At 48.8% G+C, this 71,035-nt stretch overlaps 4 protein-coding genes across 4 annotated transcripts; 3 read left to right on the top strand and 1 right to left on the bottom strand.

Annotated features, from left to right (window-relative positions):
- Positions 1–4,841: 4,841 nt before the first annotated feature.
- On the top strand, positions 4,842–8,367 carry LOC311187557 (uncharacterized protein CXorf49 homolog; the record flags this gene model as incomplete). The annotated part of the gene is made up of 3 exons (XM_084258931.1): positions 4,842–6,155; positions 6,863–6,914; positions 8,330–8,367. 3 exons carry the CDS (start codon positions 4,842–4,844, stop codon positions 8,365–8,367), a joined length of 1,404 nt encoding a protein of 467 aa, XP_084115057.1.
- Positions 8,368–50,780: 42,413 nt separating this feature from the next.
- On the top strand, positions 50,781–52,001 carry CXCR3 (C-X-C motif chemokine receptor 3; the record flags this gene model as incomplete). Its single annotated transcript, XM_084258574.1, has 1 exon — positions 50,781–52,001. One exon carries the CDS (start codon positions 50,781–50,783, stop codon positions 51,867–51,869), a length of 1,089 nt encoding a protein of 362 aa, XP_084114700.1. The 3' UTR covers positions 51,870–52,001.
- A 2,678-nt stretch (positions 52,002–54,679) lies between these two features.
- GCNA (germ cell nuclear acidic peptidase) lies at positions 54,680–58,950 on the bottom strand (the record flags this gene model as incomplete). The annotated part of the gene is made up of 4 exons (XM_084258930.1): positions 58,701–58,950; positions 56,757–56,895; positions 55,522–55,726; positions 54,680–54,929 (listed from the first exon to the last, which is right to left on the bottom strand). Exons 1-4 carry the CDS (start codon positions 58,836–58,838, stop codon positions 54,680–54,682), a joined length of 732 nt encoding a protein of 243 aa, XP_084115056.1. The 5' UTR covers positions 58,839–58,950.
- A 2,424-nt stretch (positions 58,951–61,374) lies between these two features.
- Positions 61,375–62,124, top strand: LOC311187150 (large ribosomal subunit protein eL21-like; the record flags this gene model as incomplete). The annotated part of the gene is made up of 1 exon (XM_084258429.1): positions 61,375–62,124. The coding sequence occupies one exon, from the start codon at positions 61,375–61,377 to the stop codon at positions 61,855–61,857; it is 483 nt and encodes a 160-aa protein (XP_084114555.1). The 3' UTR covers positions 61,858–62,124.
- Positions 62,125–71,035: the final 8,911 nt, after the last annotated feature.

Raw genomic sequence — 71,035 nt, 5'->3', positions numbered from 1 at the left:
TGTATTTGTTAGGCTTCATTTTTAGGGAGATTCAGTTATTGACATAACAAAGACATTACTGTTTTATAAATTTTTTTTACATTAATTTTCACCCCCCCCATCATCCCATGTGTCCCCTTGAACCTCTCCTTCCTTCTTGCCTCTAACCGCAGAGTCCTCAGAATGTTTGGTGATATCCAATGGTTTTTGAAAGTGTTTTATGTAGTTGAATTTTCTGTTATATGAAAGTTAAAATTTGTTTATATTGTTCTTTCTTGCTTTGCTGCATGTAACTTTTTTTAAAAGATTTTATTTATACAAGAGCTGGGGTACAGGCCAGAGGCATGGGAGGGTGAAAGGATTCACCAGAGACAGAGTGGGGAACAGAACAGGCAGACTGATGAAATACACTGCTGAAGGGAGCAGCGGGCGAGACAGGAGAGGTCTGCTGCACCATGTGGGTATCTCCCTGGCCACCCAGTAATCGAACCCGCACTGCAGAGGCTGCGGACAGCTTCACAGTGCTGCGCTCAACCTGCTGCACCATTGGGGAGGCCCTGCATGTAACTTTTTAAAATTCCCTTCATTTCCGTTAAAAATGGCTGCACTTTGGGCCTCCCCGGTGGCGCAGCGGTTGAGCGTTGGGTTGCGAGGCTGCCCGCGGCCTCTGCGGCGCTGGTTCCATCCCCGGCTGCTCCCCGGCCACCGGAGGAGGGTCCCACATGGCGCGCAGACCCCTCCTGCCCCCCGCTGCTCCCCTCAGCAGTGTACTTCCGTCCTTCTGCCTGCTCTGCTCCCTGCTCTGGCTCTGGTGAATTCTCTCACCCTCCCGCGCTTCTGACTGTACCCAGTGCATGTATAAACAAAACAAACAAACAAATAAATAAATAAAACATGCCTCTATAAAAAAAAAAAACTTTAAAAAAAAATGGCTTCACTTCATCCATTCTTGTGGCTATGTATTATTCCACCCTATGAATACACCACATCTTTTTTTCTATAACCTGCACTTATTTTATTTTTTGTTATTATTTTATTTTATATATTTTTACATAATTTTTCATGTATGTTCAAGGTATGCATTTTCATCTCAGTTATAGTCCCCATGAAATTCCCACCACCCATTCACCTGTGAACCATCACCATGGTCTCTTGTGCTATTCCCACCCCTGTTTTGATGCTACTCCCTTCTCCCCCACTGCAGAATGTCTCTGGTTTATAGTTGCCTGTTGATTTTGATTTTTACTTTATTATAATTACTTTTTTTTTTCCTGATCCCTTATCTGGGCCCTCTACATTCCTCCTATAAGTGAAACCATCTGGTATTTTTCTTTTACTTTCTGGCTTATTTCACTGAGAATGATCCCTTCCAGCTCCATCCATGTTGCTGCAAATGGCATGAGTTTATATTTTTGATTGCTGAGTAATATTCCATTGTGTATATATACCACATCTTCTTGATCCAGTCATCTATTTTTTGGGTATTTGGATTGTTTCCATAGCTTACCTATTATAAACAGTGCTGCAATAAACATGGGGGTGCAGGTGTCCTTTTGGATTAATATTTTTGTGTCCTTTGGGTAGATCCCTAGGAGTGGAATTGCTGGATCATATGGAAGCTCCATTTTTAGCTGACTGAGGAACCTCCATGCAGCTTTCCATAGTGGTTGGACCAGTTTGCATTCCCACCAGCAGTGTAGGAGTGTTCCTTTTTCTTCACATCCTTGCCAACATTTGTTGTCACTGTTTTTTTTTTTTTTCTTGATATGTGCTATTCTTACTGGTATAAGATGGTATCTCATTGTGGTTTTGATTTGCATTTCCCTGATGACAAGTGATGTTGAACATTTTTTCATATGTCTGTCGGCCATTTGCATTTCCTGTTTAGAGAAGTTTCTTTTTAGCTCTTCTGCCCATTTTTTTGGCTGGGTTATTTACTTTGTTTTTGTCCAGTTTCATAGCTCTTTGTAGATTTTTGTCATCAGTCCCTTATCATTAGCATTGTATGCAAAAATTTTCTCCCAAACAGTGGAATGTGTCTTTGTTTTGGTTAATATCTTTTTGTTGTACAGAAGCTCTTTAATTTGAGGTAATCCCAGCTGTTTATCCTTTCCTTCACTATCTTTGGTTTGGGTGAGGTCTCTTCAAAGATGTTACTGAGGTGTATGTCATGTAGTGTTTCGCCTATATTTTCTTCAATATATATATTTTTAAGATTTATTTATTTATACAAGAACTGGGGTACAGTCAGAGGCATGGGACGGTGAAGGAATTCGCCAGAGACAGAGTGGGGAGCAGAACAGACAGACGGACAGAAGACACTGCTGAGGGGAGCAGCAGGCATGGCACGAGAGATCTGCTGCGCCATTTGGGGTTCTCCCTAGCCTGACGGGAAACGAACCCATGCTACAGAGGCTGAGGACAGCTTCACAGAGGGGTGCTCAACCCGCTGCGCCAGCAAACTTCATTCTTTTGCATGAAGCACCCCGGTTTTCCCAGCACCATTTATTGAACAAACTTTCTTTTGCTCCATTGTATATTCTTTGCTCCTTTGTCAAAGATTAGTTGACCGTAAATCTGTGGGTTTATTTCTGGGTTTTCTGTTCAGTTCCATTGGTCTGGCACCACATCTTTTTTACTGATGTGTCCCAGGAAGGAGGTTTAGGCTGCTTCTATGTCCCAGCAATTGTACATAATACAGTCGTAAATACTAGAGAACATGAGTGTTTTGTTGATAAGTGAATTCTATCAATCCTTTAAAGAAGAAATTTGTGTTCACCTTGCTCAAATTAAGTCAAAAAATCCAACAAGAGGGAACACTACCTAATACATTTTATGATGCTAACATTACCCTAAGAACAACATCAGATAAAGAAAACACAAAAAAAGAAAATGAGAGAACAATGTAACTGAGAATTCTACCACTTCTACATCCTGGCAGTCGAGGAAGTGTCAGCCCCTCTTTTTATAATCACACTGGTGGACATGTAGCTGCAGCACATTGGGGTTGACATTTGCATTTTCTCATTCCTAACGATGCTGACAACTTATTCAGAGTGGAAGGAATCCTGATAGCCAGTGCACACGCCCAAGACGGCCTCCAAACTGCTCTGAAAGGCTCACAGACGGCCAATCTGTTCTCCCACAACCTTTGTCCAAAGTCCTACAAATGGCTAGGGGGTCCCCTTTCCCACTGGCAATCTTGGGACACAAGTGACTTCTAAACTCGGACCCATCCGCCTCCCCTATGCTGCAGTAGCCATCAGCGCGCAGCCTGTACATGCGGGAGCCTTGGCTCGCGAGCCCTTCCCCAAACAGCTTGCAGAGCCCCATCTTTGGCCTTGGCGGGCTTGCTGTGCCCTCTGTGCCATCTGGCTGTGGACTAGAGACCGGTGGGTCCTTCAACGCATGCGCGCACGGGGTGCTTCTGGCCTGTAGTTCGGTTTCACTCTCACAAGCGGCTCCCCCACTGCTGCCCCCTGCTCCCAGCAGGGCCCACCCGCTCCTGGCCCCCACACTGGGGTAACTGGAGCAATAACCACTTGTTGGGTTACTGTTCAGTGAGGGAAGAGCTATGGTGGTGGCCAAGGCCGTTGGAAACCTCTGGTGTGGGGGAAGGCGGACATAGTCAAAGCGTAGATCCGTATCTTATATGACATGTTAAGATGTCAGATAGAAGAGCAGGTACTTGAATGCTGGGATTCTCCTGACAGGTGCCTTCCTATTTATGTACAGTGCTAGAGGAGGACCAGGTGCACAGTACCATGTTGTGTAGGCTGCTTTTCACGGGCTGCCCAAAGACCCTCCCAAGTGCCTCTTGTGCTCTAGCAGCACACACTACCCCATGGGCGAAAACAGGGCTTTGCTCACAACCTGTCCCAGTCTTGGAATGGCTAGGGGTCTTGGTTGCCAGCCTGGTGTGGGAAAGCAGACTGGCGGCCTGAGAGCACGTCAGAGCAGTGCTGGAGGCCGTCTTTGGGCATGTGCACAGGCCATCAGGATTCCCTCGGCCCTGAATTAAGCGGCAGTGGCGCAGGGACAAAAAGGGGGCGAAGCCGACCCGCCTTCCAAGCCTGCCTTCTACTTCATGAAGGCCCCAGCACGCAGGCCCGGGCCCATCCGCCTCCCCTATGCTGCAGTAGCCATCTGCGCGCAGCCTGTATATGTGGGAGCCTTGGCTCACGGGCCCTTCCCCAAACAGCTTGCAGAGCCCCATCTTTGGTCTTGGCGGGCTTGCTCTGCCCTCTGTGCCGTCTGGCTGTGGACTAGAGGCCGGTGGGTCCTTCAGCGCATGCGCGCACGGGGTGCTTCTGGCCTGTCATTCGGTTTCACTCTCACAAGCGGCTCCCCCACTGCTGCCCCCTGCTCCCAGCAGGGCCCACCCGCTCCTGGCCCCCACACTGTGGGGGGGTGGGGGGGCGCAGCCTTCGCCCGCGTTCCTGGGTGACAAAGCGAGGCTCAGAGGCGCGACTGTAATTAGGGGGTGGGGGTCCAGAAAGAGGTGGGACCAGGGCACGCTATCCGGAACCTCGCGGGACCGGTCCCTGCCGCCAGGGGGAGCCAGGGCCCCGGGGGCGGGGGTAAACGCAAAGCGCGCCAGCCGATTGGTCGGCGCCGCGGAGCCTGGCCAATGAGAAGGCAGGGCGGTGCCGGCGTCTGAGGGCGCGCAAGTTGCTCGTTGGTGTTGGTGGCGGGAGGCGAGCTCCTGAGGCGCCTCGGGCGAGGCGACCGGGAGTGCGCGAGGGCCTCGCGGCGCGGCGCGGCGCAGCGCATCCGTGCCACCGGCCAGGCCCCGCACCGGGGCCCGGTGCGACCCCGTGTCCTCGGCCGGCACTGACCGCACACGCGTGTGAGCGCGAACCATGAGCTTCCCCAGGAAGGTGACTGCTTGGGGGGCGGGTTCGGGCCCTGAGGGCAGCGAGCGGCCCCGCGCGCAGAGTGGCCGGCGCGCGGCCTCGCGGGCACTCAGCCAAGGCCTTGAGTTGGGGGCAGCCGGCGGCGACGTCCACGGTGGGCCCCAGGAGCCCGAGAGCTTCGTGTGGGAGCACGATGTGCCGGGAGCGGGGAGGCCGAGGCGCGGGGGCCGCCGGGGCCGGCCTGGCTCCTCAGCCCAGCCCAAGGGCGATGCCCAGGCCCCGGCGGCCCGCCCTGCCGACGCGAGTGGGGCGGCCCTTGTGGCGTGGCGGAGCGCCCAGGAGCCCCGGGGCAGGCACAGAAGCCTGTCCCCAGAGGACTGCCCCATCGACTTGGCCGCCATCTGGGCGGGCCTGGAGGCCGGGCCGGGTGGGCGAGGCCCGCTGCTCCAGAGCTGCGTGGAGCTGCAGCCGGCCGCCGGCGCCCCCAGCCACGCGAGCAGGGCCCAGGGAGGCCGGGCCGGGGCCGTTGCTAAGAGGGCCCCGAAGGGCAGGTGGAGCGTGGGCAGGGATCACCCGTGGCCCCCCGCCAGCCCCCTGCTGGCTCTGCCCACCGACCCCGAGTGCCCAGAGGAGATCAGCGAGATCCACATGATGAGGGTGAGCATCTACACCAGAGGAGGCCCGGCCAGCGCCAGCAGCCTGGGTGATCCTGGAGACAGAGACACAGGCCGCCTGCCGAGCTTCCTGGTCAGGGAGGGCTTCGTTCACGGGACGGCCCTGGGCTCGGGCTCGGGCTCGGGCTCGGGCTCGGGCCTGGGCTCGGGCTTGGGCTCGCTGCTGGCGGCCGCTGCCCGAGGCCTCCCCGCGGTGGTGGAGAGGCAGGCGGCGGGAGAGCTAGCCGCGGCTGCTTCCAAGAGGATGCAGGGCGCCTTGTGGGGCAAGGCGGGCGGCAGGCCCGGCCCCCCGCGAGCCGTTGGTGTGGCCGGCCTGCCGCTGCCCCGGGCCGCTCCTAGGAAGGGGGTGGCTCAGGTGCGGCAGTCCCTGCCCCCTGGCTCCGAGATGGCCCTGGGGAGACTCTTTCCTCCCTGGGGGCTGAGAGTCCAGGCAGCGCCCCTGGAGCCGGCTGGCTTCCCCCCAATCTGCGGCGTTCAGCTGCTCGGGAGGTCCAAGAAGCAGAGCCCAGTGCCGTGGGCAACCAAGCAGTCCAAGCGCGCTGGTGTCTCTGGCAAGAAATCTGGCGCCAGGAAGCCCCGGGAGTTGGAGCCGGTGGTGGCGGGAGAAGAAAATGACACAGACAGAGGTCCAGTGCCCAAGGGCCAAGTGAGTAGGCCCGCCTCCTGCCCCCTTCCCACCCGCTGGCCCGGCACACACCTCTGTGCCCATGCCCCCTCTGCCCAGTCCTCAGAGGCGGTCCTTGGGCTCCCGTGGTGGGCAGGATGCCAGCTGGGGGTCTCCCTCGGGGGGGTCAGCATTGAGACAGCACTGTGTGCATGCGCGTGCGTGTGTGTGTGTGTGTGTGCGCGCGCGCGCGCGCGTGGCGTGTGCTGGCGTGCGTGCAGCCCACAGTCGTCCTGCCTTGGCGGATTTCCTGCACCTGCCCCTGGGGAGGGCCTTGGGTGGAAGGCAGGACTGCAGGCTGACTTCCATTGGGGGAGCCCTTGCAAGTGTGGGCCTGGAAGCTTCCGTGTCTGCAGGCATGGCCTTCTGCTTCCTACCCCCTAGCTGTTCCCCAAGCCTTCCTTTCTCAGTGCTCTCCCTAGCTCAGCCCTGCCTCCTGCCTGGGGCTGACAGAGCGAAATGAAAGTGCTAATGAGGTTTGCCTCAGAATTCCCTTTTCCATGGCCAGCCTCCACCCAGCCCCCAAACACACACACACACACACACCCCTACACCCCGAGTTCACCAGTGGAGGATGTGTGTGTTAGCTTCCTGCACAGAGATCAAGGTCATCTCTGAGTGTGCACCGTGGACAATTCAGCATTCGAGACCGCAACACCAGAGCCCCCCAAGCTCTTGCAATCTCTCAGCTCTTGGTCCCCAGTCAGGGAGACGTCATGCTCAGGGGGCCCACAGCCTCGGGTGAGTCTTGTGGCTTACTTAGGAGCAGAGGGGAGACGGGCTGGGGCGAGGGAACTCTGTGGCTGTGTGTCGGTCTGCTGGGGTCTCGGGCTTGCTGCCAGGCCTCCCTGCCTGCCTGAGCAGCTTGCCCACAGGAGTGGCCTTTGAGGGGAGGACAGCCGTTCCTGGGGTGTCCTGGTGGGTCAGATGGCTCCTCCCAGAGGCTGGCTGTGGCTGCAGCTGTGGGAGCCTCCAACCCAGGGCCGGGGTGGCATCTGGGCCGCCCCTGGGAAGCAGGGCAGGCAGGGCCCAGGGAGAAGGTTGGAGCTCCAGGCAGGGCAGGGCCCACTGGCTGCCAGCAGAGGGTGGTGCTGCCTCACGTTAGACCCCGCCAGGCCCTTTCCACCTCACTCTCAGCCTTGCAGGCAGCATTTTGTGTGTCTCTTTCAGATGACCAGGAGCCACCAGACCATCCCCCAAGACCAGAAAGGCAGCCGCCTGCAGCACAGGGCTGTCCTCAGGTAGCGCTTCGCCTGGCTCCTAGAAATGCAGGTCCCAACTAGACGGTGGGGTGCGAGTCCAGGTCCTATTCACAAGTGTCCCCTCCCGCCCCGCCCCGCCCTACCCCGGTTTCCCCATCCCGCCTCCCCCCCTGGACGTGGACGGAGCGGGCCTCCTTTCCCAACGAGGACCCCTGGGCTAGGGATGGAGGGCCAGGGGCAGAGGAGGCGAGAGGAGGCCAGAGTACACTGATCTCTTTTCCTTCTCCGCTGCGCTCGGCCAGTGTGTGATACTCCAGAAAGAAATAGAGGAGCTCAGAGCGCATCTTGGTATGAGCAACCTCGGGCGGGGCCGGGGCCGGGGCGGGGGCAGACTGCTGTGGCTCACTGCATCAGCTGGGGGGCTGCAGGGGGGAAGGGCTGCAGGTGCAGGAGCCTCACAGGGACCACCCTCCCCAGGGGATGGGAACCCCGCAGGCTTGGCCCCGGAGCCTTGTGTGCATTTACAGCGAGTTGTATACACAGGTCGGAAACGTATTGTCTGACCTGCGCGCCGCATGCTGCCAAAGAGAAGCGGCCCTACCGGTCTTCTCTTAGTATGTTTAGAGACACCCCGTCTGTCCACTAGCTCCCCTTGCGCTGCGCCCTGGTGTGGCTTCTACGGGGTGTGTGTCTTGATGTATGTGCCTGTCTCACACGTCCTGAGTGGTTCTGATGTGCCCCCAAAGCTTGAGAAGTGCCGCACGCTGTGTTGCCACGTCCAAAATACGTGCACGCTGAGTGGAGGGGATGGGTGCGTGAGTCGGTCCCAGGGCTCTGTGGATGGGGCCAGAGGGGGGTCTCAGGTTGCAGGGCCAGGCAGTTCCTCGCGGGGCCGGGCCGGGCTTCTCGAGCCCTGTGTCTGGGCCGCGTGCCTATGCCTCTCTGTTTCCGCAGGCAAGCAGTCCCTGGCTGACAAGTCCCAGACCCTGTGAAGTGAGTGTTACACACACCATGCCCCGTCCCGCAGTCTTGGCTGCTGAGGGGGGCTGAGGGCTGGGCCTGGCGGGAGGCTCTTCTCTGACTCTGCTTTGTTTGACAGGTTGAAGCCCGCATCTTGCTACGAGAGAGGCGGCTGGTGGCTTGGGAGCCCAGGAGCTGTGGCCAAGCTGACTGGGTCCTGTTCTCCGTCAGCCCTCTCCCTTCCTCCTCCTCCCGGTGCCCTCTGCCCACCCCGGTTCACAGCAGTTTCAAATTAAAGTGTCTGTCATGTTCCGTGGTCTGCCCTCTCTGTGGGATAGGGCGGGGAGCTGCTCCATTTTAGAACCTTTTCCAGAAGAGTTCCTCTGGCACTCTGCAGTCTCCTGCCCACCCCTGTGCGCCCCCCCACCCCCACCCCCCCGCACCGTCGGGCATCTGGGCCAGCCTGGGTCAGCCTGTGAGCAAGAGCCGTGCACCGGGCTCCACCGCACCTGGGACTGGGCTCTGTGTGGGCTCTGCCCGGCCACAGGAGCCCCTCCTCCTTTCCCTGCAGGCCCTCTGTGTGTTCTTTCTGGGCTGCCTCCTCTTTTGGGGCGACGGGGTCTCATCATGGTGCCGTTCCCCTCCCCTTCAGCAGGGCTTCGTGACCCCCTTGCAGAGCTCGCAGCCCTCTTTCCTTCCCTCCCTGGGATCGCTGCCCTGCTTCTCCCAGCCCGCCCTGCATCTCTGTCACCAGCGTCCTGGACCTCTGCGGCTCTGTCTGGGGGCCCTTTCTGCACCTGTGACTCGGCGGGGGTTCAGAGTGCAGAGGAGCCCAACTCCCCTCGTCTCAGGCCCTGTCCTCTCCATGGAGCCTTCATCTCCCTCTGGTGCCACCGCGCACCCGCGCGACTCAGGCGGGACCCAGCGCTCACCCTCCTCTCCTCTCTAATCCTCACCTTTGATGCCAGTGGGGAGGCCTTTCAGTTGGGGGGAGGTTTGGGAAATGAGTCTCTGGTGGTGCGTCTGGGCCAACTCGGGGGATGCCGGGAGCTGGCACCTGGACACGGGCGGCCTAGCGGTCGCCGGGAGCGTTCTCATCCTGCGTGTCCTAAGCAGCTCACCGGCCCGCCTCCAGCCTGGGCGTCGCCGCGCTCCGGAGCGCGAGGGCCCAGCTGCGGTGGCAAGTGCGGACGGTGGGTCCGGATGTGCGGGAGTGGTCCAGGGAAGTCGTGCTCACCACCCCCGGACACGGGTTTTCCCGGAACTGACAGTTCTGCGTCCCAGCTCAGCCTCCCGGACTTCCTCCGGGGGGGGACACGCGACACATGATTAATACAACGCGGTGTGCTGTCACCGCGTAGTCGCTACAACCCGAGCCCCATGTTTACGTCCGCCTCCGGCTGAGGGTGGGGAATCGCTTCCCTCCCTCGGCCAGGCCCTGCGCGGGGAGGGGCGTGGGGCTGTGCGGGCCTGAGACTCAGGGGGACGGGTTCGTGTTGGAGTGCGGTGCACGTACCTCCCTCTGCCAGGCCCCCTCTCTCGAGGGGTTGGGTGTCTAATACCCAGAAGTGGGCCTGACCCCGGGTGGAACATTCCCGGGTCCCGTGCGTGTGCTGGCGTTTCTGGGAAGAAAGTCCCGGGGGATGTTCTCGGAGGCAGGAAGGTGTTTCTCAGGGGTCAAAGGGGAGTAAGTAGTAGGCTGTGGTCCAGCACCCGGCAGGGATCAAAGGAACAAAAGCAAGGGCCGGGTCTGCCTTGTCCACGGCTGTTGCTCAATTCCTAAATCGTGGGGTGCTTTAGGGGCCTGACCTGGAGGTCGCCAAACTCCCCGAGCAGGAGTCGGGCCACGCGAGATGTCGGAGCGCCTGGAGCAGGCTCTGCATCCTCCTCCGGAAGGACCATGCGGTCTGAAGCCTCCTGTGCGCGGGGTGGAAGGGGCGCGCGGCCTCAGAGCAGCTGGGCCGCGCCTCATGTCGCCTCATGTCTGCCTGCGGCCAGGGGCTCCCTGGGAGATGGCCCCGCGTGAGCTCACCGGATGCTGGGGGCGGAACCCAGCACTTCCCGGGTGTTAGAAGTTGGAAAATTGGGCCGGCTTGCTTCCACCCTTGTCCCTATGGGCACCCCTCGTCTTTCCCAGGCCCCCATCGTGCATGAGCTTGGGTGCTCAGAACACAGACTGAACAATCCGGGCCTGACAAGGATGTCCATGGGGCTCGATCCTTCCCCTTCAAGCCCTCACGTGGGAAGGCAGATTTGACTGCTTAGGTAAGGCTGACTCTGTCCCCAGTGATTAATGTTGGAGGGGTGACAGCGTGGGCTGCCGTCTGAGTGAGCAGGTTAGGTGAGGCTTTGCCCCTGGGGTTTCTGCCTGCCAAGACACTCGGAGAAGTTGTGAGATGGGAGAAGTCCGGCACACGCACTATCCGGGGAGGTGGGGGTGGTGGTTGCCAGGCTGAGGAAGTGGAGAAATGCATTGAGGGCCTCCCTGGTGGTGCAGGCAGCTGAGCGCCACACTGTGAAGCTGTCTGCATCCTCTGCAGCGCGGGTTCAATCCTGGCCCGCCGGCCGCGAGAATCCCACATGGCGCAGCAGACCTCTCCTGAATCGCCCACTGCTCCCCTCAGCAGTGGATTTCCTCAGTCTGCCTGTTCTGTTTCCCGCTGTGTCTCAGGTGAATCCTCTCACCCTCCCCCGCATCTAACCTGTACCCCGGTTCTTATATAAAAATAAGTAAGTCTTAAAAAAAAAGAAATGCATTGAGAGAGGGCATGCACACGGCTCTTGGTGACTCCTTTTGCCAGCCCCTCTCCCCCTCTGGGTGCACGGGTCCTCTGTTGCGAGGTGCCAAATCTTCCAGTTCAGGGGAAGTGAAACGCAGTTGCTGAGACTCAGGTTAAAGTAATACATCTGGGTCCAGGGGAGAGGAGGAAGTAGGCTCTCTCCTTATTCGCTGTGTCCCCTTTGCCTTTGCCCTCCAGCCTCCTCTGTAGCCACAGAGGCAGCGGCTACTGGCCTGGAGAACACTGGGCCCCAGCCTGTGTCATTCTGCCCACTGCCTAGCTCCTGGGCACAGTACCCCCCTCGCCCCCCACCGCCAGCCCAACACCGAGGCCAGGCAACCCGTCTCCCTGGACACTCGGGGGAATTGGCACACCCAAGGTAGGTAGGGGGAGGTGAACACAGCAGAGGGAGCAGAGGGCAGTGGGCAGAGCAGCGGTGGCCACGATGTTCCACATCTTAACTCCTGGAAATCGCTGATACATTACCTTGCATAGGTGTGGGATGAGGGGATGGAGGTTGAGGATTCTAGTAGGGGGTGCCCCTTAGCTCAGTTCATGTCGGGACGGTCTCTTGGGCGTCCTCCAGGCACATTGGGCCTTTCAGGGTGACCATGTCAATCAGCTGTAGTTGTCTGATTCCAGGATGCAGCATTTGCGTGATTATGGGGTGCCTGTTGCCCTGGTGGGTGTCTGGTGTTGATGTTCCGGGAGCTACCCCATGTTTTAAAAAAAATGTTAGCTGGTGGGGATTCTGTGAGGATTTATTTAGAAGTTTGATGTGTTTTCATGGCCAGGAACGTAACTCGTTTATATCGATTAGCGCATGGTGAAATTGGTTGCATTACGCGTCTATTCACTTAAAGTTGCAGTTCCCAAAGAGCCTATCAAAGATACTAGCGAGGACTAGAAAGGTGATCCTAAGTGATAACTGAGAAAGAAGTATAATGTGAATGCTGCTATAATGACTATCATGCATGCCTATAAAATAATTGTAGTGTGGAAAAACAAAGGATTGTTCTGCTCTGTGCACACCAGAGCAGAATTAGACTGGTTTCCATTCATCAGTCAATGCATATATGTTTGCTCCCATTTGGAATGCTTAGCGAACTCGACTGCCACAACAAGTACTGTCAGTGCTTATGCTGACAGTCTGCCAGATGCTCCGGAATCGTTACCCAACATTGGTTGAGTGCAGGCAGCAGTCAGGATGGGATATGCTTCAGTAGCAGAGGCCCCCACCAACAGCCTAACACAATTAACATTCATGTAAAATGTGCCTACATTTCATCAAACCGATTTGACCAGCTGAGGGCAGTGCCGATTTGGGCTGTTTGTTGGCAAGTGAGGGCCTGATGCCTCGCCTCTGGAGTTCCCCATCCTTTGCCACTGACAGCTGGGACTAAAGGGGTTACTGGCGCCCATAAAAGTGGTGGTGGTGGTGGCAGCAGGGGCAGTGGTTGCATGTCCCTTGCCAGTTTGTCTCTTGCACCTTAACACCATCCTTCCGTGCCCCCTGCTCCCCCGCAGTGACTCTTTTCCTCCTCTCTCATCTCCCCAGGCAGAAACTGAGACCACTGGACACTAGACAAGGTGCCCCCCACCCCCAGGCAGGAAAACAGCAGGTGATTGTGTACAGTCCTTCTGGGCCTTGGCTGTGGGGAGTGAAGCTAGAAGACTTTTTGAGAAAAGTTAGTCTCCACCACATGGGGAGTTTCCACTGCGTTTGTTTCTGGCCTTCTCCAGGGTGGCCCAAGCAAAGGCTCCACACTGGATCTATAATTCATCTGCTAGTTTTGTCTTTTTGTTCCTGACCCTTTGTTCAGTTTCCCTATATTCCTGCTATAAGTGAAGCCATTATATGTTTTTCTTTCGCCTTCTGACTTTTTTCTCTAAGCACAATCCTTTCCAGCTCCATCCATGTTGCTGCAAATGCCATGAGTTTATTGATATTTTTTGATCGCTGAGTAGTATCCCATTGTGTATATATGTACCACATCTTCTTCTTTTTTTTTTTAAAGATTTATTTATTTATTCATACAAGCACTGGGTACAGTCAGAAGCTCAGGAGGGTGAGAGAATTCACCAGGGTCAGAGCGGGGAACAGAGCAGGCAGACTGACGAAGTACACTGCTGAGGGGAGCAGCGGGCGGCAGAAGAGGTCTGTGCACCATGTGGGACACTGGCCTGGTGGCCGGGGATCGAACCGGCGCTGCAGAGGGTGCAGGCAGCTTTGCAACCCAGCGCTCAACCGCCGCGCCACCGGGGAGGCCCTGTACCACATCTTCTTGATCCGGTCATCTCTTTTGGGGCACTTAGGTTGCTTCCATATCCTAGCAATTGTAAATAGTGCTGCAGTAAACATAGGAATGCAGGTTTCCTTTTGAATTAATGTTATTGTGTCCTTTGGGCAGACTCCAAGGAGTGGAATTGCTGGGTCATATGGAAGCTCCATTTTTATCATTAGTAATTTGAGGGTCCTCCACACAGCTTCCCATAGTAGTTGGACCATTTTGCATTCCCACCTGCTGCTTTACTAAACTGGTTTCTTGTTTTTACTAGTTTTTCTGTGAAGTTTTTAGGATTCTTTATGTCTTATCGTGTCATCTGCAAATAGTGATAGTTTTACTTCTTCTTTCCCTATTTGGGTTACTTGTATGTCTTTCTCTTGCCTTACTACTCTGGCTAGGACTTCCAGCATTGTATTGAAATGCAGTGGTGAGAGTGGACATCCTTGTCTTGTTCCAGATCTTGAAAGAAAGACTTCACGTTTTTCACCATTGAGAATGACATTGGTTGTGGGTTTGTCGTATGTGGGTTTTATTATGTTAAGGTATGTTCCTTCTATCCCAAGAGTTTCAAGGACCGTCACCATAAATGGATGTTGAACTTGATCAAATGCTTTTCAGCATCTATTGATATGATCATGTGGTTTTTGTTTTTCTTTTTGTTGATGTGTTGAATTACATTAATTGATTTTAGGATGTTCGGCCATCCTTGTGTCCCTGGAATAAATCCCATTTGGTCCTGGCATATTATCCTTTTGATGCGTTGTTGAATTTGATTTGCTAGGATTTTTTTTTAAGATTTATTTTTATTTGTTTATGCATGCAACAACTGGAGTACAGGCCAGAGGTGCAGGGGTGAGAGGATTCACCAGAGACAGAGTGGGGAGCAGAACAGGCAGATCTACTGAAATACACTGCTGAGGGGAGTAGTGGGCGACACAGGAGAGGTCTGCTGTGCCATGTGGGTAGCTCCCTGGCCAGAGATTGAACTGAAAGCCATAGTGGCTTGAACTTGTTTGCATATAAATGTTCATAGTACTCTCTGATTATCCTCTGGATTTCTGCTTGTCTGTTGTAATTTCTCCTCTCCTTTATGATCCTTTTTTTTTTTTTTTTTTTTTTTTAGTTTTCTCCCTTTTTTTCTTTGTGAGCTTGGCTAGAGGTTTGTCTATTTTGTTTATTCTTTCAAAAAATCAGCTTTTTATTTTATTGATCTTTTAGATTGTCTTTTTTATTTCTACTTCACTTATTTCTGCTTGAATTTTTATTATTTCCTTTCTTCTACTGGCTTTTGGGTCAGATATTATTTTCTTAGACAACATTTCACAGTCTCCCTTGCAGGCCCGTGACCTAGTTTTAACCAGTAAGTTGCACCCATGGAAGGGGTGACTTGGAAGTATCATGAAGAAACAGCTGGGCAGAGGTTGTGGGTTTCTCTGGCATGGCTGCGGCAGAGGCGGTGTTTCTGAGAGCCTTGCCTAGACCCACTTCTATGGCCCTCCTGACAACTCTGCAGGAGATCAACCCCTTTCTGCCCCCAACTAGTTAGAGCTGCCCACCTAAGATCTTCCCTTCTTCTATGGATAACAAACCCCAGTTTTGTCAGAGGCAGCAATAGGCACCAACTGAAAAAAACTACATTTGCCAGGCTCCCTCAAAAAGCAATAATCACATAACTAAATCCTGGCCAGTGTCACATAAGTAGATGTTGGGGCATAGAACTGTGGAGGAAAGTCTTCACAAAGCCAAGTGACCTCAGGAAGTCCCATTAAGTAATGTCTCTCAAGCTGGGATGGTGGTATGTCAGCTCCTTAAAGCTAGAGTTTTATTTCATTATGGCTTTTGCAGGGTACCCATAAGACACATTCATTTTGGCAAAATCAAAACCACGCCCTGAAATGCATTTGAATCAGGACAATGTGACAAAGATATGAAACACTGGGGCATATGGATAACTCCCTCCAGAGGATGGAGAATACTCTCTCAGCTCTGCACACAGATTTGTACATAGCTTGATTTTACCCGAACCCCATTCAGCATACAGGAGTCACTAGGTACAAACTGGCCAGCTGCTTCTGTAGATAATGTAAGTGCAAAAAATACCTGACAAGTCAGCCTGAGTTAGCGCCTTGCCTTTATTACAGATACTTTGTTATTATGACCACTGATTTGGGTCTGGCTTTGTATTTGCAAGGTTCGCCATAAAATAATAATGCCCATCATCATAATAATGTTAAAATAATAATAATAATAATAGCAGTAGTAGTAGTAATGGAAAGCTCAAGTTTATAACTCAACAAATATGAACTTTCCCCTTGTTTGCCCTACATCCCTTTTCATACTCTCAGAAGTCGATTTTGTTTTTCATAATGATCCTAGTTCTTAGTGTTTTAAATCAGAATTATCCTGATTCATTGATCTTTAAATTATTGTCATAAATGTCTTTGCAGGTTAGGTGTTCTTTGTTTAACTTTTGCATCAATGTGCCACTGCTTATTCTTCACTGGAAAGATCGTTCTTAGACAGTACACCTTGTTGAAACTAGCAGTGAAATCTGAGTATCATCTTTCCCACCTAAAAGTATCTAAATGTTTACACAAATTTATTTCACGACAAAGAAAGTTGGACAGGAGAGCTGACAGTTCTCCTTTCGTTCTTACTTTTTCTCTCTCCCTGCTACCTTGAAGGCAGATGTGAAGGCTGGAGCTCAGGCTAAATGGCCATTCTAACATTGTCTGAACAGAAATACAAAAGGAAAGTGGGAGCCCAGATTCCCAGGATTTCAGTGGGACTTACTTGTCCATCACTGAGAAATTGCTCCGTGCAGGTCTCAGGTATGGGAAGATGAGGAAACTAATCAGAGCCCTCAAATTGCTCACAACTGAGTGGAGGAGTTAAGATGGAGCTCTGAGGCAGACATTGTAGTGAGAACCATGAGAGAGATTTATCCACAAGGATTGTCAGGGAGTAGTCTCTCTCTCTCTCTCAATTACTTATAAATTTCAGCAGTGAACACTTACTACACTGATAAAGATGAAATGGTTAAAAGTAGAATTCTTAAAAACTTTAAGGGATTTGGGAAATTCAGAGGAAAGTGAGATCTCATCCTATCTGAAGAATCATGAAGGAAGCAGTATTTGAGACCAACCTGGAAATACAGATAGGATTTTAAGTCATCGAAACTGGAAGCGGGCACTCCAGGAGTAAGGAGCAGCTGCAGCCGAGGCAGAAAGCCAAGAAAAGGCAGGTGTGCTTAGGGACCAAGTATGAGACGAGGAGCGAGAGGCAATTGTTCTCATTGCACAAGGACCTGAGGACCAGCAACCCAAGCTCTTTTCTCCTCTTTGTCTTTTCTAGCTGGATCTGCTGATGAGATTCACTCACAGACTTGGGTCTACACCAGGGCCTGGACAATTCTGGTAAAAGCAGGAAATAACTTCAGCAACCTCAGACCAACCAACCTCAGAGAACTTAGGATAAAATTTTTCCAGAATGTTGGGCTTCCAGAGTGTTGGGCTCCTTATGGGCAGCAAGTGACTTTTGTGGCGGCAGTGATGGCCACCAAGCCTCCTTCAGCTCTCTTAGATGGTCTCCTGGATGGCTTTATTCACAGTGGAAACTGACTTCTGCTCAGAGCCTGCGTGCCCATCACAGAAATCCCAGCATGGGGCCCAACTGCTCCCCCAGGGCATCTTGTAGCCCTCCTTTTCTGACACTGGCTGCTGCTATAGCACACTTTCCATGGCTCTCCTGACCCTGATAGCCACCCTGGATGTCTAGATCCTGTTGGTAGTGCTACTAGGAACCCTCTGCCTCCTGGTGCCCACTCTTGCCTAAATCTTTTCCACTGACTGTACCCAGTGCTCAGGACTGTCAGGCTGACCCTGCTGGGACTAACCTCTATAGCCAACTTCTTCCCCCAGCCGTGGCCAGTTCCCTGATAAATAGGCGCTTGCTAGGTACCTCCTCTGACCTGATGGCAGGTCTCAGTCCCTTATGTGAGACCTACCTGACACCTGATGAATACTGACTGAGCACCTCAGGTTCTGCCCTGCAGACAAAGGGAGTCAAGCCTAGGGACACCTCTGGGAAGGGATTCATGTGGGGTGTACTCTAAGAAAATTCCTGACTGACTGATTGACATCAGCAAAATGGCAGACTTGAAAGCCACAGGCCCTCCTTCCCCCACAGAGACACTAAGTTAGCAACAAGATATTGACCAGAACACCTCTGCAAGAACCTACAGGCTAGTTAAGAAGATACAGCAGATCATATGGAAGCTCTATGTTTAGTAGGTCCAGAAATCTCCACACAGCTCTCCATAGTGGTTGGACCAGTTTGCACTCCCACCAACAGTGCAGAAGAGTTCCTTTTTCCCCACACCCTCGCCAACATTTGTTGTTGCTCGTTTTTTTAATATGTGCCATTCTCACTGGTGTGAGATGGTATCTCTTGGTAGTTTTGATTTGCATTTCCCTGATGACAAGTGATGTTGAACATTTTTTCATATGCCTGTTGGCCATTGGCATTTCCTCTTCAGAGAAGTTTCTTTTTAGCTCTTCTGCCCATTTTTTGACTGGATTATTTTCCATATGATCCAGCAATTCCACTCCTAGGTATTTACCCAAAGGACACAGAAACATCAATTCCAAAGAACACCTGCACCCCTATGTTTATAGCAGCACTGTTTACAATAGCTAAGCTTTGGAAACAGCCCAAATGCCCAAAAATAGATGACTGGATCAAGAAGATGTGGTACATATACACCATGGAATATTACTCAGCATTCAAAAAAGATAAACACATGCAATTTGCAGCAACATGGATGGCGCTGGGAGGGATCATGCTCAGCGAAATAAGCCAGAAAGAAAAAGAAAAATACCGGATGGTCTCACTCATAGCAGGAATCTCGAAAACTTAAATAAGGGACCAGGAAAATGAATAACTATAAGAAAGTGAAACTCAAAATCAACAAAAAACTATGAACCAGAGACACTTTTTGGGGGGTGGGGGCTGGGAGGGGAGGGATTGGGGTCAGAATGGGGGGTTTGCAATTGTATGGGGGAATATAAAAATAAAATTTATTATTTAAAAAAAAAAAAAAGAAGATACAGCAGAGGCCACTGTAAAACCTACAGCAAAATGGATAGGAAACGTCATGGCATTTGGTGCCCTCATTAGTGCCCCTCCTCTATGTGGCCTAGCCAGGAACAAGTGGGAGGAATTCCCCCAAACTGGAGCTCCTCCCTTGGGATAGAAACAGAAGAATGGATGAAGCCAACTTTCTGGTCTGTCTGGGGACTACTTGAAGGGCTGGTTTCTGCCATGTGCTGATGGCACTGGTGTCAGAATCTGGAAGCTGTTGAAAACGGAGGCAAGAAGCATCTTGGAAGGCAGTTCACAGGCAGATTCCAAGGGAAACAAGAGACCGGAAAGGTTTTTTTTTTTTTTTCTTTTTTTTTTTTTTGGGTGGGGGCGTTGGTTCTAGAACCTTCAGCTGAGCTGATTGGACAAGGTCTTCCTTTGCACAAAGTCAATATGGAAAGACTGGGAGAGGCGGTTGTTTTTCAAGTGCCCAAAGCCCAGAAAAGACTTAAGGGCACGCAAGAAGCAGGGAGATATGGGCCAATTCATGGAACAAACTAGAACTCCAGAAAGTGACCCTAAAGACATGCATATCTATGAGATGCCTGACAAAGAATTTCTTTGTTTATTTATTTAAAGATTTATTTACTTATGCACACAAGAACTGGGGTACAGGCCAGAGGTGTGGTGGGTGAGAGGATTCATCAGAGACAGAGTGGGGAGCAGAACAGGCAGATCTCCTGAAATACACTGCTGAGGGGAGCAGCAGGGAAGACAGGAGAGGTCTGCTGTGCCATGTGGGTTAGCTCCCTGGCCGGGGATCGAACTGGTGCTGCAATGGCTGCGGAGAGCTTCATAGTGCTGAGACTTAACCCCTTGCACCACCAGTGAGGCCCCTGACAATTTAAAAGAACTGTCATAAAGATGTGTAATAAACTAAGACAGAACACAGATAGACAACAAGATTGGGAAAACTATGCGTGGACAAAATGAGAATATCAGAAAGGTATCAAAAATATTCTTAAAAGAACCAAGCAGTAAGTCAATCTCTAAATTAAGTGAGACTCAGGATAGATATGCTAATCGAAGTGTGCCTGTAAATGTTTGGGGAGCTCAGAGGAATGATTGTACTATGCCAGCTCAATATAGTGTTCCTCTTCAATAGCTGGATAGTGTTGAAAAAGAAAAGGAGAAGCAATATTTTCAGGGAATTTGATTTCTCCAAATATGTCATTCTCGTCAATAAATGAAGGACATACAGCCCAAAAAATAAAAAGCAAGCAAGAATTCTGGAGCTAGAAAATGGGATAACTGAACTGCAATTGCTGAATGGATCAGGCAAAAGAATCAGTACCCTTGAAATCATCAAGTCAGAGGAGCAAAAAGCAAAAAAAAAAAAAAAAAGAACAGTGAAGACCCTATGGGCACTATCAAAAAGACCAATATATTGGTAGAAAAGGGATCCTAGAAGGAGGAGAGATAAATAAAGGAGTAGGGAGCCTATTTGCAGAAAAATCTGAGAAAAGAAATGGACACACTGCTTCAAAGAGCTTAAAACACTCAAACAGAGATAAGCTTAAAGCACAAGGAACCGTGGTGGAGGGCTATGGGTATTTTAGTGGTGGGTACGATGTGTTAACTGCTCCTGAAGGGGGAGATCCCACACTTCTAAAGTACAAACAAGTTGTAAACCAGTGTTGCTTAAATTAAAAAAAAATACAAACCCCAAGATGCATTGTACTCAACCTCTCTAAAGTCAAAGACAGAGATTCTTGAAAGTAGCAGGAGAAAAAAAAATTTCATGTAAAGAGTTGCTGAAGGGAGTCCTTCAAGTTAAAACAAAGTGGTGGTAACCAGCAACATAAAACCATTCAAAATATTAGATTGTCTGATAAAGGTAAATGCATCGACAAATATATTAACCCATAGTGTGGTAATTATGGTGCATAGTATTTCAGTGACCAAAACATAAAAATGACTACAAAAAAAAACTATGCTAATGGGTATACAATATATAAGATGAATGTTATCAATAACATAAAGGGAAGTGAAGCTGTAAGAAAGTTTTCCTACATGATGGAAGTCAAAGTTTTATCAATTTAAAATAGAATGTTATAACTTTAAGAGGATTTGTTTTGGCAACCACAAAATTTATCTGTAGACTATACACAAAAGGAAATGAGGAGGAAATCAAAGCATATCACTACAAAAAGAATTAACAAAGCAAAGGAAGCCAATGAGAGGAAAGAAGGAACAAAAAGGCCACAAGACGTTCATAAAACAATTAACAAAATGGACATAGTAAGTTCTCTATCAAAAATTACTTAGGGCTTCCCTGGTGGCACAGGGCTTAAAGACAGCACTATCAAGCTGTCAACAGCCTCTGCAGCATGAGTTCAATCCCCAGCCGGCCAGGGAGCTACCCACATGGTGGCAGCAGACCTCTCCTGTCTCGCCCGCTGCTCCCCTCAGCAGTGTGTTTCAGTAGATCCACCTGTTCTGCTCCCCACTCTCTCTGGTGAATCCTCGCATCCCCTGTACCTCTGGCTTATATCCCAGTCCTTGTGTGCATAAATAAATAAATCTTTAAAAAAAAAAACCTTTATTTAAAAAAAATACCTAAAAGTAAATAGATTCATCTACCCCAATAAAAAAAAATAGGAGCCAATTACACACTGGCTGTAAGAGACTAACTTTAGATGTGAGGACACACAAAGGCTGAAAATGAAAGTATAGAAACAGATTTCCCATGCAATTGGAACCAAAAGAGAACAGAAATGGCTTTGCTAATATCAGATAAAATGGACTTTAAACCAAATCCAGTAGTAAAAGAGAAAGGATGCTATATAATGTTAAGGGGGGCATTTCACCAAGAAAATATAACACTGAGACACATGTATACATCAGTGGAGGATGTGACAATGCTAGCAGCCAACTGGACTTAATGACATATGCAAGACACTCCGCTCAGCAACAGCAGAATATATATTCTTCTCAGGTAGATGTGGGTCATTCTCCAGGATAGATCCCATGTTAGGTCACAAAACAAGTCTTAAATTGAAGAAAACTGAAATCATAAAAGGTATCTTTTCTGATCATAATGGAATAAAATCAGGAGGCAACAGTACAAGCAAAACTGGACAATTCACAAATATGTGGAAATTTAACAACACATTCTTAACTAACCAATGGGTCAAAGAAATAGTCATGGGAAAAATTAGAAAATACCTTGAGACAGATGAAGGTAAAAACACATCCCAAAACTTATGGGCTACAGTGAAAACAGTGCCAAAGAGTGAGTTTAAAATGCAAATGCACATATTAAAAATTAATAAAGATCTCAAACCAGCAACATAGCTTTACACCCCAAGGAACTAGAGAAAGAGCAAACTAAACCCAATGCTAGTAAAAGAAAGGAAATGATGAAGATGAAAGCAGAGATAAAAGAAATACAGAATAGAAAAACAACAGAAAAAAATCAACAAAACTAAGATTTGTTTTTTTAAAAGATCAACAAAATTGACAAATGCTTAACCATGATTAAGACAAAGGAGAAAAGAGTCCAATCATTAAAATCAGAAATGAAAGAGGGGACATTACAAGTGATGCCACAAAAAATTTTTAAAAGGATTTTAAAAGAATACTATGGGGCCTCCCTGGTGGTGCAAGGAGTTAAGTCTCAGCACTATGAAGTTATCAGCAGCCACTGCAGCACCAGTTCAATCCCCAGCCAGGGAGCTACCCACATAGTGCAGCAGACCTCTCCTGTCTCTCCTGCTGCTCCCCTCAGCAGTGTATTTCAGGAGATCTGCCTGTCCTGCTCCCCACTCTGTCTCTGGTGAATCCTGTCACCACCACCACACCTACAGCTTTGGCCTACACCCCAGCTCTTGTACACATAAATAAAATGAATCTTTTTTAAAAAAAGGAATACTGGGGGCCTCCCTGGTGGCACAAGGGGTTAAAGCAATGCACTATGAAGCAATCCGCAGCCTCGGCAGCATGAGTTCGATCCCTGGGTGGCCAGGGAGCAACCCACATGGCAAGGTAGACCTCTCCTGTCTCATCCGCTGCTCCCCTCAGCAGTGTATTTCAGTCAGTCTACCTGTTCTTTTCCCACTCTGTCTCTGGTGAATTCTCTCATCCCCCGCATCTCTGGCCTGCACCCCAGCTCTTGTATGCATAAATAAATCTTTAAAAAAATAAATAAATGCAAAGAATACTATGAACAACTGTATGCCAAGAAATTGAATAACCTAGAAGAAAAGGATAAATTCCTAGAAATGTACAACCTACCAAGACTGAATCAAGAAGAAATAGAATGCTTGACCCACCAATTGAAAATAAGAAGAGTGATCAATAATCAAAAACATCCCGGGCCTCCCTGGTGGCGCAGCGGTTGAGCGCTGGCTTGCGAAGTTGCCCGCAGCCTCTGCAGCGCCGGTTCAATCCCCGGCCACCGGACAAGGGTCCCACATGGCGCGCAGACCTCTCCTGCCGCCCGCTACTCCCCTCAGCAGTGTACTTTGGTCCTTCTGCCTGTTCTGCTCCCCGCTCTGGCTCTGGTGAATTCTCTCACCTTCTCGCGCTTCTAAATGTACCCAGTGCTGGTATAAATAAATAAATAAGTCTTTTTTTTAAAAAAATCCCAACTAAGAAAAAAGCAGGAACAGGTAGAGAATCAGAAAAAGAACAAACTGGAGAATTTTACCAAACATCTAATCCCAGTCCTTCTCAAACTCTTCCCAAAAGCTGTACAGGAAGGTGGTACTTCCAAACTCAGTTTTTGAGGCTAACATTTTCTTGGTAACAATCAGACAAAAACATCACAAGAAAACTACAGACCAGTTTCCCTAATGAATATCAATGCAAAAATCCTCAACAAAATACTAGCAAAATAAATTCAACAGCACAGTGAACGACTTACATGCCTCAGCTAAGTGGGATGTATCCATTGGATGCAAGGATAACTTAACATCCAAAAACCAATCCACATGCTACAACATATTAGCAGAGCAAAAGATACAAATCACTTGATCATCTCAATAAATGCAGAAAAAGCACTTGACAAATCTCAACACCGTTTCGTGACAAGAACACCCGCAAACTAAGAATAGGAGGAAATTACCTCAATGTAATAAAGGTCATGTTGGAAAGCCCACATCATGCTCAATAGTGAAAAACTGAAAGTTTTTCCTCTAAGCTAAGAACAAGGCAAGGATGCTCACTCTTGCCACTTCTTTTTTTTTTTTTACATAATTCTTACATCATTTTTCATTTTTGCACAATGTGTGCATTTCCATTTTGGTTATATTCCCCATACTATTCCCAGCCCCCATATTTTGACCCTAATCCTTCCTCTCCCCCCCCCGCCCCCCATTGTGTGTCTCTGGCTTATAGTTGCTTGTTGATTTTGATTTTTTCTTTATTATAATGAGTCTTTTTCCTGGTCCTTTATTTAGGTTTTCTAAATTCCTGCTATGAGTGAGACCATCCGGTGTTTTTCTTTTTCTTTCTGGCTTATTTCGCTGAGCATGATCCCTTCCAGCTCCATCCATGTTGCTGCAAATGGTATGAGTTTATCTTTTTTGATTGCTGAGTAATATTCCATTGTGAATATACCACATCTTCTTGATCCAGTCATCTATTTTGGGCATTTGGGTTGTATTCAACATAGTACTGAAAGCCCTAGCAGAGCAAGTAGGCAAGGAAAAAAAGGCATCCAAATCAGAAAGAAGTTAAATTGTGCCTGTTTGCAGATAGCATGACTATATTTGTAGAAAACCCTAAAGATTCTACACACACAAGTCTTAGACTAATAAGCCAATTCAGCAAAGTTGTAGGACACAAAATGAACACACAGAAATCAGGTGCACAAAAAAAAACCCAGAAATATGATTGCAGAATTGAGGCTCCTGGAGGGGGAAAGTGGAGTGGGAACAAAGCGGGGTGGGGGGTACCATTTGGGCCACGGTGTGGTGTGGTACCGTACATCTGAGGCGGTGTGAGCCATTCCTCTAGATCAGGTGCAATATAGAAACCAATGTTATCAAAATAAAAAATATTTTTTTTAATCAGTTACTTTTCTATACACTAGCGATGAACAATCTGAAAAAGAAACTAAGAAAGCAGTTTCATTTGTAATAGGATCAAAATGAATAAAACAAGTAATTATATGACTTAATATTACATAACCAAGAAGTTGAAAGACCTGAAAGACCTGAACACTGAAAGACCTGAACACTGAAAACCATCCAATGTTGCTGAGAGAAATTAAAGAAGACACAAAGGTGGACTAGTGGAAAGGCATCCTCTATTCATGGACTGAAAGATTTGATATTAAAGTGTCTGTCCTACTGCGATGGCTTATCCTATATGTCAAACTGACTCAGCCACAGAGTACCTAGATATTTGGCCAGGCATTTATTCCCACGCTCTGTGAGGGTGTTTGTTCATGAGGCTGACATTTCAATCAGTAAACTAAGTAAAGCAGATCACCTCCCTAGGATGCATGGGTCCCAGCCAAGCAGACAAAGGCGTGAGTAGAACCAAAAGGCTGAATCTGCCTCCAGGAGGAGAGAATTGCACATACATGAAGGCCCTGACTGCTTTTCCTGCCTTCAGGCCAAACTGAAATATAAGCTCTCCTGGTTCTTAGGCCTTCTAACGTGGGCTAGACCTAAACTTGGGCTCTCCTGGGAGCCAATTCCTTATACGAATCTCTTTTATATTTATATGTATTCACTACTACCATGTTGATTCAATAGGTGCACACATATTATTTTATTGGTTTTCTCTGGAGAACCGTGACTAATACACTACCCAGTATGAGATACAGATTCAATGCAATTCCAGTGGCATTTTTTGCAAAAAATAGAAAAACTCATCCTAAAAATCATGGAATCTTAAGAGACCCTAAAAAGCCAAAATATTTTTTTAAGATTTATTTATTTATACAAGAATGGGGTTACAGGCCAGAGACACAGGAGGGTGAGACAATTCACCAGAGACAGAGCGGGGAGCAGAACAGGCAGACAGATGAAAGCACTGCTGAGGGGAGCAGCGGGCGAGTCAGGAGAGGTCTGCTGCGCCATGTGGGTTTCTCCCTGGCTGGCTGGGAATAGAACCCGTGCTGCAGAGGCTGCAGACAGCTTCACGGTGCTACGCTCAACCCGCTGTGCCACCAGGGAGGCCCCCAAAATAATTTTTTTTAAAGATTTATTTATGCACACAAGAACTGGAGTACAGGCCAGGGGTGTGAGGGGTGAGAGGATTCACCAGAGACAGAGCAGGGAACAGAGCAGGCAGACTGACTGAAATACACTGCTGAGGGGAGCAGCGGGTGAGACACGAGAGGTCTGCTGCTCCATGTGGGCAGCTCCCCAGCCAGGGATTGAACTCGCGCTGCAGTAGCTCTGTGAACAGCCTCATAGGCTGCGCCTCAACCCCTTGCACCACCAGGGAGGCCCCAAAATAATTTTTGAAAAGAACAAAATTGAAGGACTCACAAAGTGATAGTAAATCCAGTGTTGCAATAGCATACTGACAGCCAAATAGACTCAAGGAACAGAATAGAGAGCTCCAAAATAATCCCTCACATGTGGCCAAATATTCACAGACAAGGGTGGTGAGATCACTCGATGGGGAAAAGGATGGTATTTTCCCAACAAATGATGTTGGGAAAACTGGATAGCCACCTGCCAAAGAATGAAGTTGGGCCTTTAACTTACACTGATACAAAGATAAACAAAAAATGGATTAAAGATCTAAACATAAGACACCAAAATATAAAGCTACTAGAAGAAAACATAGGGGAGGAAGCTTCAAGACATGAGACTTGGCATGATATCTAGGATAAGGCAACCAGAGCAAAAATAGACAAATGGGAATATGTCAAATTGAAAAGCCTTTGTGCATCAATGGACACAAACAGCAGTGAAAACACCACCTACAGAGTGGGAGAATCTATTTGCAAATCATATATCTAATAAGGAGTCAATATCCAGCATATATATATATATTTTTTTTTTAAAACTCCTAAAATTTGACAACAAAAGACCAAATAACAATCTAAAACTGCAAAGCACTTGAATAGACATTTCTTCAAAGATAATATACAAAGAGCCAACAAGCACATGAAATCCCCAGTTAAAGGCACATGCAAACCACATGAGATAACACCTCTTTAGGATGGCTACCATTAAAAGAAGAGAGCATACAAGTGTTGGTGAGGTAATGAAGAAATTGGAAGCTTTGTGCACTGCCTTTAGCATTGCAGGATGCTGCAATCACTGTGTGAAACAGTATGGAGGGGCCTCAAAAATTAAAATTGAACTACTATATGATCCAGCAAACCCACTCCTGGTATATATCGAAGAGATTTGAAAGCACAGCCTCAAAAGATGTTTGCCCGCCCATGCTTACAGCAGCACTATTCATAGTAGCCAAGAGGTGGAAGCAACCCAAGTGTCCATCAGTGAGTGACAGAGAAAAATGTTTTATATGTCTATAGTGGAATATTATTTGGTCTTTAAAAAGAAGAAAAACTTGTTATATGTAGTACGGATGAACTTTGAGAACATTATGTTAAGTGAAATGAACCAGTCACAAAGGACAAATACTATAAGATTCTGCTCATATGAGGTATCTAAAGAAGTCAAAGTCACAGAAACAGAAAGTGGAATGATGGCTACCAGAGGTTGGGGTCAGAGAGAAGCGAGATTTGCTGCTTAGTGACTGTAGAGTCTCAGATTTGCTCAGTGAAGAAGTAGGGATGTTTTACAACAGAAAGAATATACTTGACAGCACTGAACTACACTCTTTAAGAAGATTAAACTGGTAAATTTCATGTTTTGTGTTATGTGTTTCTTACTACAAAAAATGACCTAAGAAACCACATTCCTGACTGCTCTCTAGAGCCTGACTTGGAAGGCCACACAGACTGGAGCCTGGGAAGCCAGTGAGGGGACTAAAATTGCCCAGGGAAGAAATGCCAAGGGCTTGGACCAGGACAGATAGATTGGAATGGAGAAGAGGTGAAGTTTTCAAGAAGGGCCCACAGTTTAGAGAGGGAGGAAAAAGTCGAAGGTGGCCAAGATCTTGAACTTGGATAACAGAGAGAATTGTGACATCGTTAGCAAAATCATGGAATTCTAGGAAAGGGAATGACTTGGGAAGAGATGACTTTTGTTTTGAACACATTGACTTGGGGCTGCATGAGAGATTCAGTGGGCATTTAGAAGTCTGGAGCATTCCTTCCAGAGAGGGGAGAGCTGGAGGTTTCAATTGGGGAGTTTCCTGCTTGGAAGGGCTGGTTGAAACGAAGGGTCAAATCCAGCCCAGAGAGCAAATCAAACCCACAACCCCTTTGTGTGTGACTTTTGAGCTAAAAAGCTTTTATATTTGAAATATGTAGATAGTACCTACATAACGGCCTTGATTTTGCCTGTTGGCCCCCAAATCAAGAATATTTACGCTCTGCACAGTGGGCTGTGGTGGGGGACGGCAGTGCCTTGCTGGTGGGACAGCTAAGGGGGCCGCACCTGAGGGGAGCAATCACATATGGTCAAAGCATTCACAAGCATGTAAAATAATGGTACTTCATAAAAAAAAGTTCTCTCTGACCTTGAAGCAAAAAGTCTGCCGAACCCTGGTTGAAACCATGAGTAGAGGGGCTCACCGAGTGAGCAGTATCGACAGAAGACCTTGTGAGTGAGGAGAGAACACACAGAGGGAGAACCACAGTAAAGCAGCAATGCAGAGCAAGGAGGGAGGTGCTTCCAAAAAGACCCAAGTGCCAAGTGCTGTGTAGAGAATGATGGCCGCAGCCAAAAAGAATGGGGGCACAGTCGCATAGTAAGGGGTTTCCAAATGAGTAGGTGGTGGATGAGCAGGTGAGAAGCATGTGTAGACTATCCTGTGAGGAAGTTTAATGTTGCGGTGGGTTGGCACAGTGTGGGATCTGGAGTAGAGGGTCGCGAAGGTGGCTTCAGGAATGAGATCTGAGTTTGTCATATGCTGAGGGGAAGGTGTGTAGAAGGGACCCTGGAGAAGCAAATGCTGTGGGGAATCATAGTTGGAGCAAGGCCTGGAGGAGGCACCATGGGGGTGCTAGGGGGAACCAGGATGTTTCTCAGCCATGACAAGGCAAGGCAGGGAGAGGCAGGCAGCCTCAGCAGCCATGGGGGTGCTCTCTGTGGCATAGGAAGAAAAGACTTTCCCCTGCAGACCTGAACTTTGGGGCCTAAAATGGTAAGCAGCCAATTATGCCAGCCCAGAGCTCACCCGGAGAAATGGAGGGTGGAAATGCCGAGAGGCAGGGAGAGCACCCCCATGGGAGCCCTGGCACAGAGGGAACTGAGACCCAAAGAAATCCGTCTGGGCCTTCTTGCAGGGTGGAAGCCAAGCTGAAGACAGTGACTGTGATGGAAGGGAAAGAAGTGAAAAGAGGATTTCCACACTGATAATCTCAGGAATGAAACTTGGGTTGGGTGAGGGAGGCATCCTAGGTGTGACTGAATGTGTGGGAGGCTGGATGAGCCAGTAGAGTGGAGATTACTGAAATCGAAAGAAACAGTTATGTGGCCTCATTTTAATCCTCATCACAAACCTGGGAAACAGAAGATGAGCTAACAGATACGGGCAGATTAGGTAGACAGTCCAAAATCAAGACAGCTATGAAATGGGAGAGTTGAGATTTGAACCCACATCTGTGACTTCAGCATCCAGTTGACAGTACCAGGGAGGAGACATGGTACCGTTCTGTCCCTGGGCGTCGAGTAAAAAGAAGTGGACTGGACGCAGGGGTGGAGCAGACAACATCTTGCAGGGGAAGAGAGGTGAAAGCAGAAATAAGCACGGAGTTAGTTTGAACAATGAAAAAAGAATAAGGAGGGTTTTGTCGTATAAACTAGGTTCCTAAATTAGGAACTTCATTTTTTTATATCTCTTTTTCTAGGCCACTTTTAACTAAAGTGGTTCTTTGGAGGCGATTAGTTGCAGCACATGACAGTTTGCGGAGCACATTAACTTCATCCTCAGGAACTTCATGACAGTCTGAGGGTGGCTATTATTATGCTCATTTTACTGAGAAGAAATAAAAGCTTGCAGGCTGTGATTCGCCCTTAATTGCACAGGAAGTGACAGGCACAGGGGCACAGTCTAGATACTATATTCTGGTGATGAGCCACCTGAATGAAAGTTGGGTTTATGCCCCCCAACATCTCCGTCATTGAAGAAATCTCTAGTTCCAACACCTTCAGCCCGAGGAGACTGCAACCAGAAGGGGAGAGCCGGAGAATGGGGAGCCCTGGCGCCTGAACGCGTGCACTTGGTGTAAACATCCTGAGCGCCTACAAGATGGCAGGACACAGAGCCAAAAGCCAAGGCGCGCGCCTTCAAAGGGCATATCCGAACAGGAGGAAAAAAAAGTGTTTCACAATTACAAGCCGCCAGGGTCATTTCTATTCCATCCTGGCGCACGCTGTACTGGGGAGCCCCAAAGAGAAGCAATCTCCAGGGCACTTTGTATTCACGGCTAGCTCATACGTGGAAGAGCTTCCTGATGGCTAAGAGACTACTGAGTCAAGGCAGAGCAGAGGGGGACGGTATGCACAGCGGCACAGAGAGGAGCCCCTTGGCCCATCTAGTCAACAAGCTTTGCGGCCTGCCTAGAAAGTGGAGTCGTTGATAAGGAGTCTGCTCTTGAGACCTTGTGTGCCAAGCTGAGGGCATCACCTCTAATGCAGAGGGCAGTGAAGAAAAGCGTGGCAGAGCTCTGATCAGTGAAGTGATGCGATTCAGACTGTCTCCCGAGCAGTCACAGGAAGCTGTCACCGTGCACCAGGTGGCAGAGGCTGGCTTGAACCCTGGGCAGAAGGCTAGAGAGAAGGGAACCTATTTGAGGACACTCTTGGAGTTGCATTTTTGAGCACATGTGCTGTGGGGGTTGCTGGATCAGAACAGATACCCTTGTTTAGTAGATACTGCCCGATTGCTCTCCCAGAGGTTGCAACCATTTATGGAGATGATATTCTTTAGAGCACCCCAACTGTTTCCCATTCCCTCTGGGTCTTTCTGTAATGCTACTTGGTATAAACTGTTCCTTGCAGGAGATCATAGTCTGACCGTGAAAATCGAAAGCTTCATCTTCAGCATATGCTTTCTCATGGAGTCACGTGCCTTCTGTCTTCTCTCCCACTGTGCCCAAGTTCCTGGCAGCTTGAAAGGTATGTTTCTTGTTATTAGTCCCAGATCAGAAATCTGGGTATATAAGAGATAGTGCCTCTCCTTCTTGTTTCTCTAAATGAACTTACTTTTGATTCTTCACCCCACCTCGGCAGAGGGTTGGGAAATTCTACCTGAGTCATTCTGTCTCCCCGAGATGAAGGTTAGGTCTTGGAAACTTCCACAGATCTGGTCATCAACTGCTGTGGTTTGCATGTTGCCACTAAGCCATTTGTTATCCATTGCTGCTTCTGTGGGAGCTGAGGGGAACTGAGACTGGGAGCACTGGTGCTTCTGGCTGAACTAGGTGCCTACTCCACCTGAAGGAGCTGCCACTTCCTCAGAACAAGGCTAGGAAGCAGAGAGCACGGATCCAGTCCTCTCCTCTCTCTGCCAGCCTGTAAATCTCCGAGGCAACAAAGTGCAGAGCAGGCTTCATTTTGGTGGGCCGTGGAGGAAACAGGAAAATACAAGAAGGAAAATTACAGCCTTCAGCCTAAGACACCAAAAGGGATGAGCTCATCAGCTGCTGAGTGGGTTTATTCAAGTTGATGGAATATCAGAAGAAAGCAGTATTAGAACTAGTGGTTAGCACAATACTTAATTTGAAAAGCCAATGTCCACTCTAACCTTAAAACACACGTGTGTTCACAGGGCAACTTCGAGGTGATGTTGACAATTTTCCTCCTAGGAAAAGTTGACAGGTTTCTTCCCAGGCCTGTGTGGAAGGTAGAATAATCCCTCCCTGCCCCAGCCCTGACCCCACCAAAGATGGCCACATCCTGATCCCCAGACTTGGGAATATGCTGTACATGTCAAAGGGAATTGAGGTTTGCAGGTGGAATGAAGGTTGCTCGATCAGCTGGCTCTGAAAAGGAGAGATTCTTTTGAATTATTTGATCACAAATGCAAGAGGGAGCCGGTGTGAAAAACCCAGAGAGAGGGCAGCCTAGAAGGACTCAGACTGACATTACCAGCTTTGAAGATTGTAGATGGGATCCTGAGGCAAAGAATGTGGGTGGCTTCTAGAAGGTGCAAAAGGCAAGGAAACAGATTCTTCCCTAGAGCCTTCAGGATGGCAGTCCTGCCAACACCTTGATTTTAGTCCAATGAGACCCATTCCAGACTTCTCACTGCCACAACTGTGATAATAAACGTGTGTGTTGTTTTCAGCCACCCAGTTTGACAGGGGAAAACTTTTCAATTTCCTGTCATTCTTTCTAGTGTAACTCTTTCCATTCCAGGGCACAGAGGTAGCATGGGCATGCATGGCTGGTATCAGGTTTGCTACTGGCTTAGGGTGGCGGAGGCTGGGATTATAACAGATAAGCCACCTCTGGCCCTGGACACATGGACACAGGACACATGGACACATGGACACAGGGCATCTATGTCCTCCGCTTGAGCACCAATCCTTCTAAAAGCCAAGTCTTGACTAGAGATAAGTGTTACCAGAACCCAGCTTTCATGCACGGCTATTCCTGCCTGCAAGGGAGTCTGGGAAAGTGAGTATACCTAGTATTTCCAACCTCCATTGTGAGACAAAGACTCTTCTGGTGGGGGTGGGGGAAGGTATGGCTGTGGGGCAGACAACCAACAGAGTCAGCCAGGACCACTGTCTGCACAGGCTTCAGCCTGCTTCTCCACAGAAGCATCCTTGACTGGCCACCCTGCTCTCCCCAGGCCCGCCACGGCAATCCCACACTACTCTGAGTGGTGGTTTGCTGCTTCCCCACCTTCCCACGCTCCTGATGAAATGACCACCTGAATTTATGGCACAGTTGAGACACAAAATGGAGTGTGACTTAGGGCTGAAACATCACTTGAAAGTTTAATGGCAGCCTTAGAAAGTTTTGATTCCCCTAACTTTCGTGCTTACTGAAGGACCCGACATTCCTTAGAGGCAGACAGGGAAGGTTAACGTTACCTTCATGAGTTTTCCTACATGCTTAAACGCAAAAGAGTTTTCAAAAGTGCCTTGCAAAGCTTTGGTGAAGTGCTAGCTTTCTACATATCTGGTAGCAGCAGACGGGGTAGATGAAGTGAGGGCCCTGGAGCTTATAAGAAACAAACTTCTCTGACCAAGACTGGCTAGAAAATCCAGTCTCTTTCTCCCTCCAGCTCCTCCTGGAGGCTGAATGGTCACACTTGCTCCAGAATAAACACATCCCATCAGTGGAGGTACAAGGAAGCCGAGGGGGCAAGACACAGAATAGGAGTAGAGAGAGACACTAACATCTTTATTTTGGTCCTTTCTTTGATCAGAAAAAAGCATAAACGTCACCCAAGCAGAGAAGACCAGCTCTCTGACCACAGGCACTTGAGCAGGATAAAAAGGATTTCTCCATGACGGTCTCCACTTAGCGAGCCAGTGCTCGCTAAGTGCGAATAGCCAACTCAAATGGGAGCTAGGTCTGTTGGAGATGGAGGGGTGGAGAGCAGGGCAACTGCTTCTTTGGGGGTCACCTAGCCAGGCAATGAGTAGGATTGGGGTCAAGACAACATTTAGATCCTGGCCCTGCTACCTCTTTGCTGTCTGATCCCTTCTGAGCCTCACTTCCCTCTCTTGCAAAGTAAGCATTATTCACACTAGGCCCAAAGTGGAAACTCTCCACATGTCCATTGAGGTCAATGAATAAAACAGGGTGCATCCATACAAAGGAATTTGCATCAGTCCTATAAAGGAAGGAAATTCGGGCATATGTTACCACATCAACATCGAAGACATCATGCTACATGAAATAGACCAGTCTCGGAAGGATAAATACTGTGTGGGGTCCCTAGAGCAGTCGAATGCATAGACAAGGCAGAAAAGTAGCTTTGGGGAGCCGGGGGAGGGAAAGGGTGCAGTGTTGGGGGGGAGGATGAAGAGCTCATTGCGCAGATGCGGGGTACTGGTGGCTGCACACCTTTGGGGATATATTCAATGTCACTGAGCTATACCTCTAAAAATGGCTGAGAGAGTAAAATTTTGAGTTATGTATTTTTTACCACATTTTTTTTAATTTCATACCAGCTGCCAATGTAAAAGAACTTTTAAAAATGGGTGTCTAAAGTAAAGGACTTAAAACAGAGAGTTTGATTCTACACTGACATCCAGTCCTTACTTCTCTCCACAATTGTGGGGGGAGAAGTTGGGGAGTCAGACATAAAATTTAATATGGGGTAGATTCTCCCTGATAGTTGTAATTATTTTTAAAATCGTCTAGAACTCCAAAATTTATGAAAAGCACTTCAAAACCATCATCCTATTTTTAGCCTTTCAATATGCACAAATGGCTTAGAATTTTTTTTAAAGATGTCATTTTTTCTTTTAAGATTTATTTATTTATTTATACAAGCACTGGATACAGTCAGAAGCACGGGAGGGTGAGAGAATTCACCAGAGCCAGAGCGGGGAGCAGAACAGGCAGATGGATGAAGTACACTGCTGAGGGGAGCAGCGGGCACGACAGGAGAGGTCTGCTGCGTCATGTGGGACCCTTGCCGGCCAGCCGGGGATCGAACCTGTGCTGCAGAGGCTGCGGGCAGCTTCACAGTCCAGCGCTCAACTGCTGCGCCACCGGGAAGGCCCAATGGTTTAGAATTTTGAGGTTAAATGTAATATTCTATATGTGAAGAATACATTGCCTATCATACAAAGATATCTATGATTCCTGGTCAAAAAAAAAAAATATGGTGAAAATGGTAAGTCTTATGTAGACTTTACCATAGTAAAAGAAATAAGAAAAATCATGATAATGGCTGCCCGGCTCACCTCCCCAGGGAGCTGGGAGGCTTAGGGAGATAGTAGACAGGAAAGTCCTTGATAAGACTCCTAGAGAAAGGTGGAGTATTCCCTTTTGGAAACCTCAACCTCAGAGACGATTAGTCAAGCCTTTGGGAGACTTCAAACCAGTTAGCCTAAATCTCACATGTGCATTTGATACTTTAGCACTAAGAACATAGGAACCGGGCCTCCCCGGTGGCGCAGCGGTTGATCGCTGGCTTGTGAAGCTGCCCGCAGCCTCTGCAGCGCCAGTTTGATCCCCGGCCACCGGATGAGGGTCCCACATGGCACGCAGACCTCTCCTGCCGCCCGCTGCTCCCCTCAGCAGTGTACTTCCGTCCTTCTGCCTGCTCTGCTCCCCGCTCTAGCTCTGGTGAATTCTCTCACCCTCCCGTGCTTCTGACTGACTGTACCTAGTGCTTGTATAAATAAATAAATAAATAAATCTTAAAAAAAAAAAATAGGAACCATCCTAAAGGCCAACTTGTCCTTCAGGAAGTCAGCAGAGTTGCTGCAGACCCCACTCTTTGTACCAGCCATGGCACGCTTGCCCCATTTCTAGGCCAGAAGGGAGTAGAGACCACTCACCACTAGGCCCAGACCAATAACCTCCCCACCCTCCCCCAGTTTAGAATAACACCTCCCCTCTCCTCCTGGCAACCCTAAGTAGGTCTCTGCTAGCTCCCTATGTCCCCATGGCCCTATAGTCTGGGGGCTGGGGCTGCTGAGCACTGGTGGTTCCAGGGATGCGCTCTGCTTTGCACCATCCCCACACTTCTGAGCATTCCCCCTTAGGCAGCCGCCCTTAGGCAGCCACTTCCAGTGTTATTACCATACTGCTTCCTCTCTGCAATTCTTTCTTTCCTGTTCCATCACCTGGGGCCCTCAGGCAGTGATGAAGGGCCCAACTAGAGGAACTTTTTATGCCTCCATGGATCCGAGCTGCACCACTGTGTCCTGGATGGGGGGTAGGACTCAGCCAAGACAAGCCCAGCGGTGGAAACCTGGGGCATACTTGCAGCAGCATGTGACCCAGCTTGGCTAGGATACAAAATACACAAAGCAGAGTGGAGAATCAGGTGGGGCAGGAGGTGGGGGTCAGATCATAGAAGGCCTTGAAGATAGGGCCAGGAGAACAGCCCCATTCTCTAGGCTGGTATTTGCCACAGCTCGTTCTACAGACAAGTCGTGCTTTGGGATAGTTACAGCTGTAGCAGGAGTGGGTGTTACAAAAGAAAGTAAAGGTTCCTTGTCAATGGAGTTCAAAGAGGTTAAACAGATCCCTTTTATGCTGGGCTTCCCAGGCCAGACCTGAGGGCACCTATCAACCTCCCTCCCTCTAACTGGTCTCCCTACACCTACCAGCTCCCTATCTCCATCTTGCAGCTGCCTTCCTCTAGCCCCACCCACCTCCACCCACTGCTTCATATGCAAGCGCTGCTCTAGCTCTACTATAAGCTACTGGAATTAAAAATACTCTGGGTAATTATATGAAAGGCAGCTATTCACTAGCAAATATGCTAAAAATTCATTTGAGTTTTATGGAGGGTTTGTCCTAAGCCATCCTCCAAAAAAAACCTCAAGTTTTTAAAAATATCATTGAATTTTTTTTTTAGCACCAGACAGGCTGGCCTTTCAGCTTTACCACACTGTTTCCTTGGTAACCACCCCCAGTTCCCAACTTCTTTCTTTCATTTCGGTCCTGGCTCCCCACTGTGGAATGTGGGAGGAGTTCCTTTGTTTCTAGAAGGGGTCCCTCCTCTGCTCTGGAAACTTGCTTGGAGATTTGCATAAGGAGCAGCCCACCCCATCAGCAGGCCCAGCCAGGGGCCAGATTGGGGCCCTCTGTCCTCTGTCCAATTCACACAATGAACTTTTCAAACCCAAGACAGGAGAGTAGCGTGGTTGTGAGTTTTGAGGCCAGGCTGTGTGGTTTGAAAACCAGGCTCTATCACTAATTAGGTGTTTAATCTTGGGCAAGTTACTTAATCTCTTTGAGTCTGTTTCCTCACCTTTACCATAAGAATAAAATTAGAACCCATCTCAATGAGTTGTTAGGAGGGTATGTATGCGTAACAGTGCTTCAAGCAGCACTTGGCACATCGGAAGTGCCATGTAAGCATTACTGATTAATATTTTTTTAAATAATAAATTTTATTTTTATATTCCCCATACAATTGCAACCCCCCCATTCTGATCCCAATCCCTCCCCTCCCGCCCCCCACCCCCCCAAAAGTGTCTCTGTTTCATAGTTTTTTGTTGATTCTGATTTTCACTTTCTTATAGTTATTCATTTTCCTGGTCCCTTATTTAAGTTTTCTAGATTCCTGCTATGAGTGAGACCATCCAGCATTACTGATTAATATTATCGCTACTGTCTCGTCTGTCCCATCAACAACAGACATTCTGGCTGACTCAGCAAGGAACCTGGTTTTCTGTTGTTATAGGACAGGGAGAGGGGCAGCCTAAATCATGTTGGGTGCCAAATCTGTTACAGGACAGGGAGAGGGGCAGCCCAAACCCCGCAAACCTGCCTATTCTAAATGGGTTCTGCCATCTGCCGCATCAACACAAAACATATGAGACTTTAATGGGAAGGAACTTTAATAAAACTAGGAAACAACACAGGAAAGGCAAAGAGTCTAGTTTCTAAATGAAGCACCCAAAGTTACCCGTCCCCTCGTGGGTAAAAGTCCATCCATATGGGATTGGCCCAGAGCAAGGCCCCAAAGCCTGCCACAAGTCTAAAGCATCTTCCAGTGGGGACCCACAGAAAAGGGTCAGAAACAACCAGACAAGCCCAGAAGGAAAAGAGCAAAATCAACATCAAGATAAAAGCTGCCATGGTCACCTCCCCACAGGTCTCTCACCCACATCTGTGTCACCCAGTCCACGACCAAAAGACAAGCGCAGTTTCTTCACGTGTCTCTAGGCTCCATGTGCCTCCTCCAGGTCTCCTGGCTCCATCCTGCTTCCTTCCTCAGTCTCTTCTGCTGCTTCTCCTCTCCCTGCTCAGCTCCACCCTCCCTTGGGTGGGGCAGGGAACCTCCCCCTTTCCTGGGGACCACCCTGTTACACTGTGAGTGAGGAATTTCTGGTATCATGAGAGAAGTCATGATTTCAAATCGGTGTCTCCTCGAGCTCCTTTAAGTCCTGTCCCCCAGAAGGAAGGCTAAGCTTCTGGTGCCCACAGCTCAGAGTAGACAGCCCACCCAGCCAGGCTCTGCATCTGGACGGGCTTCCCACCCCATTCGCCTTGAAGACTTGGGAACTGAACTCAAATTAGCATTCAGACCTCACAGCCAAAAACATCAGCTATTTCAACCAATTCTATAGCTCAGATAGGGCAGGGCCTTAGGCTTTCCAGTTTGGGGTATGCAGTACATCAATGCAAATGAAGCTGTCTCTATGGGTGTGCCCAGTCCTAGGAGGACCACAGCAGCCACAGCAAGGGGGCTCCTAAAAATTCATATATAGCACTGACCACATGTGGGGCATTACTCTGAGAGCTTTTACTATACAATATATTAACTCTTTTTCATATGGGGAGGGAAACCAAAGCACTGAGAGGTGGAATAACCGGTGCCAGGTCACACAGCTAGGAATGGCAGAGCCAGGAATCCCATCCAGACAGTCCACACACTCCCCCTGCACCCCACGGTGCCTCACAAGAGGCCAGCTTGGCTCTGGCAGGAGGAGTACTGAAGCTGTGCCTGTACAGATGGTTTATTGTCTATGAGAGAAACACAGACTCAACATTCACAGGGGGCTTGGTCCTTGACAGCCCCGCTCAGGGTGTGTGGACAAACCCCCAAGATCAATGCCCCACCCTGTTGGGAATTTAGGAAATTTACTTGGCTACTTGAGGAATTTTCCGGAAGGTCAGAGGGGACAGAGTCCAGACTGGAGTCAAGTCCATTATCAGCGGGCCTTGTGCAGAGTTCCAGGAGGGCAGCTTAAAGCCCTATGTGGGGTGCCAGGGAGAGTCACATGGGGAGTCTTACAAGGACCCAGGGAGGATCCCTATACAGAAGCTTTGGCTCAAAGGAGCAGCTTGGGGGTCAGCACTGGTCTCCAGGGAACCCTGCAGCAGCCAGGATCCCCAGCCCAGACTGGCTACTCTCAGAGAAAGTGGGGCTTCCCAGCAGGGACCTCACCCAGCGGGCCCAGCCAAGAGCCCCGTCCCCTGAGAGCCTCGGGCACAGCCTATATTCTTTCTTATTTTTTTTTTTTATTTTTTTACATCGTTGTTCATTTTTAAACAATATTTGCTTCCCCTGCCCCCTCAGGTGCACTCCCCAGTTTCCTTCCCCAATGAACCCGTGCTCCATCACCTCAGTCCCCTGTGCTCCGCCCTCCCTCCCTCCAATCCCTCTCCCCTGCAGGATGTCTCTGATTTATAAGTATCTCTTTTTGCTTTGTTGTGTTTTGTACTGGAGCTAGAAGGAACTATGCTCAGTGAAATCAGCCAGAAGGAAAAAGAAAAATACCGGATGGTTTCACTTATAGCAGGAATATAGGGGAACAAATAAGACATCAGTGTAAAAAAATAACAGTACAAAACACAGCCTGTATTCTTTGAGCCGCCCTGGATTGTTTGGAAAAGGAGCTCTTGGGCTGCTGGGCCTTCCACCTGGTGTGCAGGCTGCGCTTCCTGTCGTCCAGGCTCAGAGGGTCAGGGCAGAGGGGGAGGAGGAAATCAGGGTTGAGAGGTGGGGAGTAGCCAGACAGTGGTTAGAGGGAAGAAGCCCAGGAGTCCAGAAGCAACGCAGTGCTGCGGGGAGGACTGAAGACTGCACTGTGGGAGGGGATGAAGCTATGGCCACAGCCAGGGAGCATTTGTTCTGGACAGCCTTCCTCCCAACCTCCCCTCAGCACCCGGCCAATTTCCTGCTTTCTTCTCCCAAGGCCTCCCAGCTGGTCCCGGGAAGAGTGTCTAACAGCAAACCCATCCTGCATGACAGACTTTCAGTAACATTTATTTTGATATAATTTTGAACATAGAAAAGTTATAAGGACAGCATGAAAGACTCTGTTATCCCCTTTCCTCCTATCACCAGCTAGTAATATTTGCTTATCCTTTGTGTGTTTTCTCTGCTCTGTGTTTGCTTTCCATGCCAGATGAAAGTTGCAGATGTGATAGACATTTACCCCTGTAAGGTCGGTGCAGGGGGCCTGGTGAGGGCCCAGGCCGTGGGCACAAGGAGGGGCCTTGAAAGCACAGAGGGAATTCCACCTTTGCCTCAGCTCCTGGAACCAGAGGCCTCCACCTGACATAAACAGTACCGGATAGCGATCAACCAGAAACCACCACAAAATAACAACTTCGGTTCCGCATACCCAGTTTCCCGCCTAGCCATTCCTCACCCTATAAAAGGACATCTCCCTCCACAATGGCACGCCCTCTTCGACCCCCGCGGGGGTCGGCAAACCTTGCCCGGGATCGCAATAAAGTTCCTGCCTGTGAGAAACTTAGCCTGGCTCTCCTTTTCTTTACCGCGCCAATCCTTTCATCTTGCTGCCAAAACCCAGGAAGGCTGTGCCCCCTGGCATCGGGGCCACCTTCTTGTCCCTGGGACCTTGCCTCTCCATTGCAGGTGCCTCACATTCACCACCGGCCTTGATTCTTAGGGTAAGTCATCTGTCTGACCCTCCTTTCTAGGAGGCCCTTGCCCCTGGCTATCCGGCTCCTCTCCTAACCCCCTACCTTGATGAGCTGTTCTGTAAACCATGGGCCCACATCAGTTGACCCCCAATACACCTAGACCTGAATTTGGGGACACCCGTCCATACTAGGTGCCCCATCCTAAGCAACAAACGAGTAGTGGAGATGTCCCTCTCCTTGTTTGCCCCTGTTCCAAAGGCCAGGACTGAGTTGTGGACTCCGCAATTCAGGGTCTGCACCCCCAAAGGCTGGATCAGGTTCGTGGGATGCTGCATTCCTGACTCTGTGCCCTGTTAATTGGGAAAAGGAGCCAACTTAGCCATGGGGTAGGCCAATTCTAAGCCTAGCCCAGCCACTCCACTGTGATGCCTTGTCTCAAACCTCAATCCTTTGGGGCTTAGGCCAGATATACGCCCTAAGTGTCTCATCTTCTACTGCAACACTGCCTGGCCTCAATATCAATTAGACAATGGCCCCACTGGCCCGAACATGGCATTTCTGACTTTTCGGTCCTTACAGGCCTAAACAATTTCTGTCACTGCAATGGAAAATGGTCAGAGATCCCTTACGTCCAGGCTTTCTTTCTCTTGCACTCCCGTCCCTCCCTCCCATCCCTCCCTCCTGGAAACCTGTCAAGATTCCTCTCACTCTTCACCCTCTCATGACCCCAGTCACTACATTAAAAAAAGACACCCTCTCCAGACCCCTCTTCCGCATTCTCTGATCCTCTAGGTTCTCTGTCTTCACCTCCTCCCACTCCTTCACCTCCTAGCCACCACACCTGCTCTCTGATCGTCCTCTTCTCCGTCCCCTTAGGGAAGTGGCAGGGATTGAAGGAGTAATTCGTGTCCACGTCCTTTCCCCTCTGTCTGATCTCTCCCTGATTGAAAAGCATCTCGGCTCTTTCACTAACGATCCCACTACCTACACCAAAGAGTTCCGTTATCTTACCCAAGCGTATGACCTTACGTGTCATGATTTACATGCTATCCCCTCTTCCATCCTGACCTTGAATAAAAGGGAACGTGTTTTTCGGTCTGCTCAAGACCATGCAGATCAGGTCCATTTCACTGACACAACCATGCCCCCAGGCCCTGAAGCAGCTCCCTGCCAGGAGCCTGGCTGGGAATACCAGACTGACACTGACGTGGGTTGCCAGGGCAGGGCTCTCCAAGACCGTTTCATCACCTTCCTCTTGGCTGGTCTCCAAGCAGCAGCCCATAAGGCAGTTAATTTTGACAAGCTGCAAAAGATCACCCAGTTCCCCTCAAAAAATCCGGCCGCTTTCCTTAGCCACTTCACTGATGCCCTCCAGCAATACACCAGGTTAGATTCTGACTGGCCTGGAGGCCACCATCCGGCTACACATTTCATATTTCAATCAGCCCCTGACATCGGAAGAAAAACTAAAAAAAGGCTGAGGATGGTCCTCAAACCCCTACCGGGATCTGCTGAATATGGCCTTTAAATTATTTAACAACCCAGAGGAACAGGACAGGATGGATAGAGACCCATAGTCGCCACAAGGCTGAGCTTCAAGCTCAGGACCTAGCAGCTGCCTTGAGGCCATCATGCCCTGCTCCTCCAATGACTGCAGCACCTGCCGCCCGACCAAGGATGACAATGGGCCCCAGTCGACCGCCACCGGGAGCTTGCTTCAAATGTGGTCAGGAAGGTCACTGGTCCAAACATTGCCCCAACCCTCACCCACCGCTGGGACCATATCCCATCTGTGGCATCCAGGGCCACTGGAGAAGTGACTGTCCTTCTGCACTTAGCCTTAGTGGACCAGTCCCTCCAACCCCAATGTACTTGCCACCGGCGGTCTTGGGTTTGGCAGCTGAGGACTGAAGAGACCCGGACCTGTCAACTCCAATAACCTTCAAGGAGCCCAGGGTAATGGTCAAGGTAGCAGGTAAGTCCATCTCCTTTTTGGTCGACATGGGGGCTACCTTCTCTGTCCTCCCTTCCTACCCGGGTCAGACTTATCCTTCTCAGATCTTGGTTATGGGAGTTGATGGCCAACTCTCTCAACCTCAAGCTACTGGCCTTATCCCTTGCCAAATAGACAACAAGCCCTTAGTTCACTCTTTCTTAGTCCTGCCTTCTTGCCCCACACCACACCTGGGTCGCGACCTCCTAACCAAACTCAGGGCTACTCTCTCATGGTTCCTAGACCCTAGCGCTGCTCTCACCCTCCCACTGCTCCAAACATCTACCAATCCTTCTCAGGACTACCCGCCGTCTCCTTCCATTTGTCGACCCCATGGTCTGGGATACCTCTACCCCAGTTGTGGTCACTCACTGCCTCCTACTGTAACAGGGTGGTCCCCAGGAAAGGGGGAGGTTCCAGGTTCCCTGCCCCACCCAAGGGAGGGTGGAGCTGAGCAGGGAGAAGAGAAGCTGCAGAGGAGACTGAGGAAGGAAGCAGAATGGAGCCAGGAGACCTGGAGGAGGCGCATGGAGCCTAGAGACACGTGAAGAAGCTGCGCTTGTCTTTTGGTCGTGGACTGGGTGACACAGATGTGGGTGAGACCCGTGGGGAGGTGACAATGGCAGCTTTTATCTTGATGTTGATTTTGCTCTTTTCCTTCCGGGCTTGTCTGGTTGTTTCTGACCCTTTTCTGTGGGTCCCCACTGGAAGATGCTTTAGACTTGTGGCAGGCTTTGGGGCCTTTCTCTGGGCCAGTCCCATTTGGATGGAGTTTTACCCACGAGGGGATGGGCAACTTTGGATGCTTGATTTAGAAATTAGACTCTTTGCCTTACCTGTATTGTTTCCTAATTAAAGTTCCTTCCCATTAAAGTCTCATATGTTTTGTGTTGATGCGGCGGATGGCAGAACCCATTTAGAATAGGCAGGTTTGCGGGGTTTGGGCTGCCCCTCTCCCTGTCCTATAACACTACAGAGTGGTCATGGGCAACCCAGGTCACCCAGACCAATTTCTACATATAGCCTCCTGGCTTACTATAGTCCCTTCCCAGCCACCTTGGTTAAAAGTTGCAGAACAGGGCCTCCCCAGTGGCGCAGCGGTTGAGCGCTGGGTTGCGAAGCTGCCCGCGCTCTCTGCAGCGCCAGTTCAATCCCCGGCTGCTCCCCGGCCACCAGAGGAGGGTCCCACATGGCGCGCAGACCTCTCCTGCCGCCCGCTGCTCCCCTCAGCAGTGTACTTCGGTCCTTCTGCCTGTTCTGCTCCCGGCTCTGGCTCTGGTGAATTCTCTCACCCTCCCGTGCTTCTGACTGTACCCAGTGCATGTATAAATAAATAAATAAATCTTAAAAAAAAAGAACTTTACCAAAAAAAAAGTTGCAGAACAACCTACTTCTGTTTTACAACCTCTGCTGCAACTCTTAAATCATAATGCAAGTTATTGCAAAGACAAAGATTTCTCCAAAATCCCCGACCCCACAAAAACTTGAGGAACCTGTCTTTTCATCCACTGATGACAAAGAACAACAACCACAATATGCCCTGGCACCCTGGAGGCCCCCCTTGCATCCTCCTCTGCCAGTCTCCTGGGAATCCCACTAGAGTGAGTCCCATCTACTTACTCCATCTGGATCTGAGTCTCAGCTGTCTCCTGCTAGTCCTGACTCTCCAGAGCCACTAGTTCTTAAGCCCCAGGTTAAAAAAAAAAACCCAAGTGTAGATTGCAGGGAACAATAGGCTCTCCAGCTCCCCTTAAGAGAGATTGGGGGACCAGTATATTACAATCCAAACGGGACTCTCCGAGGTGGACAGAGCTTATTCACAGACCAGCCCTTCTCCACCATGGACCTGCTCAGCTGGAAAATCCACACACCTTCCTATTCCAATAAGCCCTAGGCTATGATCAGTCTCAGTCCCGCAGCAAGCATGCCTAGATATCCAGTGTCACCTGGCAAGACTTTTGCAGCTTGGGATTCTTACACAGTGTCAGTCCAGCTGGAATTTCCCCTTTTACAAATCCTCTCCAGACGGCCACCCATCCCTCCTCGTCCCCCGATTCAAACCCTACAGGGTGACCTTAGCCAAATTGGAAGCATTAATATCGCCCAACAGATGCAGGCTTTGGGCACCATTCCCTGCCAATTAAATCATTGGGTACAGGAATGAAAAGCTACAATGGGTATCAGTCTTAAATTTGTTTTTTTCATCATTATTTAGATGGTGTCAAATTTCCTTATAAAACTAAGGTTTTGAGAAGTTTAGTAAAAAATTTTGTTAATCCTTTACTGAACTTTCTTTCAGGTTTCCATTTTGCTCCTTATTGAGGTAAACTTAACTTTCTAAAGATCTACTTTTTGCTCCTTGTTGTAAGGTGTAGGGTAAGGAAAAATGTCAGGCTTTTCTGCCCTCCCGCCATCAGGACAGATGATGGATCCTTGAGGTCCTGAATGCATGCCTGATGGCGGGCACCTGGAGTAGGGTATGGGCATCGGTAGATGGGATTCACCTGGGCTGAGACTGGGCTTTTAAGGGCGGCGTCACGGGGACGCCAGTAGAAGCCAAAAGAGAAGCCAAAAGAGAAGCCGAAAGAGAAGTCGAAAGAGAATCAGAGAACACCGGAGGGCCCAGATAGAATGAAGACTTGCCCCCCAGCACCCCCTGCCTGCCGTGTACCTGGTAACCCCAATAAAAGACCTGCAAAAACCCACTGAGGACTCTGACTCCTCCTTTACCCGGTCTGCTGGATCCTAGAAAACCTGCACTGTGTCCGTTCCTGCCCCTACAAAGGGAACTAAAATTTAAAGTCATCTCAACAAAAAATTGAAGGATGTGTTTGTGTAAGTTGTCTAGCCCCTTTGAACTGATGTATGGCAGACATTTTCTTACTAACCATGAACTCCCAGTCCAACCTCCACCGTTGGCTGGATATTTTCCATACTTCTCTTTGCTCAGACAGCTGCTCCGAGAACTCGCAGACCGCTATCTGCTACAACCTGTGCATACGTCACCTGACGTGCCTGTCAACCAATACCGGATGTAAGGAATTTCCCGGCCAAGCCTTCAGGAGCTGGTCTGCAATGGGCTAGAGACTTCTGGGATCACTATAGATGCTCCTGGGCAGAATTTCACTTAGTCCTCCAGGCCCCTCTGTAGGGTAAAGAAAATGTCAGGTTTTTCTGCCCTTCCGCCATCAGGATAGATGATGGATCCTTGTCCTGAATGCATGCCTGATGGCGGGCACCTGGAATAGGGTGTGGGCATAGGTAGATGGGATTCAGCTGAGCTAAGACTGTGCTTTTTAAGGGCGGCGTCACGGGGACGCCAGCAGTGGCAGCAGCAGTAGAAGCAGCAGCAGAAGCCGAGAAGCAGCAGAACGAACGCCGGAGAGCCCAGATAGAGTGAAGACTTGCTGGGGGCTGGGAGGCCTGCCAACCTCCCAGCCCCCCAGCCAGCACCCCTGCCTGCCATATGCCTGGTGAACCCCAATAAAAGACCTGCAAAAACCCACTAAGGACTCTGACTCCTCCTTTACCTGGGCTGCATGGGATCAGAAAACCTGCACTGTGGCCTGTCCTGCCTTTACACCCTCATTCTGGAGACGCTGACATTTCTTCTCCCTGGTAAGCCAGGAGGGTCAGGGTGAGAAAAAGGGTGTAGGGTAAGGTAAAGTATAGGGCTTTTCTGCCCTCCTGCCTTTAGGATTGATAATGGATCCCTGTGGTCCTGAATGCATGCCTGATGGCGGGCACCTGGAGTGGGGTGTGGGCATATGTAGGTGGGTACACCTGGGCTGAGAGACTGGGCTCGTAAGGGCAGCGTCGCGAGACACCAGAGTAGCGGAACTACCAGAAGAGAGCACAAGTAGCAGTGGTGGACGAAATGAGCAGAGAGAACGAGAACACCAGGGAGCCCAGAAAGAGTGAAGATACACCGGGGGCTGCCTCCCAGCCCCCTGGCACCCCTGCCTGCCCTGTACCTGGTAAAATCCCAATAAAAGCCTGAAAAACCACTAAGGGCTCCAGGACTCTCCTTTACCTGTCTGCCCGGATCATAGAGATCCTGCTCTGTGCCTTGCTGGTACTACAGGCTCCCTGTGGCTGAAGCTCCCCTTGGGAAATTCAGAACTGGCAGCAGGCAGCCCAGAGTCCTGGCATGTCTAGAGTAGATCCACACCCCATCCTGGGGCTGGGACTCTTAATGCCATGCAAGAAAGATTTGGCCTCAATTGAGGCTACTGCCTGAGCCCCATAGGAAGTTTGGGCCTCACTGGGCCTGCACCCCTTATAGCCTGGGGCTGGTGATGGGGCCAGGGGTTTTTGGAGCAGGCCTCCAAGGGGCATTAGGAGGAGCAACCAGAAAGGTTGTGAGGCAGCAAACACTGAGAGGGAGAAGAAAGAAATGCCCCCCTTCCCTGGTTGGTGGAGGCCCTCCTTCCTGTGAGGGACTGGGCCCAGGGCTCAGACCTTCAAGCCTCCCAGCTCCCCAAACCACAGCCCAGAGGTGTGAAAGAAAGAAAAAAAAACAGGGGGAGGGGTGGCAGAGAAGAGACAGGTGCACATTTCACACCTTGACCACAGGTGGGGCCCGGAGCAGCTTCATTCTGACTAACTTCCTCCTCCAGCTTCCCCACTGGCTGCTCAGGAGGGCAGAAGCAGGAGGGTGCATCTATCAGCTCAGAGTGGGCCCCTGGCTGGGTGGATCTCTCCAAGGGCAGGGCCCGCGTGGCCTGATCTGTCAGTGCTTGGATCTGGAGAAGACCAAATTAAAGGGCCAGATGAGGGCCTCCCAAGTCATCTGAGCCACAAAAGGCAGCAGAAGCCCACAGCTGACCCCCTATTCTGAGGCCTGGGTGGGGTTGGTTTGGAAAGTCGCAAAAAGGTGAAGAAAGTGTTCACCGGACACCTCCCTGGTGCCAGACACTCTCTACTGTGTCACTAGCTGTCCACAGAGCAACCCTACCCCATGTGTGCTATCTTTATCCCTACTTTTCATATGAAGAAACCACGGCAAAGAGGTGAAATGATTTGCCTGAGATTACAAAGTTGGGCAGCCAGAGAATTAGACCCTCCCAGCAACCTTTCCAGAGGAACAGACTCTAGCATTCTCAGCTGCGCTCCTACTAAGCACTGGGCCCTGCGCCAGAGGCCTCACAGCTTTGGTAACTTTAATTCATCTTATTAGACCCCGCTGAGGAGACCAGCTCAAAACAGTTATGTCATTTGTCCCTGGGACACAGCTGGAGCAGGGTGGAGCCAGGGAGTTGGGAAGAGTTCAGCATTCTTCCCCCAAATTACAGCCAAACTGTCCCCCACAGCCCAGGCTGGCCTATCAGGTCACAGCCCAACTCAGTTCCCTGCGCCTTCCTGGAGCTCTTCTTGCCTAACCTCTCATTTCTCCTTCCCAGAGACCTGGGAAAGTGGCCATTGCTGTTTCCAGGTGACCAGTGAGACTGGATGCCAGGAAGGAAACCAGGGTCCCTAACTTTTATAGTTTACATGGTCTGGTAACATCCCTACGTATATTTGGGGGAGACACACTAGGCAGTTGACTTTTGCCCACACAAGATCCCAAATTATCTACTTTTACCATCATTTCATAAAGAAAAGGTCCTTTTAATACCAAAAAACCCCCCCAAAAAACAAAAAAAACAAACCACCAGCCAGGATGTGGGACGTAACTGCCAGACACAAGACCCTCCTTTAAATTGAGCAAATATAGCTTTTGGTTGTCCCCCTTCCCCCCATGTCTGGTCAATGGAAACTCTTCACAAATCAGCCTCGGGAAACCATTCTATGGCCTCAGCCAGTCCTTGCCATGTCCCAACATGCTCACTGCTGTGGCTTCTGGAATCTTCCCAGTCCCCCCCCCACACCCACACACACAGGTACTACTCCTGGCCTCATCCAGGACCTCAGTTGCCCCTCCCTGGCCCCTGCAGGTAACACACTGTTTCAGAAAAAGGGCAGTGACATCTTCTTCCCACAGACGGAAGGGCAGAGCCTCACTGTCTCAAGCGTGTGTCTCATAGGTAAGTCTGAACTAAATTCCAGGTCTGAGCTTAGAGGTTCTGGCGTAAATGTCTGACTAAAAAGTGAAGCCCAAGGCTATGAGCTAGCATTAGCACTGTCCGAACTCCCTCATCGCCCCCACCCCACATCTCTCCCTTCTTCTCTTCGTACAGAGGAGAGAGAAAACTGCTTGGGAGAGGCAAGTTAAGGGAAGCTTCCCCCCACGACCCACCCACTCCCTGGTGATAAGAACAGGGCCGTAGAGAACTGAGCTTGCTGATCAGCTGACTTTAAGATTTTCCTGTATTATCTGGGTGAACCCCCGTCACACAGGGGTGTCATCACAGGGGTCCTTAAGAGTGTAGGGGAAGAGTTGAAGGACAGGTTGGTGGAGGTGGGGAGGGAAGTTTCCTGTAGCCGTACAGGATTTGCTCTACAAACACTTTTTACAGCTTTTCCTTAAAATCAGGACGTCTTGTGTCCTCTTCCCTAACCCAGCTCCCTTTCTTCTCACTCCAGAAGCAACTGCTGTAATGTTTTAAACTTCTAGAACAAACGACTATATCCAAAACAATCCAGTGTTGGTTTTTGTACATAGCTTTTCAAATTAACTCCAGTGGTGCCAAGCTAGACATGATGTTCTGCAACTTGCCTCCTCCGCATGTGGCCTTTGCCTTTTTAGATGCCTCCAGGTTAAAATATAAAGCTGGATTCATTTGTGTTTAAGTGCATGAAATATAGCATAGTTTTTCCATTAAAAACAAAACCAAAGGCAGTGTGAAGAGTGGTACAAGATGTCAGACAGTCATGGGTTCAATCCTAGGCACCCCTACTTACTGTGCCCGGCAAAGTCCTTTCCCCTTTCAGAATTAGCCACGGAGACAGTCCCCTACCTCACAAGAGAGTCTGTGGTCGCACTGACGCAGGTCCAGAGAAAGCTTTTAAGGCAGTAAGTTCATTACTAGAAGTTCCCTCTTCTTGTCTTTGTTACTTAATGGGGAGGACTAGATTTGGGCTGATGAATTTCTTTTTTAAAATATCTGAATTTTTTGAGGTTAATCCCCATTTACAGCTTCAACATGCTTAGCGATAGTCTGCTGTGGCGCCCAGATAAGTTCTAGCAGGGACAGAGGAGCACGATTCCTCTGGTTTGCACGGTGACTATAAATAGCGCAGAAGCAGGTGGTAGAGAGAGAGCCCCCTTTTGCCTCCCAGCTGAGCTGTTTCTTCTTCAGACCTCTCTCCCAAAGGAGTAGAGCCCCACCCAGCACCCCTGCCCTTCTTAGGACCCAACCTCTGTGGTCCCAGATTTGTGGCCAGCTTCTCCAGTGCTCCAACTTCATCCAATCAGAGGGATGGCTGGGCCAAACTCAGCAGCTTTACGTCTAGGGTAGGTGCTGCGGACGCTCACGAGCCCTCATTTCCTCTGTAATACGGGTTGCTAACCACAATCGCCTAGCGGAGGGGTAGGCAGCACCAGCCCAGCCATGCTCCCTGAGGTAAGTGCTGCTGCCCAACCAGGCCCTGACCACAGCTGGGAGTGGAGAGCCCAGGACATGGGGGAACATCAGGGCTGGCCCACAGCTCAGGGACACCAGAGGGTTGGATGAGTAAGTAGAGGCTGCTGGGGTTTGCGGTAGAAGCACTGGATAGGGAATTGGGAACCCACCCTAGCCACTGACTTTCATGTCACTACAGGCTTTGGTGCCTCATCTGCAAAATGCAGGTGCTAGAGGCTCCCCCAGGTGGGCTTTGGGGCTCCCTTCAGCTGACTTGGAACTTGAGTTGTTCTGTGCTGAATTGGCAGTGGGGAGGACCGCAGCTCAGGGGTGATTTAGGGGTGGGGGAAAGCAGTGATTCCGAGAGGGGCCCTACAGGGGGGGTTGGGGGGGTGGGAAGGTGGGGCCCCCAGACAAGGAATCAGGAAGAAGAGCCAGTGGCTGGAGGAGGGGAATGGAGGGAAGCACCTGGGGAGGAGGGTTGTGGGATTGGGCACAGCTGGGATCCCGAGGACCGTGAGCCTTGAAAGCAGAGTAAGAGAGATGAGAGGGCAGGGAGGGCCCTGCACAGAAGCAGGCTCTTCCTCCTACCCACAGTCCCTGGGTTGATGAGAGGACCCAGAAGGTAAGAGAGAAGCAGTCTTGGAGAAGGGAAGTGAGCACCACCGCAGCGCCCAGGGCAGGGCGGGTGGCCTCCAGGAGGTGCGGCCCTGGAAGAAAGGTGCAGGAGGAATGCAGAGGAACCAAACAAGCGATCAGGAAAAGAATCACTATGATAAAGTAAGAGTCAAAATCAACAGGCAACCAGAGACCAGAGACATCCTGCAGGGGAGGGGGAGGGAGAGGGACCAGGACAGGGGAGGGAAGAGCCCAGGGACTGTGGTGATGGTGCGAGGGTGGATTGGTGGTGGGAATTCTGTGGGGACTACACCTGAGAGGAGAAAGCAAGCATACACAAATGATAATGAAAAAAAATATATAAATCAATTAATTAGAAAATGGGTGGTGGGAATTTCACGGGGAAACCATACATTGTGCACAACTGAAGGATGATGTAATAAATATATTAAAAAAAAGAAAGGGGCGAGACCCGTCACGGCAGGGCCTGGGGCTGGCCTCACAGAGGGGCTGCTCCAAGAAAGGCTCCTCAGGAGTCAAGGCCTTACCCTCTCCCCTCCCTCCCTCCTTCCCCCTACAGATGAGCGAACACCAGGTGCTCCTAGCCTCTGACTTAGACTTCCTTCTGGAAAACAGCAGCTCTCCCTATGACTACAGAGGAGAAAACGACAGTGACTCCTGCTGCGCCTCCCCACCCTGCCAGCAGGACTACAGCCTCAACTTCGACCGGGCTGTCCTGCCGGTCCTCTACAGCCTCCTCTTTGTGCTGGGGCTGCTGGGCAACGGCGCGGTGGCCACCGTGCTGCTGAGCCAGCGGGCGGCCCTGAGCAGCACTGACATCTTCCTGCTACACCTGGCGGTGGCTGATGTGCTGCTGGTGCTGACCCTCCCGCTCTGGGCGGTGGACGCTGCTGTCCAGTGGGTCTTTGGCTCAGGCCTCTGCAAAGTGGCCGGTGCCCTCTTCCACATCAACTTCTATGCAGGGGCCCTCCTGCTGGCCTGCATCAGCATTGACAGGTACTGGAGCATCGTGCATGCCACCCAACTCTACCGCCGGGTGTCCCTGGGCCGCATACCCCTCATCTGTATCATTGTCTGGGGGCTCTGCCTGCTCTTTACCGTCCCTGACTTCATCTACCTGTCGGCCCAGCACGATATGCGCCTCAATGCCACCTTCTGCCAGTACACCATCACGAAGTGGCGCCGCACATTTCTGCAAGGACTGCAGCTGGTGGCTGGCTTCCTGCTGCCCTTGCTGGTCATGGCCTACTGCTACACCCGCATCCTGACTGTGCTGCTGCTCTCCAGAGGCCGACGGCGGCTGCGAGCCATGCGGCTAGTGGTTACGGTGGTGGTGGCCTTCACCCTCTGTTGGAGCCCCTACCACCTGGCTCTGCTGGTGGACATCCTCATGGAACTGGGGGCCTTGGCCCGCAACTGTGGTCGAGAAAGCCAGGTAGACGTGGCCAAGTCAGTCACCGCAGGTCTGGGCTACCTACACTGCTGCCTGAACCCCTTGCTTTATGCCTTTGTGGGTGTCAAGTTCCGAGAGCACATGTGGATGCTGTTTATGCGCCTGGGGTGCCCAGTGCAGAGAGGGCAGCCGTCGTCTTCCCGCCGGGATTCATCCTGGTCTGAGACCACAGAGGCCTCCTACTCAGGTTTGTGAGGCTGGCTTGGGGGATCCCCTCTTGCCACCTGTTTTCCTCCTCATGCCGTCTGACTTCCTCCTCATGCCAGTCTCCTCCCCACTCTTGTCAATAAGCCTAGCTCCCCACACTCCTGGGATTGCTCAGCAGCCCCAGCACCACCAGGTTTCTCAGGGAGCCGCCCTCCTGCCTCCAGGGGCTGCTCCTGTGCTGCCAAGCCCCATCCTGCCGCTCCAGAGGCTGCCTCGGGTTGACTGCCTGGAGTTCCATCACCTTCTGATTCAGCAACTAGACCGTGGCTTCCCAGGTGCAGGGAGCACGAGGCAAACAGCTTAGTGGAAGCTGCCCCATGGGGCCTCGGCTCAGGCCCCCCCAGTTCTGCAGTGACTGTGGCTATGGTCCTTTCAAAGACCTCTATACTTGCTCTCTTATATTCCGGTGTCTAAAACTCTGCTTAAAGTATTTTAATAAACAGGATAATCACCCAGTGGACTGTGGTTGGGGATTATTGGGGTTTTGGTGGTGGGCCTGGTGTGGTAACATACATTTGAAAAGGTATGAACCTTATCCCCAAAACATATAGCGTTGTAAGCCAAGGTTACCTCAATTAAAACACAGGGTGGAGCCACCGCGCTGACTCCCCTAAGGAAGTGAATGTGCCACCATCCAGTTGGCTGGAGATGGGGCTGGGGAGGAGGGCCCTGAGGATTTGGCTGGGGAAGCTCATACCACTCTGGGCACATACCCAATTTCATCCAGATTTGAGAGTAGGCTTTGGTTCGTGGCTTCTAAAGGAACACTTTTAAGATTGTAAAGTGAAGGGCACCTGCAAGAAGTCTCAGTGATGCCAGACCAGTAAAGATATTGGCAGTAGGCAGAATAAAAGATGCCCACACTCTAATCCCCAGAAATTGTGACTTGTGTCCCTTGGGTGACAAGAGGGAATTGAGGTTGCCAGTTGGCTGACCTTAAAACAAGATGCTCTTGGATTATCCAGGCAGGTTCAGGGTCATCACTAGACTCCTTAAAAGTGAAAGGAAGAAATCGGGGCAGGAAGAGCACAAGGGACTATGGAGACAGTTCATGGATGTTATGGTGGGAGATTTATAGGGACTACACATGAGTGGAGAAATTAAATATTGTGCAAAAATAAACAGTAGTGTAAGAAAATAAAAAAACTTTAATAAAAAATGAAATATTTTAAAAAATGAAAGGAAGGCAGGAGAGTCGGAGACACTGATGTTGCTGCCTTTGAGGTTGGAGGAAGGAGATCACACAACAAGAAATGCAGGCAAACTCGAAAAAGCTGGAACAGACCAGGAAATGTAATCTTCCACCCCAACCCTGGTTTCCCCAGAGGGAAGTATAGCCCTCCCTGCCAACAACTTGATCTTAGCCCCATGAGGTTCATGCCAGACTTCCGATTCCTGAGCTGTAAGACAATATGTTTGTTCTGGTCACACATCCCTGGGAACTCACTGGCAGCACTGAAGACCCTAACAGAGTCCATTAGCGCCGTCTGTGCCACGCCATCTTTATGCTGCTAGGTCACCTCACCTTCTTCAATTACGGTGCTACCTAGTATCCATTAGTGCCGTGAGTACCCTGCTCTTTGCCCTTCAACTGATTTCCATCTCACATCTCTGGCCCTTTCCACATCATTCGCCTACATACAGCTTTTTAAAGAAAACATTCATGGGCCTTGGGTTAAGGCTGAAATGGAAGAACACTTGTTATGTTCCTTAGCTAAGTAAGGAACCTCCATTTTGATATTGAAGCAAGTGGACAGACTAACCTCCCAAACAGCATAAGATTTGAAAGCAGAGTTCCACCCTGGAAACAGCAAGCTGTGTGGGCGGGAGAATGGAGATCCAAAGAAAGTTAACTGAAGACTTGGGTAGGGAAGGGGCTTATCCTTTTGTTATTTTGTAGATGAACTAGCTTTCTGTGGCCTTCTTGAATTATTAACTCGCTGTTACAAATGAAGTGATGTGGTCTCTTTTTTAAAAAATAACACATCCTCAAAAAAAAGTATTAAATTTGTGCCTTAAGCCACTAAGCTCGTGGCAATGTGTCATGGCAGCAATAGGAAACAAATGCAATGCTGATTCCAGTCTCTTCCCAGATGATCTCCTACAAATGGGCAGGCCACTGAAGTACTTGTGGGACAGTCACAAGAGCAAAGAGAAACCCAGATGGAAAGTGCTCTGTGATGGAGCGTGTCTGTGTCCAGACACACCCCACAGAGACTCAGGTGTCCAGGGCCTTGGACAAAAGATCAAGGGTTTGTTCTGTTATTGGTGCAGGTTGTCAATGAACAGACTTGGCTAACATGTGAATTGCAGAAAACATTTTATTTATTAATTTATTTAATAAACAAGTACACTGGCTCGGATGGCTTTGTTCAATATCAAGAGCAACTAAATTCGTGAATGTTTCTTTTATCTCTAGGTAGGTGTAACAGGTTACATCTCCCAGCAGCCCTGGTTTTGAAATACTGCCTTTGAAACATCTCTCTCCAACATACTCTCATTCTCTCAATGTACCACCCCTGAAAGCTCACTTTTCTTTTGCATTTTGTTCTACATGTCGAAACTATAGGGTCTCAGTGAGACCTAAGTTGATACAAAGGGCACTTGAGTACCATCAAGGGCATAAAATGGTTAGCAATTGAAGCCCTGCTTAAGAACAATCATGGTTAACAACGCACAGCTTTAAAACAGTATTTAAATTCTAATACCCATAACTTCACAGAAACAAAGATATTTTTCTAAAACTTCTTACTTTTCTAAAGTGACTCATCTCGCCAAAACACATGCTCAGATAACTTTTAACGACCTTGATTCTGTTTCTTGGCAACAAAATCCTTGCCAAGCTTTTTCATCACATCCCCATGGCTAATCCCTTCGGTCTGCTGCCTTACTATTCTGTAATACTCCTTCACATACATGGCGAAGGGTCTCACATGGGGCACAATGGGGGTCCCATCTTTCCGAGTTAACGGCAGCATGACCAGAGTTCCCCTGCATTTGGCACAGATAAAGCGCTCGGTGTTCAACGATCTGGTGTAGCGGCCAACCCTATCAAGAAAAGAGACACGACATAGCAAAACAATCACCAACTGTACCCCCTGTTTCTTCTCTGAGCTGGCGGCCTTGCACCCACAGCAAGTCTTTTCTGTAGGTTCACAGAGTGGGGCACCAGACAGTGGCAGTGGTCAGGCCAACTCAAAGTAGGAAGGAAATGAAAAAGAGCACAAAAAAACAGCACATGGTCTCCCTGGTGGCACAAGGGGTTAAGCACCGCACTATGAAGCAATCCGCAGCCTCTGCAGCATGAGTTCGATCCCCAGCCGGCCAGGGAGAAACCCACATGGCACAGCAGCCCTCTCCTGTCTCGCCCGCTGCTCCCCTCAGCAGTGTATTTTAGTCAGTCTGCCTGTTCTGTTCCCCACTCTGTCTCTGATGAGTCCTCTCACCTCCCGCATCTCTGGCCTGCACCCCAGCTCTTGTAGGCATAAATAAATAAATCTTTTTTTAAAAAAAAAAGCAGCACAGAGGTGTTGCTGTTCACATCACAGAGCTGTGTACTTACTACTAAAATCACTGAAGAACCACTTGGAAAGTCACAGTGAAAACATAAACGGGAAAAGCCTGAGGAGCAAGGTCTCACCTGGTCTTGCACTGCGTGCATTCATAATGAATCCTATAGTTAATCTTGTAGTTATGGCAACGGGTGACCTTTGGCAGCTCTGGGTGCACCAGGTTAGACATTTGGGCATAATACTTCCATGCGTCGCCATGAGAGTCACGGACACCATCGAGCAGCCAGGACGCTGCATGGCATATTTCATGGATCAAAGTATCCCGGAGTCGGTCTTGAAAGATGAATGAAAAGAAATCATGAGCATTTCAAACTGATTCCCTCTGTTCTGCTCCCCAATAACCCCAGACTCTCAACCCCACTAGACGCAAAGCCCTCTTCTAGAACAGCAAATGCAAGCAAGCATGAGTATCCTCTCCCTAGGATTCTGGAAGAGAAATTTCTCCCAACTGCAACCCAGTTTTGTTAATGGCAGAGAACCCTTGGCAAGAAAGTCTTTTCACAGGAGCTCCAACAGACCCCTTTTTTGTGGGATGCTGCTGGAAATACATCCAGCCAAGACCTGGCTTCTGCCCTTCAGGAACGTAAGTGGACAGGGTGGGCGCATTGCTGGCCAAAGAATTAGACCAGGAGAAGCTCCACAAACTGAGGTCTGAGTTGGGCCCCAAAGTTGGCAAACCTTAGTTGGGCCATTCTAAGTGTGGCGAGCAAAGGCTGGCGCCAGGAAGGCATGTGGTGCATTTGGAAGGTTAGTGTGAAGAAAGCCTGGCTGAAGCACAGGGTAGTAGCAGAGCAGCGAGAGACAAGACTGGCTGAGCAGAGTGGCGGAGCACGACGACAGTCTCGAAAGCCAGGCCTCAGGTATTAGCCAGGTCAGGGAAAGCAATGCAGCAGCATTGAGGAGACTGAATAGAGCAGAGAAGGGTGCGGTGACAAAGGCCCAGACCTGGGCAGAAGCAAAGTGGAGAAGGAATGATGACACGAGAGACAGTGTGAAGATCTGGTGATTGCTACAGGGACTTGAAGTTCAGCCCATGGGAGAACAGAGATACTGCTGCGGGCGACAGGGACCTGCTGAGAGAAAGTGAGGCCTGAAAGAGAGATGGACCAGCTGTATTCTCAGGGATAGTGAGACCTCCAATAATAATGTCTTCTAAGCAGCATGCAGTAGGCCTGTTCACTCAGGAAGGGGGTAAAGCTGTGACACAGGCTGCCGGAGCATACCAACACCTGAGAGAATCTTAATAGGTGCTGGGTCCGAAGGAAAGTGTGCAGCAGAGAGGCTGCTGGGCTCCTGCCATCACCTGCGGAGTCGCAAACTTTCAGGGAGATCTCAATCTTGGCGTAGCGCTCCCTCTTCGGGTAACGTATCTCACCGGTGGTGCACAAGCCAGCAGTTCTCAGCATCTTTTTATTCCAGCCAATGTCTATTTTCTCTGGCATCTGGGGATGCAAAGCCGACAAAGTGACTAAGGAAGCAGTTCTCTGCTGACCAGAAACTATCAGCTCAAAAGGCTTTTGCAAATATAAACATTCTAGGGAGAACAAAAGCCAAGTTGAAGTACAGGCAAAGACATTTAATTGCATTGGGGATACAGGGGAGATTGCTGAGAGCATGTGAATGCAGCACTTGTGCTCCCTCCTATGGAAACAAAGTCAGGGGTAGTCGGAAGTGGAGGACAGGCCTGCTGAGGTAGGAGACAAAAGAAACCATGGCCAAAGAGTGGGGAGGCAAAATTTAAAATGCAACAAAAACACTCAGGATCCAGTAATCAGAGTTGACTGATGTAGCACCACTGTTGTCAGGAAGGGCACCAAGGGCTGGGGAACCTTTGGACAATATAAGTACTTTCCCTGCACAAAGTTCTGTCACCAAAGGCAATAAAGTCTGAAAAACCTAATGCCCCACAGCTCTCTCTGCCTCCACAGTCTCCTCAATCCAGCCCACACCCCCATGCTCCTTCCAGGTTAATGTCTTTCAGCAGCCACTTCATGTCACATCATATCCTTGTGCAGTGGTGCCACAGATTGCCATGTAAGCTCCTGCACCTGGCTCTCAGGGTGCTCCAGCATATACTTTTACACTATCCAAAAAAAAAAAAAAAAAAAAAAAAGCTAACAAGTATTCAAGTAGTGCTTAGTATGTTGGAGAACCTGTTCTCAGCACATTTAGTTAGATGAACTTCCTTAGACCTAACAATAATTCTATGAAGTGGCAGGTACTGCTACTGTCCCCATTTTATAGGTGGGGAAACTGAGGCAAAGAGGAGCTAAGTAATACTTGCTCAAGATCACATATTTCTTTGATGTTTCCCTTCAACTTGAATCCTCTAGTCCAGGTAGTCAAACCTCTACACATGCCTGCTCCCCACCACTGTTGTTCTCTCCACTTACTTCTTTCAAGAAGCAGAAAATGGTGCCTCCCTGGTGCAAGGGGTTAAGCACAGCATTGTGAAGCTATCCTCAGCCTCTGCAGCACGAGTTCCATCACCAGCCGGACAGGGAGCTACCCACATGGCACAGCAGACCTCTTCTGTCTCACCCACTGCTCCCCTCAGAAGTGTCAGTCAGTTCTGTTCCCCACTCTGTCTCTGGTGAATCCTCTCACCCCCTGCACCTCTGGCCTGTGCCCAAGTTCTTGTATGCATAAATAAATAAATCTTAAAAAAAAAAGAACCAGAAAATGGGCCTCCCTGGTGGTGCAAGGGGTTAAGTCTTAGCACTATGAAGCTATCCGCAACCGCTGCAGCATGAGTTTGATCCCCGGCTAAGGAGCTGACCCACATGGCACAGCAGACCTCTCCTGACTCGCCTGCTGCTCTCCTCAGCAGTGTATTTCAGTCAATCCACCTGTTCTGCTCTTCACTCTGTCTCTGGTGAATCCTCTCACCCACCGCATCTCTGGCCTACACCCCAGTTCTTGTATGCATAAATAAATAAAAATAAATCTTAAAAAAAAAAGAAGAAGAACTAGAAGGAAAACTCTCACTTCCTCCTGGCAATCCTACTTCCTTACCACTCAGGCTCTCGGTGATTCATCCCTCTGTGGGTCTCCCATGGTAGTGACAGTTTATACCATATATTATAACCCACAAACACTGTCTTTTTCTTCCACATATGCAAGACTCCACTCCTCCTCTAACTGACTCTTCCCAAGGGCAGGAAATACAGTTAGCACATCTCGATATGTCACAACAGCCAGGACTGCTGGGCATGCGAGAGAGGCTCACTAAGTGTTAATTCCTTACCTTTTCATCAAAGACAGTTCTGTTAAACAGAGCATAGATTTTCTGAACCAGCTCATCCTTATTTTGCTTGAATTTCTTCCCAGAATACTGCTTTGATTTCTCAAGGTCATGCAAGAAACATCCAGGGATATTGCACATAACATCCCTGCAAAGGTAAAATTGACTGAGATCTTATAGCAGAAGAAATAAGTTAGAAGAAATGCATACATACAGATCATATCAACAGAGACTCTGAAACTTGATGGCCCCTCTTTCAAGTCCTTGTGAGGGTGTTCAGCCCATGGTCTCAACCTCAGCAGGAGGGGTACCACCGCTGCATCTGTAGTCTCCGTCTCTCCCCTGAGATCTAGTTCTGAGTTTACACTTTGCCTGATGAAAATTGCCAAATAACATGGCCACGGCTCTGGTTCAACGTGTTTATTTCTCCAACTTCTGTTTGTAATGGGTGACATTTTAAAATTCATTTCTCCCTTCCCCCATATTCAGTTAAGCACAAACACAGACCTCACCATCCTACTTCCCAGCCCACCATCACCACCCCAGTTCAAGTTTCCCCGCCCTCCATGCCATGACACCACAGCATTCATCTAACCGTGTTCCTCAGCTCCAGGTTCATTTTGGTGTAATCTAACCACACCCCCTCCAGATTAATTTTGTTAGGCCTGGCTCCAGCTATTAATATGTCCCTCTCTGGCTTTTCACTAACTGCTTGGTCTCGCATTCCAGGTCTGGGTCGATCTGTTCCCACCCTCTTATTTCCAGCCCCCATTCCCACTCTGCCAAAGTGAGTAAGGTCACTGTTCCCTGAACCTCAAGTGTGATTTCCCACCGTTTATTCATTACTTGGCACAACTTATCCTATCCGCTCACATCTCCACCTCTACTGAGAACCACCAGCTGTTGTGCTTTATCATATGCAAAGAATTTCCTTCTGCATTGTCCTATTTAATCCTCCCCCACCCTCCAAAGAAACTATTACTACTCTTATGACCTCTACTTCACAGCAGTTAAGTGGCTTGCCCAAAGTTCTCTGAGACAAGGAATCTTCTGACCCAAATCTCAGGGTCTTTCCCTTAAACCATTATTGCTGCCACACTCCCAAGGCCTAATTCAAAAGGCCCAAAAAATAGTGCTGAGCACACGAAGGACCCCATGCTTATGATAACTATTTAAAATGAAACATCTTTATCTTGGCTGGACCCATCCACAAGTCCAAGGAGATGAGTCCACAGCGCCGGAAAGATAAAATAGGAGCAAACACAGGGAAGTGGGTCCTTAACTTAACAGCACTCCTGAAACTTGAAATTTTGCCAAAACACCAGAAAAGGCAAAGGCAACAGAACTCAGGGTATTCATTCCAAAGCCTGACATGAGGGACGCTAACATTTCTGTCTCCAATTACTTAGTTCTAAAAGCAATTTTGTGTCAGAAAAGGTGGCAGGTGGTTCAGATCTGCACACCTCAGCAGGGACCATGACCCCTCTGAGTGTGTGCTCTTGTCAAACAGGCCTTGTGGCTTAGCATGCCTTCACCTCAACATCTGTGCCAACTTACTGCAGGCTGAGCATCTCCACATCAGAGGAACCAACAAGACCCCAAAAGGGTACACCAGACACCATGACCAGCAAGCAGCCTACACAGAAACAATGCTAAGCACAACAGGAAGCCTACAGGCTGAAACAGGAAGTACCAAGGCAGCAGTGAGAAGCCTAAACAAATTACCTCTTTTGGATGCTGCAGATGACAATGACACTAGGGACAGCTTCTTCCTTCTTCAGTCACATGCTCTAGCAAAGCAACCTGGGAGCTACCCAAAATACACATCCCTATAGGCAAAGCAGCTGAAACATGCCTGTTAGTATCAAAGAAACTCTGCTGAAAGGGGATCCATGGAAGAGGACACGCTAAACGGCTGTCAGCTACCTTATCCGGCGAGAACAGTCTCTCTGCTTAGATCCAAGTTGCGCTGTTGCCCCAAATGCCTGACACATTGTTCTTTTTCTCCCAAGATGCATTTTTTTTTTATTTTTTGAAGATTTATTTATGCATACAAGAGCTAGAGCACAGGCCAGAGATGCAGGGAGTGAGAGGATCCACCAGAGACAGAGTAGGGAACAGAACAGGCAGACTGACTGAAATATACTGCTGAGGGGAGCAGCGGGCGAGACAGGAGAGATCTGCCTCGCCATGTGGGTTTCTCCCTGGCCGGCCGGGGATAGAACTCATGCTGCAGAGGCTGCAGATTGCTTCATAGTGCGGTGCTTAATCCCTTGCGCCACCAGGGAAGCCCCCAATATGCATTTAGTGCCCAAATACAGGTAAAAATTAAATGTACAGTCCTTCTAATATATTCCTTCTCTTGTAAGCAAATATTACTCCTGAATGCAAGCACAAACAAATAAATTATGCTCACTGCATGTGTTTATGGGAAAAGGTGAGTGCTTCCTGGAATCTAAATGAGAAAGTGTGAATATTCTGCTTCAAGTATGAACATGTCTTTGGTCTAAATGCCCTGTTTGCAGTATCAATTATATACAGCTGAATAAAAACAAAAGACCTAAGGGGGCGGAGCAACATGGCGGCGAGGAGATGCTGCGAGTAAATGCTGCGAGTAAGATCTCCCATTAAAAAAAGTTAATAGGGCGGAACTGCCATCTTCCAGTAAGTCGCCAAAATGACTAACACAAAGGGAAAGAGAAGAGGGACCCGCTATATGTTCTCTAGGCCTTTTAGAAAACATGGAGTTGTTCCTTTGGCCACATACATGCGAATCTATAAGAAAGGTGATATTGTTGACATCAAGGGGATAGGCACTGTTCAAAAAGGAATGCCCCACAAATGTTACCATGGCAAAACCGGAAGAGTCTATAATGTTACCCAGCATGCAGTTGGCATTGTTGTAAACAAGCAAGTAAAGGGCAAGATTCTTGCAAAGAGAATTAATGTTCGTATTGAGCACATTAAGCACTCTAAGAGCCGAGATAGCTTCCTGAAACGTGTGAAAGAAAATGATCAGAAGAAAAAGGAAGCCAAAGAGAAGGGTACTTGGGTTCAGCTGAAGCGCCAGCCTGCTCCACCTAGAGAAGCACACTTTGTGAGAACCAATGGGAAGGAGCCTGAGCTGCTAGAACCTATTCCCTATGAATTCATGGCATGATAGGTGTACAAAAAGAAATAAAAGAGCTCTGGGCTACAAAAATGTTTCAACTAATTGAGTAGAAGTGTGGTGTCCCCTCTCTAAAAAATATTTAAAGCAAACTTTTAATTATATCGTAAAAAAAAAAAAAGTTAATAGGGAGGAAAAGCGGCAGGTCCCAGTGAGAACTGGGACACGGAAGATAAACAGGTGACGCCAGCAAACTGCCCAAAGAAGAAAGTTGCCATAAAAGAGGACCAGAAGGGAGGAAAGCGCAGAACCCTGCTCCCCTCCCCCGCCCACAAAGTCGACTAAAACGACCAACAAGAGCAAACTACGCAGCAAGCGGGACTGTGAGTGGAAAGGAACTATTTCAGCCACCACACCCCGTGAACGGGAGCTGCGGAGAACCCTGCAGGATCCGCCACGGAGGTGAGCTCCAGGCGCCATTAAAGAGAGCCCTGCCCCCCAGGAGGAGGCCAGCACCAGCACACAGCCCCGGGCCGCCCGGTAAGCTTGCTAAAAGCGGCGCGCTGAAAAAGCAGACACGGATCGGGATCGCGCTGAAAAGCAGTGCGGTTGAAAAGCAAACGCAGATCCGGATCGGATCGCAGCTGCCCAGGTCCCCGCGCCTGCGACCTAGGCTTGCGGGGAGACCGCGGAGGCCCTCCCTGAGTGAGCAGGAACCAGGCGCCCAGGCACGGGAGCGGGATTCAAAAGGCGCCATTCCCACGCCACTGAACTGGGCTACAGCCCGCGTCCTGGAACTGAGGGCTTTGGAACTGAGACCCGGGGCACGAAATTAGGGGCGTGGGTTCCCCACGACGGTGGGGCACAAGGCAGACACAGTACCCCAAAGCCGTTGAGGTGTACCCTACCATCCCCGCTCTGTTCCCTGTCCCACGGGGTGGAAAATCAGCTCCCCAAGGGCTCTAGGAGAGATCTCTGGCGCCACCTAGCGACTTGAAACCAGCAGAGGATCCTGAAGGAGTCAGTGGCCAGCTGGGGAGTTAGCCCACGCCGGGCCCCTTCCGACCAGTAGTCTGAGCCCACAGGGGGAGCGAGCACCCACAGCCGGGGCAGACCAGGCGCGCAGAAGAGTGTGCCTGAGACCGGACACGCAGGGAGTGTGTCCCACATCACCATTTTAGAACAGGGACATTTCTTCAGTAAAGACTACCTGCAGAAGGCTTCCTCAGGAGCCAGAGGTGAGCGGGGGAAGTTCGCCCACGCCAGACCCCCTCTGGCCTGCAGTCCAAGCCCAGAGGGGGAGCAGGAACCCACCGCCGGGGCAGACCAGGCGCACAGGGGAGTGTGTCCCCACATCGGCATTTTAGAACAGGGACCTTTCTCCAGTAAAGACTGCTTGAAACTGACAGATGACTTCTGGAGGAACCAGAGGGGAGCAGAGAAGCCCACCCAAGATGCCGGCCAGTCCCAACAACACAGTGTCCCAACGCATACGGCAAATTAGAAAACAGACAGTAGGGAGGTGAAGAACCACACGCAACCTAGCAACTCTCCAGAGAAAAAGCACACCACAAAAAGAAAACCAGCCCCCAGATTGCAACGACAGTAACTTGGAAGAACTTCTGAGCCTTCCAGAAAGAGAATTTAAAATTGCCGTGATTAAAAAACTGACAGAAGTCATAAAGGAAAACAATGATAAGGGAAAAATAATCAACGATCAGAAGAATGAAATTGAGTCCCTAAAGAGGGAAGTAAAAGAAATGCAGGAGATCAAAGAATTAATGGAAGAACTAAAGAATTCTGGGAAAAGCAATGAAAGCAGAATAGATGAAATGGAAGAACGAATAAGTACTCTTGAAGACACAGAAATAAAAAGAACCAAAACAGAAAAGGAAAGAGAAGTACGAAGGAAAAAGAATGAAGAAAGACTTCGGGAACTATCTGACTCCATGAGGAAAGGAAATATAAGAGTTATAGGAATACCAGAAGGAGAGGAGAGAGAAGTAGGAACAGAGAAAATATTCAAAGAGATAATTGAAGAGAACTTCCCAAATGTGAAGGAGCTGAAAATTGATATACAAGAAGCAAGAATAACACCAAACTTCCACGATGAAAGGAAAAATACAGCAAGACACATAATAGTAAAGCTCCCAAGAATCCAGGACAAGGAAAAAATAATGAAGCTGGCAAGAGGGAAGAAACAGATAACATTCAAAGGAAAGCCAATCAGGCTGACATCACACACCTGGCAGCAGGTGGCAGGAGAGGTCTGCGCACCATGTGGGACCCTCGCCTAGCGGCCGGGGATCGAACCTGTGCTGCAGAGGCTGCGGGCAGCCTCGCAACCCAGCGCTCAACCGCTGTGCCACCAGGGAGGCCCAAGATACAGCGCCTATTAATGATAAAAATTTTGAACATGATAAAAGCCCTTGAAATTCTTGGGATACAAGGAACATACCTCAACATCATAAAGGCCATCTATGACAAGCCAACAGCCAGTATCATTCTCAATGGTGAAAAGCTGAAAGCATTTCCATTAAGATCTGGAACAAGACAAGGATGTCCACTCTCACCACTGCTTTTCAATATAATACTGGAAGTCCTAGCCAGAGCAATAAGACAAGAGAAAGCCATCCAAGGAATCCAAATAGGAAAAGAAGAAGTCAAACTATCACTATTTGCAGATGATATGATATTATACATAGAGAACCCCAAAAACTCCACAGAAAAACTAATTCAACTCATCAATCAGTTCAGTAAAGTGGCAGGATACAAAATCAACACGCAAAAGTCAGTAGCCTTCCTATACACAAACAATAAATCTGAAGAAGAAGAAATCAAAAAAACCATCCCTTTTGTTATTGAAACAAAAAAAAATCAAATATTTGGGAATAAATCTAACAAAAGAGGTAAAAGACCTATACAAAGAAAACTATAAAACACTGTTAAAAGAAATAGAAGAAGACACAAAGAAATGGAAAGACATCCCCTGCTCATGGATTGGAAGAATAAACATTATTAAAATGGCCATCCTTCCAAAAGCAATATACAGATTCAATGCTATTCCAATCAAAATTTCAATGTCATTCTTTAAAGAAATAGAACAATTATTGATGAAATTCATATGGAATCACAAAAAACCCCGAATAGCCAAAGCTCTCCTGAAAAAAAAAAAGAAGGGAATGGAGGCATCACACTCCCAGACTTCAAACTATACTACAAAGCCATAATCATCAAAACTGCATGGTATTGGAACAAGAACAGACATGCAGACCAATGGAATCGAATAGAAAATCCAGAAATAAACCCACAGATTTATGGTCAACTAATCTTTGACAAAGGAGCAAAGACTATGCATTGGAGCAAAGAAAGTTTGTTCAAGAAATGGTGCTGGGAAAACTGGGTCGCTACATGCAAAAGAATGAAGCTTGACCACTACCTCACACCATACACAAAAATCAACTCAAAATGGATTAAAGAACTAGACATAAGACCTGAAACCATAAAATATATAGAAGGAAATATAGGCGAAACACTACGTGATTTGCACATCAAAGACATCTTTACAGACACATCACCCAAAGCAGTGATAGTGAAGGCAAAGATAAACAGCTGGGACTACATCAAATTAAAGAGCTTCTGCACAGCAAAAGAGACAATAACCAAAACAAAGAGAAACCCCACCAACTGGGAGAACATTTTTGCACCCAACACTAATGATAAAGGACTGATCACAAAAATCTGCAAAGAGCTGATGAGACTCAACAACAACAAAGAAAATTATACAGTCAAAAAATGGGCAGAAGAGCTAAAAAGAAACTTCTCTGAAGAGGAAATGCAAATGGCCAACAGGCATATGAAAAAATGTTCAACATCACTTGTCATCAGGGAAATGCAAATCAAAACTACTATGAGATACCATCTTACACCTGTGAGAATGGCACATATTAAAAAAACTAGCAACAACAAATGTTGGCGAGGGTGTGGAGAAAAAGGAACTCTCCTGCACTGTTGGTGGGAGTGCAAACTGGTCCAACCACTATGGAGAGCTGTGGAGATTTCTGGACCTACTAAACATAGAGCTTCCATATGATCCAGCAATTCCACTCCTAGGTATTTACCCAAAGGACACAGAAACATCAATTCCAAAGAGCACCTGCACCCCTATGTTTATAGCAGCTCTATTTACAATAGCTAAGCTTTGGAAACAGCCCAATGCCCAAAAATTGATGACTGGATCAAGAAGATGTGGTACATATATACCATGGAATATTACTCAGCATTCAAAAAAGATAAACACATGCAATTTGCAGCAACATGGATGGCGCTGGAAGGGATCATGCTCAGCGAAATAAGCCAAAAAGAAAAAGAAAAATACCGGATGGTCTCACTCATAGCAGGAATCTAGAAAACTTAAATAAGGGACCAGGAAAATGAATAACTGTAAGAAAGTGAAAATCAAAATCAACAAAAAACTCTGAACCAGAGACACTTTTAGGGGGGCGGGAGGGGAGGGATTGGGGTCAGAATGGGGGGGCTGCAATTGTATGGGGAATATAACAATAAAATTTATTACCTAAAAAAATAAAAATAAAAATTTCAGAGTTCAAAAAAAAAAAAAAAAAAAAAAGACCTACAAGCAACCTAATGTTTAAGCTTAAAAAATTCACAAGAATATATACAAGGAGGGCCTCCCTGGTGGCATAAGTGGTTAAGACGCTGCACTATGAAGCTATCAGCAGCCACTGCAGCATGAGTTTGACTCTTGACCAGGGAGCTACCCACATGGTGCAGCAGACCTCTCCTGTCTCGTCTGCTGCTCCCCTCAGCAGTGTATTTCAGTTGATCTGCCTGTTCTGTTCACAACTCTGGTAAATCCTCTGACCCTCCACACCTCTTGCCTGTACCCCAGTTCTTGTATGCATACATAAATAAATCTTTTTTTAAGATTTATTTATTTTTATACAAGAACCGGGGTACAGGCCAGATGCACAGGAAGGTGACAGGATTCACCAGAGACAGAGCGGGGAACAGAACAGGCAGACTGACAAAACACACTGCTGAGGGGAGCAGCGGGTGAGACAGGAAAGGTCTTCTTTGCCATGTGGGATTCTCGCCAGCTGGCCAGGATGGAACCCGTGCTGCAGAAGCTGAGGACAGCTTCACAGCGCGGCGCTCAACCGCCTGCACCACCAGGGAGGCCCCATAAATAAATATTTAAAAAAATATTTAGTCCCAGCTGTTGATCTTTGCCTTCACTATCACTAACATAGAGCTTCCATATGATCCAGCAATTCCACTCCTAGGGATTTACCCAAAGGACACAGAAACATCAATTCCAAAGAGCACCTGCACCCCTATGTTTATAGCAGCACTATTTACAATAGCTAAGCTTTGGAAACAGCCCAAATGCCCAAAAATAGATGACTGGATCAAGAAGATGTGGTACATATACACTATGGAATATTACTCAGCATTCAAAAAAGATAAACACATGCAATTTGCAGCAACATGGATGGCGCTGGAAGGGATCATGCTCAGCGAAATAAGCCAGAAAGAAAAAGAAAAATACCGGATGGTCTCACTCATAGCAGGAATCTAGAAAACTTAAATAAGGAACCAGGAAAATGAGTAACTATAAGAAAGTGAAAATCAAAATCAACAAACAACTATGAACCAGAGACACTCTATGGAGGGTGGGGGGCAGGGAGGGGAGGGATTGGGGTCAAAATAAGGGGGTTGCAATTCTATGGGGAATATAAAAATAAAATTTATACCAAAAAAGATTTATTTATGTATGCATACAAGAGCTGCGGTGTAGGCCAGAGATGCACAGTGTGGTGGGGGGAGTGAGAGGATTCACCAGAGACAGAATGGGGATCAGAACAGGCAGACTGACTGAAGTACACTGCTGAGGGGAGCAACGGGCGAGTCAGGAGATGTCTGCTGCGCCATGTGTGTTGCTCCCTGGCCGGGGATCAAACTCGTGCTGCAGCGGCTGCGGATAGCTACGTAGCTTGTTTCTTAACCCCTTGCGCCACCAGGGAGGCCCCATAAATAATAATAAAAAAAAAGAATATAGGGCCTCCCTGCTGGGGCAGGCGGTTGAGCACAGCGCTACAAAGCTGTCCGCAGCCTGTGCAGCACGTGTTCTATCCCGGCCGGCAAGATACTCACATGGCACAGCAGACCTCTCCTCTCTCACCCGCTGCTCCCCTCAGCAGTGCATTTCAGTTAATCTGCGTGTTCTTTTCCCTGCTCTGTCTCTGGTGAATCCTCTTATCATCCCAGATATCTGGCCTGTACCCCAGTTCTTGTATGCATGAATAAATGAATCAAACAAAAAAAAAAAGAGGGCCTCCCGGTGGCACAGCGGGTTGATCACTATGCTGTGAAGCTGTCCGCAGTCTTTGCAGTGTGGGTTCAATTCCTGGCCGGGCAGGGAGAAACCCACATGGCACAGCAGACCTCTCCTGTCTTGCCCACTGCTCCCCTCAGCAGTGTATTTCAGTCAGTCTGCCTGTTCTGATCCCCATTCTGTCTCTGGTGAATTCTCTCACCCTCCTGTGCTTCTGACTGTACCCCAGCTCTTGTATAAATAAATAAATCTTTAAAAAAAAAAAACAAAAAAAAGAATATATACAAGGATTCAGAATCACTGCATTCATCCAAAGCACTAGAAAACCCAGGAAGACAGTTCTGCCTTCTCACCCTTTCCACTGTGTTTGCTTTGGTTTAAAGCAAACTGGTGACCCCAGGACTGTAGCTAGTCTGAAAAAAGAAAAGTGTCTTGTTTGGCTATACATCATTCTTATCCTGGGTTTAAGAACAAAGGAAACCTCAGAGGCCAGAGCTGATGTGGGGGGAAAGGGCTCCAGAGTGCCCAGGGAACTGCAGGGGCCTCTGAGGAGTGTCACTCCCTGGGATTCCTCCTCCTCCTCTCTCTCCTGCTCTTCCAGTTCAGTGATGGAAACCTTGGCCCTATAAGACTTCTTCATCCCCCGATAGTCCCCCACATGCTTTAACAAGTGACAACGGTGCAATCAATTCCTGTCAATTCAATATGAGCCAAACCTACCCGGTCTTGCTTTTTTCTTCTGTTGCATTGGCTTTCTTCTTTGAAGGCCCACGTGTCTTACGTCCTTCAACAGCTGAAAAGATAGGATTTCATTTGTCCCTGACCATGGGTACCATTAAGCAACTGGCAGGAAGGCGAACCCAGGAGGAGCCCCCAAAGCCAAGCCCGGAGCAACATCTATAAACCAAAACTGTCCAAAACCTGCATACTATTCTGTCAGTCAGCAGGAAAACTGTTGCCCATGTGAATCACAGAGCTGCCAGCAGAGTAAGCTGGGTAAGATTCTGTCATATGAACTGACAAACAGAATAAGAAATAGAAATAGAATGACCCCAATGCTGTAGCTAGCCTGAAAAAAGAAAGTGTCTTGTTTGGCTATACACTGCTGAGGTGACATGAGCATATCAGTGAAGATTAGATTTTGCAGGCAACTGAGGCACGTAGAGTATACAGAACGGTGTAGCAGAACTGAGACACTTGCTCTGAGCAACATGGCTAATGCCCAAAACAGCACCTTCACCCCTTGCCAGGCAAATCTTCCTACCTTCATCTGGCACCGACTTTGCCGGCTGCTCTAGCTTGAGGCTCAGGTAGCCAAAGTTAGTGCCATTGGTTCGTTTGTTCAAAAAACTTATTAGATATCTTTTACATGCCAAGCACCAAACTAAACCCTGGGAGAGACAAAAAGATGAGGAAGAGTCCGCCTCACTGTCTAGTGGGGGAGGCAGGGACAGATTGAGGAACATTTCAACACAGTTGTATAGAGATAGGGCCTATAATCCTTAGGAAACTAGGAAGGAGGCACAAGTCTAACTTACAGCTTCTTGTAGCTAGTGACAACTGGGCTGAGTCACTAACTCAGAAAAATGGGATATCCTCAGGACAAAAATTACAGGGAGAAAGCACTTCCAGGTGGATGGAGCAGCATATGCTAAGACATGGGTGCATAGGGGAAGACTGGACACATCTCCCTCCCACCATGTCCAGAAAGATCCTTTTCACTGGAACAGCTGTCTCCCTTGGTCACTAGAATGCTGCTAAAATGGAAGAGGGTTGGTAGGCAGGATAGGCAGACCCAAAAAGACACAGAGATATATCCAGGAAAAGGGCGCGACATACTTGCCAGGCCAGGCATACTTGGTTGGGAAAGGCACACTGAGCTTGTCTTACCAGGAGTTACAGTTATATTTTTGGTTTTTTTCTTCCTTTTCCTTGGTTGTTCCGCCACAGGCACAGGCTCTTCATCTGCCGGCTTTCTATCTGAAGCCTCTAGGTTAGCCTCAGGATCACTTGGTGGTTGGCAGAGATTTTCATCAAGATGTTGCTCACCAGCACCACCACGTGATCTGCTTTGGGAGGTACTAAGCCCATTCATCTCTTCTTCACTTGAGGATATTTGGTCCTGATCGCATGAATCTTCTATTATGATAGGGGCCTCCAAATTGCTACTCTCATCATCAGTAATAACCACTGGAAGATCCTGGATGTTAGGATGCTCTTTAATATCAGATCTGGTTTCCAGAAACTCATCTGAAATTCAAGAAACACAACCACATATGAAAATACTTCTTCCATCCCCTCTCTACACCTTCAGCTTCAGATTATTGAGCACAAATGAAACAAGCCAGGAACTGTGACATTATAAGATACAGTTACAAATCAGTTACTTTAGATCATTTTCCCTCCTTGACGTATCTTTCTGAGAGTACTGACAGATAAAATAGAAGTCCAAGTCCAGTGACAATTTTCAAATCTCATTCTCTATGCAACACAATGTGGTTCCCAAACACAGGTCTGCAGACTTGCATATTTCCACTGATCCACAGCAAAACAAGAGAATTTAGAATAAAGGGTTTCCCGCCCTCCCCAACAAATTTAATTTCTACCATTTAAAGGACTGCCCTTTATTTTGAGACTATGTCCTCACTAATCTTTTGGTGCTCTTTGAGAAATTATGGTGATTAGTAGATGATTGCTGGAATTTACTTCTGCCATTACACATATTAAAAATTGGGGCCACTCTATGTTGGTCGCCAAAATTTAACTTTTTAACTGGCCACTAAGTGTTAGGCTCTCAGAACCACTGATTTGAGAGTGAGGAATTAAGTCCACATATCAGTATTGACAGACCCATGGAACATCAGGAATGTC

Source organism: Talpa europaea (assembly GCF_964194135.1).
Source record: "Talpa europaea genome assembly, chromosome: X".
Classification (NCBI taxonomy): Eukaryota; Metazoa; Chordata; class Mammalia; order Eulipotyphla; family Talpidae; genus Talpa; species Talpa europaea.
Note: the sequence above shows the minus strand (reverse complement) of the source record. Positions and strands in the feature narration are given on the sequence as shown.